This window comes from Octopus sinensis, linkage group LG7, assembly GCF_006345805.1.
Source record: "Octopus sinensis linkage group LG7, ASM634580v1, whole genome shotgun sequence".
NCBI lineage: Eukaryota > Metazoa > Mollusca > Cephalopoda > Octopoda > Octopodidae > Octopus > Octopus sinensis.
Window position 1 is genome coordinate 11,089,095 of NC_043003.1, and position 67,500 is coordinate 11,156,594.

Genomic DNA, 67,500 nt, shown 5'->3' on the forward strand with positions numbered 1-67,500 from the left:
TCTGTGTTTTGTTGTGGTGAAAAAAGACTTTTTCTCAGAATATTTTGCCCAATAATTTTTTAAGAAAGCAACACCTTTCTTACTGCTAACCATTCAACTTCCAATTACAATTGTTAATTATTGAAAGTCAAATAAACTGAGATGTACATATGGTGTTATCGTATAGAATGGAAGTTCAATACAAAGATTTGAACTCATTATCTTGTGGTTAATAATCTATTATCTTAAATTTGAAGCCTTTAAGTCTTTAAACACTATTTTACTGGGTTTAGTCTTTCGACTGTCACCATGATTGAGTATCACCTTCAGAAATTCAATTGTTCATACTGACTTCAGTTCGTAATTACAATCTGGCATTTATTGTATAGATCTCTGCTTGATGAGCTTTGAGACATAGTGGGACACATACACACAAACACACACACATTAGGTGCAAGAATGGACTATGTGGTTGAGAAGTTTGCTTCCTGACCACATGGTTCCCTGTTCAGTCACTCTGCACGGTACCGTGGGCAAGTGTTTCCTACTATAGCCCTAGGCCAACCACAGACTGAATTTGAGACTGAATTTGGCAGACAGAATCTTCATCATTACTTATCAGAAAATTACCAAAAAACATGTTCATAAAGTAGAGTTGTTTGCTTCATACTCCCCGTGTGCCATTTCTGCTCATAAGAAAGGAGCAAATAATAGACTGTGGCTGTGGGTCATAACACGTGGGCAATGCTGGGGTGCATTGCTAGTATATATATATATCATCATCGTCATCATTTAACGTCTGATTTCCATGTTGGATGGTTTGACAGAAGCTAGCAAGCCAGAGAGCAGTACCAGGCACCATTTGCCTGTTTTAATAGGGTATCTATTGCTGGTTGCCCTTCCTAACATCAACCACCTGAGAGTGTACTGGGTTCTTTTTTACATGACACCAGTACAGGTGCTTCTTATATAGTACCAGCACAGGTGCTCTTTATGTGACACCTGCACAGGTGATCTTTATGTGGCACCTGCACAGGTGCTCTTTATGTGACACCTACACAGGTGCTTTTTACATGGTACCAGCACAGGTGCATTTTATGACACCTGCACAGGTGCTTTTTACGTGGCACCTGCACAGGTGCTTTTTACGTGACACCTTCACAGGTGCATTTTACGTGGCCCTGCATAGGTGCATTTTCCATGGCACGTGCACAGGTGCTTTTACATGGCACCTGCACAGGTGCTCTTTATGTGGAACCTGCACAGGTGTATTTTACATGGCACTTGTACAGGTGATTTTTACATGGCACCTGCGCAGGTGCTTTTACATGGCACTTGCGCAGGTGCTTTTTATGTGGCACCTGCACAGGTGTTTTTACATGGCACCTGCACAGGTGCTTTTTACATGACACCTGCACAGGTGCTTTTTACATGACACCTGCACAGGTGCATTTTCGATGGCACCTGCACATGTGCTTTTTACATGGCACCTTCACAGGTGCTTTTTACGTGGCACCTGCACAGGTGCTCTTTACATTACACCTGTACAGGTGCTCTTTATGTGGCACCTGCACAGGTGCTCTTTACGTGACACCTGCACAGGTGCTTTTTACGGGGAACCTGTACAGGTGTTTTTACATGGCACCTGCACAGGTGCTTTTACATGGCACTTGCGCAGGTGCTTTTTATGTGGCACCTGCACAGGTGTTTTTACATGGCACCTGCACAGGTGCTTTTTACATGACACCTGCACAGGTGTGTTTTACATGGCCCTGCACAGGTGCATTTTCGATGGCACCTGCACAGGTGCTTTTTACTTGGCACCTTCACAGGTGCTTTTTACGTGACACCTGCACAGGTGCTCTTTATATTGCACCTGTACAGGTGCTCTTTATGTGGAACCTGCACAGGTGCTCTTTACGTGACACCTGCACAGGTGCTTTTTACGTGGAACCTGTACAGGTGTTTTTACATGGCACCTGCACAGGTGCTTTTTACGTGACACCTGCACAGGTGTGTTTTATGTCACCAAGCTGCTCACAAAACAAAAACCTCTCAGCTGAGAGAGGGAGTGGAATAAAGAGAAGTGGCCATGGGCCAGGTGAGTTTAGAGGGACAGAACTAGTTGTCTTACTATAGAGGAGATACTTGGTTACCCTAGAACCAGGAAGCAGAGAAGAGGGACAGAGAGAGTTAAAGAAAGATAAAGAGGAAGTCTGAGTGAGAGAGAGAGAGAGACAAATATATGGTATTGGAGATGTATTGAGGCCTATATACAGGGAACAATGGTGAAATGTGCTGGTGGCACATAAATGCACACTGGTGTCATGCAAATGGCACCCATGCCTGTGGCATGTAAAAGCACCCATTACACTCATGAAGCGGTTGGCGTTAGGAAGGGCTTCCAGCTGTATGAAAGTGCTTATTTTGTTAAAATACCATAATAAAAAACATGCAAACCAGACTATGTTTTAATTAATTCAACTGATATAATATATATATTCATATATATATATATATATATTATATATATATATATTATATATATATATATATATATATATTCAGCGGTGGTGCCCCAGCATGGCCGCGGCCTTCGGGCTAAAACATTTTAAAGGATTTAAGGATTTATATATATATATATATATATATATATATATTATATATATATATATATTAGAAAAATCTTACTTAGAAATATATATATATCATCATCATCATCATCGTTTATAAATATATATATATATATATATATAATATATATAGAACAATCTTACTTAGAAATGGATGTGTGCATTCCGTCATATAATATATTAATAAATAAAACATATGCATATATATATATACATATATGTACGTACCTACCTCTACATGTATATATACACGCATATATGGGTACAGGACACCAAAAAAACGTCGAACACAATGAGAAACGAAAACATATATGTATGTATGTATGTATGCATTACAATTTTGATGTCCAATTGACAGTTGATAAGCTAATGTCTCACAGTGCAAGTTGAAATGTAGAAAAAAAACTCATAATGTCAGCATAGGATGTATAAACACATGCACACTCATTCATACACAATCATATGTATTTCTACACACATGCACACACACACACAACCATATATATATATATATATGTATGTGTGTGTGTGTGTGTGTGTGTGTATATATGTGAGTGTGTGTGTGTCTGTGTATATATGTATATGTATATGTATATATATATATATATATTACACACATACATGTATACATATATATGTATGTATATATATACATATATATATATACGTATATACGTATATATATGTATGTATATATATATATATATATATTGTATATATATATGTATATATACATATATAAATACATACACGCACACACACACACATATATATATATATATGTAGATATAGTGTATATCTTTCTAACTATCTATATATGTATATGCATATGCCAGCATGGAAAATGGACGTTAAGTAAATAATGATATATAAATATATATATACACACACACATGCATACATACATACACACACACATGCATACATACATACACACGCACATGCATACATACATACACACACACATGCATACATACATACACACACACATGCATACATACATACACACACACATGCATACATACATACACACACACATGCACTTCAGTACATCAGTACATATGCTCTCACTTACACTGAACACCCACACTCTCCCCCCCAAAAAATCAAACAAAATCAAACAAAATCAAAAGAAATGCAAACGCAAAACCAAACGATTATGCATTGATCAAATAGTTGAAATGTTGGCTCCACAATATTGTAATATTGTCCGTGGAAAGCCTTCAGAAGTTTCCTTCAGCTTTTTGATCAATGCGTTACAATACACAGCATTTTTCACGGTGACAAAATAGCAATGTTTTACATATTTTTCAGTTACATATACATATGTATATATTATATATATATATATATATATATATTATATCTATATATATGTACGTGCATGTGTTAATAAGTATTTGCATGTGTGTGTGTGTGTTTAATATCAACTTGCTCTCCGTTATGTTAGATAAAATTAAAGGAAAACGTATAACATTTAATACCTAATTTTTGTTCTCCCACTTCTCTCCCAATCTTTATCCTCACCATCATCATCATCATCAGCATCATCATCATCATCATCATTGTTGTTGCTGTTGTTGCTGTCATTATTACTATTAAGGCGACTAGCTGGCAGAGTCGTTAGCATGCTGAACGAAATGTAATTTTGTCTGTTGCTACGTTCTGAGTTCAAATCCCACCAAGGTTGACTTTGCCTTTCATCCTTTTGGGGGAGGTTGATAAAATTAGTATCAGTTGATCAGTGGGGCGGGAGGGGGCTCACTGTAATCGACTCAGCCTCTTCCCTAAAATTGCTGGCCTTGTGCCAAAATTTGATATCATCATCATCATCATCATCATTATTATTATTATCATTGTTATCATTAAGGCGGTGACCTGGCAGAGTTGTTAGCATGCTGGACCAAATGCTTAGCGATATTTCACCCATTGCTACGTTCTGAGTTCAAATTCTGCCGAGGTTGACATTGCCTTTCATCCTTTCGGGGTCGATAAAATAAGTACCAGTTGCATATTGAGGACAACGTAACTGACTCATCCCCTCCCCCAAAATAACTGCCCTTGAGGCAAAATTTGAAACCATTATTATCATTATTATTATTATTATTATTATTATTATTATTATTATTATTAGTAGTAGTAGTAGTAGTAGTAGTAGTAGTAGTAGTAGTAGTAGTAGTAGCAGCAGCAGTAGCAGTAGCAGCAGTAGTAGTATTGTTGTATTGGTGTTATTATTTTTATCCTCCTCCTCCTCGTCATCACCACCACCACCACCACTGCTGCTGCTGCTGCCATTACTACTACTACTACTAGTTTTGTTTTCTTGTTTTTGTTTCCCTTTTTTAAGCATTCCATTTTGTATTCAATACAAAGATTAATCTCTGTTTTGAACACAAAATTCGTACCTATGAACCATTTAACTAACATCACCTCAAAAAAAAAAAATTATGACCCCCCCCCCAAAAAAAAACACTCACATAAAAGGATAAGACCCCGCCCCCGATAATGATAATAATAATTATAATAACAATAATAACAACAATAACAACAACAACAACAATAATAATAATAATAATAATAATGATGATGATGATGATGGTGATAATAACAACAACAATAATAATGATAATAATAATAACAATAATAATAATAATAATAATAATGATAATGATGACGATAATAATGATAATGATGACAATAATAATAATAATGATGATGATGATGATGAAGATAACAACAATAACAATAATAATAATGATAATAATAATAACACAGCAACAACAACAATAACAATAATAATAATAATAATAATAATGATGATGATGATGATGATGATAATAATAATAATAATATAATAATAATAATAATACCAGCAACAACAACAATAATAATAATAATAATAATAATAATAATATAATAATGATGATGAATAATAAATAATATATAATAATAATAATAATAATATAATAATAATATGATGATGATGATAATGATAATAATAACAACAACAACAACAACAACAACAACAATAATAATAATACATATGGCAACTACAAGAAAAAAAAGCCCAACAGCAATAAGAGAACCTTGTAGCGCAGGCTTCCTTGCCCATTTCGTTTGTGACAATGGACTAGAATTGTCCTCTGACACATAATGGCTTGGTCATGTGAGTGATAACGCACCCAGCACTAGTTGTTATGAAGTTGCTGTTGTTGTTGATGAATAGAAATGACAGGATCAAATATGACATTGAGATACTCGTTATGAGATCAGAATATTGGCCTATGGTCAATGTTGTTGTTGTTGTCGTCATCATCGATGCTTCCTCTTTGTTCTTTTCTCTTGTTGATATTGTTGCAGTTGTTGTTCTTGTTACTGGTTGCAGTGGTGGTGGTGGTGGTGGTAGTGGTGGTAGTGGCGGAGTTGGTGATAGCGGTGGGTTTTGTTATTCTAAAGCATTAAAAAAAAATGTCATATCTTGTGATATTCTATGCGAATTCTCTCTTGTGATAAGACCTTTTACCATAATGACATGTATATGAACTAGCTGTCACACACACACACACATATATGTATATGTATATATATATATACATACATACATACATACATATATATATATGTATATTAACATATACATATATATTTATAAACACACACGTATATATATATGTAAGATATATATATATGTGTGTATATGTAATATATATATATATATACACATATATATGCTATATATATATACACACATATATATGCATATTATATATATATATATATTATATATAATATATTATATATATGCATATATATGTAATATATATATAATATATATATATATCTACATATATATGCATATATATATATATGTATGTATATCTACATATATATGCATATACATAAATATATATATACACACATGCACCATGCACACAAACACACACACATGCATAATGCATATTTACACACTTTTATATCTGTACTATACCTCCGCATGTGTGCACGCATGCATGTGTGTATGCGTCCTTGTATATTTCTACAAACATGTCAATTTATTGATTTCCTTCCATCAGTTAAATATTGAACCTTTCTCAGTATTTTCTCTCTCTCTCACTCTCCCACCTATCTCTCTCCTTCTCTTTCTCTCTCTACTACTCTCTCTCTCTCTCTCTCTCCATTTATCTATCTATCTATCTATCTGTCTTAATTTTTCTCTTACACATTTTCTCTGTTTTTCCTTTCTCTTCTTCCACCTTATTCTTCTTGTTACTGTTGTTGCTGCCATGAGCCATCATGAGCCATCATGAGCTGCTGCACAAGTAAAATTCTTGAGCTCTACTTCCCTCCAGATGTTCTGATGAACAGGATCTTGAGCAAGACACAAGCAGGGTGGCCAGTCTCACCCTGAAAAGGGCCAATCAGAAGCAATCCCTGAAAAGACAAACAGACATGGCAAATATGTCTGCCACATTGTCACCTGATCATTGTACCTTGCCCCTGGGTACATCTGACCAGATTCTTCTATTCTCTTTTGTTTGTTTCATCATTTGACTGTAGCCATGCTGGAGCACCTCCTTCAAGTCAAACAAATCAACCCCAGGACTTATTCTTTGTGAGCTTATTACTTATTTGATCAATCTTTTTTGCCAAGCCACTAAGTTACGGGGATGTAAACACACCAACATCGGTTGTCAAGCGATAGTGATGCAACAAACACAGACACACAAGCATATACATATACAGGTATACCTCATCCTACATCATTAATTGGTTCCAGGAGACACGAATTAAGTCAAAAAGTGACTTAAGTCAAATTAACTTGTCTCTAGGCTAAACCGATAGTAACCATTCCCAGTTCTGTACTTTATTTATGAATGTATTTTCAATAATACATGGTTAATAAAATCCTATTTTAAGCTTACAAACAAATAATTATTATTCTTTCTTTTTACTTGTTTCAGTCATTTGACTGCGGCCATGCTGGAGCACTGCCTTTAGTTGAGCAAATCGACCCCCGGGACTTATTCTTTGTAAGCCCAGTACTTATTCTAACGGTCTCTTTTGCTGAACCGCTAAGTGACGGGGACGTAATCACACCAGTATCAGTTGTCAAGCAATGCTAGGGGGACAAACACAGACACACAAACACACACATACATACATATATATATACATATATACGACAGGCTTCTTTCAGTATTCCGTCTACCAAATCCACTCACAAGGCATTGGTCGGCCCGGGGCTATAGCAGAAGACACCTGCCCAAGATGCCACGCGGTGGGACTGAACCTGGAACCATGTGGTTGGTTAGCAAGCTACTTACCACACAGTCACTCCTGCGCCTATTCTTTAATACAGTACAGTAAAAAAAAAAAGTTATCTATATTTATGAATACAATTTGGCGGTGTTTACCGTACATCCCCTCTCTCTCTTTCGGAGAGGCACAAGCACCTACACGCACATATGCACACACGGCAGTAACTTCCACCTACCGAATTCAATCACAAAGCTCCGGTCAGCTCGGGGCTATAGTGGAAGACACCTACCCAAAGTGCCACGCAGTGGGACTGAACCCGAAACCATGTAGCTAGGAAGCAAGCTCCCTAACCACACAGCCATGCCCGCACCTACATCGAGGATGCTTTATCTATGAATGTGGTTTGCAATAAGACATGGTAAAATAAAAACTTTTTTAAAGCTTAAAATACAAATTTAGCAATTATTATTATTTTGCAAGAATAAAAAAAAAAACCTAAATTATTTTAAATTTACCAATAGGTACATACAATTTGGTGGTTTACATCCCGGATGTAGATGGCTGTGGATCGTCAACATCCACAGCTGGCTCTGGCTGTTCTTGTTGTTTGATGTGCTTAAGAAACCAGTCAAGAGTTCCTTGAACTGTCTTCTTTTCCACAAGGATTACATTATAAGGAGCAAAAGCTTCATGACAAGCCCCCATAATCTTGGAAAAGCGTTGAGCATTTGGATCCATATCCTCGAATTTAGAAAGACCTTTTTCAATATATGCAAATGCTTGCTGCAATTTCTTAATGGTAAAGTGACGTGGTTCAGGTTTGACTTTCTCTTCTTTATTTTGCTGCTCGTGAAGCTCTATCAAATCCTTGTTCGTCAGGGGCTGCTTGTCTTTTTCAAATAAATCTGTGAAATCCTCCTCCTCCAAATCCATTTCCAGTTCTTTGCTTGTAGTCATCAACATTTTGTTGATGGCAACATTATCAAACACCTTAAAATCATTCATGAATTGCAGGCATAGCTTCTTCTATGCACCATTCATAGCTGTTCTCTGTACATCATTCCATGACGCTGCTATGTTCTGTACAACCTTGTAGACATCGTATCCTTTCCAAAAGTCACAAAGTGTGATGGACTCATTGAGATCAGTTGCAGCTTTATACAGTAACGCTTGAAGATAGCAATTATTCCCTGATCCATTGGCTGCAGAAGAGACGTGGTGTTCGGAGAGGGGTATACAACGGCAACATTGGGGTCAAAATCTATGATGTTTTGAGGGTGGCCAGGAGCATTATCTAAGATAAGTAAAACCTTAACAGGAATCCCCTTCTCCTTACAGTACTTCTCTGCTGCTGGGATAAAATCATTGAAGAACCAATCTTCAAAAACAACAACAGTAACCCAGGCTTTTGAATTAGCTATCCATATAACAGCGAGAGATGCCTTGGGTATGATCTTCAGGGCCAAGGTTGTGTGCATGATACACAAGTAATGGCTTTAACGTCAAATATCCTGCGCAATTACCTCCCAACATAATGGTTACATGTTCTTATGAGACCTTGTAGCCTGGAATAGTTTTCTCCTCTTTGGAAATGAATGAACGGTCTGGCAATTTTTTCCAATACAATCCAGTTTCATCTATATTAAAAATCTGCTTGGAAAGAAACCCGTTTTCTTCAATGATTTTCTTTAATGCTTTATGAAATTCTGCTGCTGCTTGTTCGTCAGCTGATGCACTTTCACCTTGCTTCTTAATGGAGTGATAACTTCTTCACTCCGTAAATAGCATGAACCATCCTTGACTTGCCTTGAACTCTACATCTTTCTCATCTGGATATTTTCTCTTCAGGTCCTCAAACAAAGACAAAGCTTTCTCTTGAATGATTTCTTGATTAATAGTAGCAAGCTGACAATTCAACAATCCAAAGAGAAAGAAGACTTTGTATTTCTTCAAAGATTTTGCCTCTTTTCTGTTCTTCATCCCTGGGGCTTCAAATTTGACATGTGCTAAAATCTTGTCCTTATTATGTACAATCATTGATACAGTTGTCTGACTCATCGCAAAAGATTGTGCAACTGCTACCATTTTTTCACCCTTTTCCTGGCGATTTATCATAGCCAGTTTATCTTCCAGCATTATAGCATGACACTTGGTACATTCACTATGAATTTTCTTAGGAGCCATGTGGGCAAAAAATAGAGTCACAAATGAATGAGAATGAGAAAGTAGACGATAAACAGGTGTAAACAAATCTCATTCAAAACAATTATGGGAATCACAAGTGACGATGCCTAATGGTAGATATTGGAACTACAGTGCAATATGAGCTCTGAAAGACTGATAAATAAGACAACACAGCTAATTTCATGATTTCGTTCACTCAGCTACTTTATGGTGTGTATCTTAACATTTACTGTACGTATTTTAACATGATTGTATGTGCTTTTATTCTTATTTATTGTACAGAAACATAATTTTATGTGCTTTTAATGGTTTTCTGGTGATTTTACCATTCCAATATTTGTGGCGGACAGATGTAAGGTTGAGTAAAATTACTTAACTTGATTTTTATTTTTCCATATATTATTTTTGAAAACTGATGTATAATTGAGAATGATAAGCTGAGGTATGCCTCTATATACATAGAGGGTATATCAGCCAAAACGTTGTGTTAACAACAAACAAGATGAGGACAAATATCCATCAAATGTAAATAATGTAAATAATGTGCATAATTCCTCGTCTCTTAAATATAGAACTGTATTGTGTTGTATTTGATGATTACAGATTTTTGCAATGAAGGAATGTTCTTATTCTTCTATCAAAGTATGTATATACATAAGTAAGTACATGTTAAGAAGTTCAATGGTAAAATAAATGTTACACATCATATACTTCCTCTCTTTATAATTTATATACAGGCAGGTGTGGCTGTGTGGTATGTAGCTTGCTTACCAACCACATGGTTCTGGGTTCAGCCCCACTGCGTGACACCTTGGGCATGTGTCTTCTGCTATAGCCTTGGGCCTACCAAAGCCTTGTGAGTGGATTTGGTAGACAGAAACTGAAAGAAGCTTGCCGTGTATATATATATATATATATATATATATATATATATATATGTTGGTGTGTGTATATATATATACAACGAAGGCTTTGAATGACCCGTCTGTCTCTTATGTTCGTCCCTTCGTGTATTTCACGTTATTTATATATGTAAAGGTTTATTATATAATATATACGCACATATATATGTATTTGTGTGTCTGTGTTTGTCCCCCAACCATTACCTGGCAACCGATGTTGGTATGTTTACATCTCCGTAACTTAGCAGATCGTCAAAAAGACACCAAGAGAATAAGTACTAGGCTTACAAAGAATTAGTCCTGGAGTCGATTTGTTCAAGTAAAAGGTGGTGCTCCAGCATGGCCACAGTCAAATGACTGAAACAAGTAAAAGAATAAAAGAATACTGCTACAATTCACCACATATTCCAACCATTCTTTTAAATATGATTACTCTCTCTTTTTACTCTTTTACTTGTTTCAGTCATTTGACTGCGGCCATGCTGGAGCACCTCGAGCAAATCGACCCCAGGACTTATTCTTTGTAAGCCCAGTACTTATTCTATCGGTCTCTTTTGCCAAACCGCTAAGTGACGGGGACGTAAACACACCAGCATCAGTTGTCAAGCAATGCTAGGGGGACAAACACAGACACACAAACACACACACATACACATACATAGATATATATATACATATATACGACGGGCTTCTTTCAGTTTCCGTCTACCAAATCCACTCACAAGGCATTGGTCGGCCCGAGACTATAGCAGAAGACACTTGCCCAAGATGCCACGCAGTGGAACTGAACCCGGAACCATGTGGTTGGTAGGCAAGCTACTTACCACACAGCCACTCCTGCGCCTATGATTCCTGATAATATTTGATTGTGAAAAATATGATAGGGTTTTTTAAACATCAAATGATTAGGTGGGGGGGGGGCATCTGAGTAAAATAAGAATCAAAGGGGCTCCATAGGTAAAAGAAAGAAAAGGGGCTCCATAGGTAAAAAAAAGAAAAGGGGCTGAGAAACACTGGTCTGAAGCAATCATCATCATCATCATCATCATCATACTTTATGACAACTGACATCATCACTCTCACCATTACTACCACCTTCCCCACCACCACCATCACTACCATCATCACTACCACCACCATCACTAGCATCTTACCCACCACCACCATCACTACCACCTTCACCACCACCACTACCACCACCATCACTACCACCTACACCACCATCACTACCATCTTCACCACCACCACCACCACTACCACCACCACCATCACTAGCATCTTCACCACCATCACTACCACGTACACCACTACCACGTACACCACTACCACCACCACCACTACCACCTACACCACCACTACCACCACCATTATCACTACCAATTCACCACTATCACCACCATCACTACTGCCATCACCACCACTACCACGACCTTTGTCATCATCATCATCAGCATCATCGTTATCTTTGTTATTTACTATTTTGATGGAGCGTTGTGGGTGTGGGGAGGGGTACATTGGCTTTGATTTATTAATTTGTTTATTCGTTTATACATTTATTGACTGGTTCCTTCATTCATCAAATCTGTGTTGCCTCCACCCCACCACCACTAACCACCACCACCACTCCCCCACCACTGGCTACACTGCCACCACCACCACTCTTCAGCCACTGCCACTACCACTGCGATCCCATCAGCCACCACCACTGCCGCCAACACCGCCACCACTCTTCAGCCACTGCCACCACCACCACCACCGTCACCACCACCACCACTGCTGCCACCACCATCACCACTGCTGCTGCTACCACTGCAACCACCACATCCACCAGCAGCACCACCACCAACAACAACAACAACAACACTGCTGCCACCACCTCCACCTCCACAGTCCTAAGCACATCTTAACCTTTCGCCAATGCCAGCTCCACTCCCCCCCCACTATATTACCGACACTACTGCCACCACCACCATCACCACCTTCATCCTCACCCCTTTTCTCACAACCATTCTTACCATCCATCACCTGCTTAACCATTTCGATCCCAGCCTGCCTGAAATCCCCTACCCCCATCCCCCACCGGGCAGTATCAAAACTTTCAGCTGGGAAGCAATCTAAATTAAAAGCTTCCATCAAAATTTCCTTTTAATTTAAATTCCAAACACAAGATTAATAACGACAATGTTATTTTATGAATTTCTTCATTATTTTGAAGAATTATTTTGAAACAAAGGCAATATATTTCAACAGAAATATGGTAACGAGGGGGTTAAGCCCTTCTTTCATCATCTTGCTTCAAGGGCAACACAGCTCTCATGAGCATCGTCACCATCATCATCATTTAACGTCCGTTTTTCCTTGCTGGCATGGGTCGGATGGTTTGACAGGAGCTGGCAAGCCAGAGAGCTGCACCAGGCTCAGATTGTCTGTTTTGGCATGGTTTCATACGGCTTGATGCCCTTCCTAATGCCGACCACTTTACAGAGTGCACCGGGTGCTTTTCACTTGGCACCAACACCAGTGGTTATTATGTGACACCAGTACGGGTGCTTTTCACATGACCTTTCACCAATGTCACCTCCACCCCACCCACTATTACCGACATTTCTAGGATGTAATTCCTCCCCTCCTCGGAACTTTCCAGAAAGTAATTCCTCCCCATCCACGGAACTTTCCAGGAAGTAATTCCTGGCCCTCCTCAGAAATTTCCAGGATGTAATTCCTGCTCCTTGAAACTTTTCAGGAAGAAATTCCTACCCTTCCACCCCTCCTCGGAAATCTCCATGAAGTAATTCCTCCACCTCCTTGGAAATGTCCAGGAAGTATTCCCTCCCTCTCCTCAGAACTTTCTAGAAAGTAATTCCTCTCCATGCTCGGAAAATTCCAGGATGTAATTCCTCCCTTGCTCGGAACATTTCAGGAAGTAATCCATCCCCTCCTTGGAACTTTCCAGGAAGCAATTCCTCCCTTCTTCCCCCTCTCAAAACTTTCCAGGAAGTAATTCCTCTCCTCGGTAATTTCCAGGAAGTAATTCCTTCCCCTCCTCGGAACTTTCCAAGAAGTAATTCTGCCCCTTCCTCCCCCTCTGCCACACCTACTCTCTGTCGCACCACATTCTGCTGGCCAGGGCCATCAACTCTTGCCCTTCTGTTGTTTCGCGGCAACTTCAAAGTACCCGGATCAGAGTCATCCGAATCACAATTTGGCAAAAACTCAGAGTCAGAATCACCATCAGATGAGTCAAAATCATCAGAAAAGTCTGAACCTGAATCAACAGTACCTCTCGATTCAGCAGCAGCAGCAGCTGAGGATGTGGGTGTGGTCTGACGTGAAGCAGCTCATATACTCGGACGCGACCGCAAATTTGCTGAAGGAGTATCATTGACCTCCGCAGCAGCTGCACCGTTGACTTATATTGAGCCAAGTTGCTAGAAATAGATGAATCCCCAGCCTGCCCCTTGTCGTTTTAGAAGAGGACACATTGGATAATTTAGTGCTGCGTTCCTCCTCCACATAGGAAAGCCAGGACAGTCATGGCTGCAATGCTTCTGATTTGATCAAGCATCTCCTCTCTTAGGGCTGACCAAGGGCTAAAGAACACACACACACACACACACACACACACACATACCACATATGCACTGTAACAAATTTCACAACTGCAACCCTATATCTGCCACTACCTAGTAGTAGTAGAAGTTGTTGTGGTAGTGGTGGTGGTAATAGTAGCAGTAGTAGTAGTAGCCGTAGGGCTTGTGGTGGTGGTGTTGTTGTTTGTGGGTGTGGTAGTGGTAGTGAAAGCGGTGGCAGTGGTAGTAGTAGCTGAAGGACTTGTGGTGGTGGTGATGGTGTTGGTGGTGGTAGAAGTAGTAGTAGCCATAGGGCTTGTGGTGGTGTTGTTGTTGGTGGTGGTGTTGGTGTTGGTGGTGGTAGTGGTAGTAGTAGCTGAAGGACTTGTGGTGATGGTGGTGTTGGTGGTAGTAGTATTAGGGCTCGTGGTGGTGGTGACAGTAGTAGTAGTAGTACCATCACTAGCAATACCACTGCTACAATTAATACTGTCATCATTACCACCACCACCACCACCACCACCACCACCACCACCAACATCATCACTTCCACAACCACTCATACAACCACCACCAATACAATCACTGCAAATGACACCACAACCAGCGCCACCATCACTACTACTGCAAACACCACCACCAACGACAACATCAACGGTAACAGCAATAAGCCCATAACTACCACCATCACCACCACCACTGTCACCGCCGCCATCACAACCACGACCATCAACAAAAACCCCATCACCACCATAGCCACCATCCCCACAACCACCACCACCACCAAAAACAACAACAACAACAGCAACAGTAGTAACAACCTCATCACTACCATCTCCACCACAGCCACCCCCCACAACCACCACCACCACCAACAACAGTAAAAATAGCAACAACCCCATCACTACCATCTCCATCACAGCTACCCCCCACAACCACCACCACCACCACCAACAACAACAACAGTAAAAATAGTAACAACCCCATCACTACCATCTCCACCACCACCACAAGCAACAACAACGGTAAAAATAGTAACAACTCCATCACTATATCCCCCACCCCCAACCACCACCACCACCACCACCACCACCACCATCATCATCACCAAGTGTTCTCATGAAACATTGCTATCATCCCCCATCGGAACCGAGGGAGATTCATCACCAATGAGTAATATTTATGAATATTCGATAGATCAGCCTGCAAACAATATCAACAACGCTGCATAACTGGAGCTGGTAATAATGATACTTGTGGATGAGATGGCATTTGACAAATTATTTATTCCTGTTCTCATGCAGTTCTGAAGACATTAAACAACTCCACTAAACGGGCAACAAGAAAAATAAGTAGAAAATACATGAAGATTACAAAGAAATTATGAGAAAAATCTTGTTATGTTTTGAGCATTAATTTACATGTTTAAGATGTATGTGAGCATGTCTCTCTCTCTCTCTCTCTCTCCCTCCCTCTATCTCTAGCTCTCTCTCTCTCTCTCTCTCGATATATATATATATATATATAATATATATATATATATATATATATATATGTGTGTGTGTGCGAAAGTGCCACACCCTGGCAGTTGAGGGGACCTGTGGAAGAGGTAGACCCAGGAAAACCTGGGTCGAGGTGGTGAAGCACGACCTTCGAACTTTAGGTCTTACCAAGGAATGACCAGAGACCGAGACCCTTGGAAGTATGCTGTGCGTGAGAAAACCCGGCAAGACCAGTGAGAACAGTCAAAATCAAAATCAAACCAAATCAATTCATATATCAGAAAGCAGAACCAAATTGAGGTCGATCAACATCAGTGGGAATTGCAGCTGTGGTTAAGCGAACCATCCGATCGTGGTCGTTGCCAGCGCCGCCCCGTCTAGCCTCCGTGTCGGTGGCATGTAAAAGCACCATCCGTTCGTGTCCGTTGCCAGCCTCGCCTGGCCCCCGTGCAGGTGACACGTAAAAGCACCATCCGTTCGTGGCCATTTGCCAGCTCTGTCTGGCCCCAGTGTCGGTGGCACGTAAAAGCACCATCCGTTCGTGTCCATTTGCCAGCTCTGTCTGGCCCCCGTGTTGGTGGCACATAAAAGCACCATCCGTTCGTGTCCGTTGCCAGCCTCGCCTGGCCCCCGTGCCGGTGACACATAAAAGCACCATCCGTTTCGTGGTCGTTGCCAGCTCTGTCTGGCCCCCGTGCCGGTGACACGTAAAAGCACCATCCGTTCATGGCCGTTTGCCAGCTCTGTCTGGCACCTGTACGGGTGGCATGTAAAAAGCACCCACTACACTCACGGAGTGGTTGGCATTAGGAAGGGCATGCAGCCGTAGAAACACTGCCAGATCTGACTGGGCCTGATGAAGCCTTCCAGCTTCACAGACCCCAGTTGAACTGTCCAACCCATGCTAGCATGGAAAACGGACGCTAAATGATGATGATGATGATGATGATATATCTCACCGTGACCGACCAGGCTATTAGATGTTGCTACACATCGCTGGTCACAATGCACTTTGCATTGTTTTAGCCTTCAAATGACGCCACCCCACTGGCTAAGCCAACAGAAGAAAGAGTGAGAGAAAGTTGTGGTGAAAGAGTACAGCAGGGATCACCACCACCCACTGCTGGAGCCTCGTGGAGCTTTAGGCATTTTCGCTCAATAAACACTCACAACGCCCAGTCTGGGAATCAAAACTGCGACCCTATGACCACGAGGCCGCTGCCCTAACCACTGGGCCATTGCGCCTCCACTATATATATATGTCTCTATTTGTGTATTAAGGCGACTGTTGGTTTCATGTTAAGAAAAATATCTTGATGTCTTAATTGTTCAAGCCAATCAAAATGGAGATAAACTCCATTCCTCTATGTGATTGGCTTGGGAAAATGTTTAAGATATTATGATTTTTTCTTGGGAAAAGGATGAACTGTTTTAATTCATAAATTTGTTTTGCAAAATTCTTGATGTGAAATCACATGCTGAAACATACACAGATATGCAGGAAGTAAATAGACACCTTTAATTTTCAAAATCTTTTGATATTAATTGGTTGAAGGAGAGGTTTTCTTCTAGCTGTTCGTCCATAATACCCAAGCTTATGCAGATATGTAACACACGTTCTTGGACTAACTTGTAGCTGTTTTGCAATGTCAGAAGACTTTGAATGGGGTTCGTTTTCCACAATTCTCTTCAAACAGTGAAGCTTCCTTTCAAAGGGTCCTGGTCAGCCAGGATGAGAATCTGTTGATTCTTTTCCTTGGCTTTTGAATTGCACTATAATTCTATTAACAGTAGCAAGAGGAATTTGAAGATTTCTGGCAATTTTTTGCTGGCTAAAACCAGCCTTAGATTGCCCAACAATACGACCTCTTTGAAAATCTGACAGTTCTGCTGAACTTTCTGTGCATGGTATGGTTACTCTTCGTAAATGTTTAATATAATGGCATCTGGAATGAAAAAGAATAATTAGATTGTAAATTCTACACCGCTGAAAACATATTAAGACACTTAGATCAGACATTTTGAAAATTAAAGGTGTCTATTTACTTCCTGCATGTCTGTGTATATTGATATATTTTGGGTGGGTCATTTTCTTTTTGCCAAATAAACACATGCACTGTAAATTCGTTCTTCACTTCAGCTTTATTATTGTTCTTATTTTTGTGTCCCTTGTCTTAAGTCTTTTGTCACACCTCCTGTGACCTCTTCAGTGACTCTCCATTCTATGTGTTTCCTCCTGCCCTGTTTTGGTCCATTCTGTCTTTCTAGTAAGCGAGTATGGAAAAGTGGACGTTAAATGATGACAACAACAATGATGATGATGCTGATGCTGATGATGATGATGACGATGAAATCAATAATGATGATAATGACGATGGCAACAATGATAATGGTGATAATGATGATGATAACGATGAGGATGATGGTGATGATGATGGGATTATGACAATGATGATGATGATGATGGCAATGATGATGATGACAACAATGATGATGATGATGATGATGGTGGTGGTGATGACGATGATGATGATAAAGATGACAATGATGATGACAACGATGATTATGAAGATGATACTGCTGCTGATGACAACGATGACAATGATGATGATGATGATGACAATGACAGTGATGACAGGATAGGTGATGATGACAACGATGAGGATGCTGACAACATTAAACACGTCCTTTCTTTATTAAGACAAGCGAATGTTCTTTTGAGAGAATTTCGCTACTATTTCCAAACACTCGAAAGACAACCTAGAAGAAGCTCTCTCTCTCTCTCATTGGCTCATTAAAATTATTTGTGGTTGAAACTGGTTTATAAGATTTCCTCGGTCCATTATATCAATGATAAAGTCACATGATCTTATCATAATGTTGTCTGGCTATAGAATGATAGATATTGCATTGTGCTATTTTTATATATTGTCTCTCTCTCTCTCTGATCTTCGTTGCCATAGTCTGCAGTAAGGAATGCGGTAATCATTTGGAGATTGACATTAATGGAAAAGTCAATACATTCTCTGCAAAGTTTTGGTGTGTTCAGAGATGAGGTGTGTTCACATATTACTAAACTGGCTTCATGGCAAAGCATTGTATTTCTGTGTTGTTCTTATTGCTCTTGTTGTTGTTGCTGTTGTTCTTTAGCCTTAGTGTAGTAGGCTGGTAAAATTGTTAAAGCATTGGATAAAATACCATGAGTTTTTTTTAAACTTCTTCTTCTGGCACTTTGCATTCTGGTTTCAAATCCTGTCAAAGTCAGTTTTGCCTTTCATCCTTTCAGGGTTGATAAGCACATAAACGTGAGACAAGGTGGGAAAAAATAGTACTCAAATACCGGAGGTAGAGTAATATGCTTTATTATTGTCTGACGAACAGGAACATGAAACTCTGAGCAACAGTTCTTTTGTGATATTTTGTAATGTTTTTATGGCTTCAACAAGTTTATATATATATATATAAGTAAATAAATGGTACAACGAAGTACCGATATTTACTGGAAAATAGCGATCGTAATAAATACGACGCTATTGTATAGCTTCACTGCGTATATACTAGCAAAGACGTGTGTGTGCAACAAACATGAAAAAAATTTGTCTTACCTCTAGGAAGAACATCTGATAAATGGAAAACCTAGAAACGGATAATGCAGGACCGGTTTCAGACTCTTCAAATACGTTTGACAACGTAGATTTGATTTGTCCTCATCAGCTGCATATACCGAGACAAAATTTCAAATGTTGCCACATCTATGCCAGTACACTCGTCTGAACGCCAAAATGTTAACAGAACGAGAATAGTGAAGAAGTTTCAATGAAAATAGTAATGCAATACGAAAGTATTGCTTTCCTGTAAAAGATAGCCCGTAAGGGTAAAATTATACATATATATGTATGAATGTATGTATGTATGAATGGATCACAGGTCCTTTCCAAGCCATAAGCTCATAAGGTTGACATCCTTATATTCCCCCATCTTCCTAGGATGCAAGTCCATTGCAAGATTACTCATTTTCCACCTAACTAATTAGACTGGAACAACTTGAAATGAACACAACGCATTCTTAGTCCAGGAATCGAAACCGCGATCTTATGATCATAAGTCCAACACCCTTAACCACTAAACTACATGCCTTTGCACTTTGTCGGAGGGGCCCAACAAGAACTGAGCCAGTCTTCACCTGCAGAAGGGTTCGAATTGTGGTCTGTGTTTCCTTTGCCTCTTTACATTCTGGTTTCAAATCTCATTGAGGACAACCTTGTCTTTCATCCATTCAGCATCAATGAAATCAGGTACCAGTCATGTACTGAGGTCTATGGCATCAACTAAACCCTCCCACTTAAAATTATTTACTTTGTGTTTTAATCAGAAATCATTGTTATTTAACCCTAGATTATCAGACTTGTTAGCAAATATGTTCCAACTGTGACCATTCCATCTTTTCATAGATATTGTATACCACAGACGAAAGTATCTGTGACCAGGGTCTAGGTTTACAATCAAAGAATTTGGTGCTTTGTAATGTATTAACAAAAATATTTTGTAATAGGTGCAGGTGTGGCTGTGTGGTAAGAAGCTTGCTTCCCAACCACATGGTTCTAGGTTCAATCCCACTGCATGGTACCTTGGACAAGTGTCTTTTACTAGTTTCAAACTGACCAAAACCTTAAGAGTGAATTTAGTTAATGGAAACTGAAAGAAGTCTGCCATATATATATATATATATATATAAATATACATATATATCTATGTATGTGTGTCTTTGTGTCTGTGTTTGTCCCCCGCATCAATGCTTGACAACCAGTGTTAGTGCATTTACGTCCCCGTAACTTAGTGGTTTGGCAAAAAAGACCAATAGAATGAGTACTAGGTTAAAAAACCTGGGGTTAATTTGTTCAACTAAAAACCCTTCAAAGCAGTGCTCCAGTATGGACACAGTCAAATGACTGAAGCAAACAAGAGAACAAAAGAAAAAATAAATTTTAAAAAATAAAGAATATATATATGAAGAATACAGGCGTGGCTGTGTGGTAAGAAGCTTGCTTCCCAACCACATGGTTCCGGGTTCAATCCCACTGCATGACGCATTGAGCAAGTATCTTCTACTGTAGCCTCGGGCTGACCAAAGCCTTGTCAATGGATTTGGTAGATGGAAACTGAAAGAATCATGTCATATGTATGTAAGTATGCATTTGTGTGTATGTCTGTGTTTGTCCCACTACCATTGCTTGACAACTGATGCTGGTGTGTTTATGTCCCCGTACCTTAGCGTTTTGGCAAAAGAGACCGATAAAATAAGTACTAGGCTTACAAAGAATAAGTCCCGGAGTCAGTTTGTTCGACTGAAGGCGGTGCTCCAGCATGGCCGTAGTCAAATGACTGAAACAAGTAAATGAAATGAATAAATGAATATATATATATATATACAGACAGACAATAGGTGAGAGCTACATATGCACAGTATAGAAAACACATTGTAGTGCTCAAAGGAATTTGAACTTGAACTCTGAATTCTTCATCCAGGACTAGGGCCACAGTGTCAAGAGCATCTACCAATCTTCTTTTAATGAATGAAGCAACACTTATGGTAATATCTTTGTGTGACTACTTACTGGTTGCATAGCTGAAACATTTTGCACATTAAATCTCATATTGTGTTCATTATGATTATTACTGCGTAAATCTGAGCTTCCTGAAACAGCTGTCAAGTAAAGAAATTGCGTATTCTCTTCTTGGTAATCTGTATTTTTATGTTCTATGTAAATATACTTGTGTGTGTGTGTGTGTGTGTGTGGAGTGTATGCCTTTATCTTTCTGAATATATGTGTGTGTGTGTGTGTGTGTGTGTATGTGTATATATATATATATATAAATATTATTTTTTTCCCTGTAAATTTGGATATATTCCCTAATATTTATTATTATATATATATATATATATATATATATGCCAAGCCTAATTGTTTTTATCTGCAGCACTACCCGTGTCTCTCTCTCTCTATATATGTATGTATATATATATATATACACACACACACACACACACACACACACACATATGTATATGTATGTATGTATGTAGGTAGGTATTGATCTTGGCAAGCTTGGATCTTTGATTTATCTCAGTTGTTCTGCTATTTATTTCAATCGCATATAATCCTAACTGGAATAGTCCAACATCACAACCTAATGGAAAAACATTAAAAGAGCTGAGACAACAAAAGAATCCTTCCACTACGTAGCTGATACATTTGCTAGAAATAACAACTAACTTCCCTTCAAATCATATCCTGCCATCCTTTAAAAACTGAATCTACTTATTGAATTATGTTGTCAAAAACACTGTTTTATTATTTTTTTTTATTTTTTACTTGTTTCTGCCATTGGCTGTGGCCATGATGGGGCATCGCCTTGAGTTCGGTTGAAGAAACTGCCCTAAGTAATTATATTCATTTTTAAACTCTAGTAGTTAGATATTTGGTAAAAGGGACCAATAGACGAAGTACCAGGTGTGGATGTGTGGTAAGTAGCTTGCTCCCCAACCACATGGTTTTGGGTTCAGTCCCACTGCATGGCACCGCACCTTGGGCAAGTGTCTTCTACTATAGCCTCGGGCCAACCAAAGCCTTGTGAGTAGATTTGGTAGACATAAACTGAAAGAAGACCATCATATATATATATATATATATATATATATAGGGGAAAGGTAAAAAGAAAAAGTGAAAATGTATTGGATACTAAAAAATAAAGGCTTTTTTTTATGACAGTAACGATATATATATATATACAATTAGATAAACTGAGGTAGAATTAAGAGGAATTAAATTCATTATTTTGAATTGCTAAAGAGATTGAAAGTCATACTGGTATCGTCAAAAGCTGTTCACTGACTTTGACGATACCAGTATGATTTTGAATCTTCTTTAACAATTCTTTTATACCTCTTAATTCTACCTCAGTTCATCTAATTGTTTATACATACATATATATATATATATATAGTTACTTTTCATAAAAAAAGCCTTTATTTCATTTATATCCAATGTGCATTTTCCTGTTTTTGTTTTTACTTTTCCCCCATTTATACCACATGTAGTCTCTTTTCTCTTCGAAACCTATTTCTATTATATAAATATATCATCCTCATCATCATCATCGTTTAAAGTCCGCTTTCCATGCCAACCACTCCGAGAGTGTAGTGGGTGCTTTTACGTGTCACCGGCACGAGGGCCAGTCAGGCGGTACTGGCAACGGTCACACTCAAGTGGGGTTTTCTACATGCCACCTGCACAGGAGCCAGTCCAGTGGCATTGGCAACAACCTTGCTTGAATGTTTTTCACGTGCCAGTAAGGTGATGCTGGTAACAATCATATTTGAAACGGTGCTTTTTACATACCACTGGCACGGAAGTGAGTCAGCTGCTCTGGCAATGATCACGCTCGGATGGTGATTTTTCCCTTGTTAACAATTAACATGGAAAAAATAGATAAATATTTACCAGAGTAGCAAAAAAAATCACACAGGTAAAAAGGGCATGACACCTTGTTTTTAAAGGTAGAAACTCCAGGTTTACGTGAAATATTTTGTATAGTATATATAAATAAATATAAATAAATAAATGGAGTTAAATGCAGGTGTTATTCAAATTCTTTTACTTCCAACACATGTTTCGAAGATATCATTGGTATTATTCCAAAGGAATAAAATGGTGTAAAGCAATGTAATCTTCTCTTCAAGGAAATGAAGAAATAAAACTCGTCAATAAGACATTTTAACAGAATATGATGGATATGTAAAGTGATGACCAAAACGCTATTCCAGTTATCTAAATGAATTTCTAATCATTACTCTACATTTAGGGATAGGAATAAGCATAACAGTATAGGGCTTAGTAAATTAATTTGGTATCTAAAAGACCATAATAAACAATTTAATTTAGATTGGTTGATTCTCTCAATTTCTTTCCCATATGATAAAGGCAAGGAATTCTGTCTTCTCTGTAATTCTGAACTATTTTTTATTCTTTTTTCTAAAAATCCCCTTGTAAACACGATTATAGAGTGTGCTTACTGATGTAAACTTTGGCAGAAACACACCTTTAGTTCATATAAGTGATATCTATCATTATATATATTTTAAAAATTAATTTTCTTCTTACGTTTCACTTTCACTAGGCTACCTTTGATGTTATATCCTCTAACGATTTAAAAAAAAAACTTAATAGTGTTTAGTTCATCACTTTACATATCCATCATATTCTGTTAAAATTTCTTATTGACGAGTTTTATTTCTTCATTTCTCTGAAGAGAAGATTACATTGTTTTACACCATATTATTCCTTTGGAATAATACCAATGATATCTTTGAAACGTGTGTCGAATAACACCTACGTTTAACTCCATTTTGATATATATATATATATACTCACACACACACACATACATAGATACATACATACATGTATGTATGTATGTGTGCAGATTTGTATATTTTGCTTTATGTATGTATTCTCATGCATATAGTTGCATATCTAGACATGCTCATATATATTTAAACGATAAACTTCTAGAAAGTTTTACAGATTTTTACAATTCCAGTGATGGCATGAATCTGTAGTCTTCAAATTAGCATTCTTCTTTCTGCTTTTGGGAAGCCTAATTTCTCAAGATTGGTATTTAGGCCGTGTGTTACATATCCCAGGGCCCCAATAATTACAGGTATAAACCTGGACTTGTAATCTGGATAGAGTAATTGCAGATTTCTCAATAGTTCAATATCAGTATTTTCTTTTTCACTGATCTTCAACTTTATGATAACATCCGCTGCATGTATGTATGTATAGCTATTGACCGTAGCAGGTGGAGAAGGATTGTGCACGAGGGGACAGCTACTTTTGAGAAATCTCAAGTTGCGCATAAGAAAGTAAGGAGGGATGCCAGGAAGGGCATCGCTGTTACACTTCCAGAAGGGAAGGGTCTTCCTTTGATTCTGACATGCAATGTCTGTGCAAAACTCTGCCTCAGTAAAGCTGGACTCAAGAGACATCTTCGTAGTCATAAAGCGAGACAGATGAATGACAACCTGGCCACTGGTGGTAGTGTAACACACCATACTAATCATATCTGTCGGGCATGTGGAAGAGAGTGTAATTCGGCAGGAGGACTTAAACGACATGAAAAGGTACATGAAGCCCAGTTACAACTACAGCCGGCTATTGCCGATAAAGGTTTTAGCTGCCAATTCTGTACAAGACATTGTAGATCTTTAGCTGGGCTAAAAAGTCACATTCGATCACTGCACCAATAACTGTTAAGCTTCGTGCAATGGCCATACTCGATAACGAGGGGTCAGCAATCATGTATGTATGTATGTACATAAGCGTGTGTTTGTTTGTGTGTGTATTTGTCCCCTACAATCACTTCACAATCAGTATTGGTTTGTTTATATCAAGCAGTTCGCGAAAGGGGACCGCTAGAATAATTACCAGGCTTAAAAAATAAATATCGGAGCCAATTTACTTAACTACACCATTCAAGGTGGTGCCCCAGCATGGACACAGTCAAATGGCTAAAACAAATAAAAAACAGATATATCATTTTCCCATCCTTTAACAATTCTTCTCGCTCACCAATATTATCAGATGTCGATAATATTGTTCTTGATGTAATAAAAACCATCTTCCAGTACTTATCTTATCTGCCAGTTCTTATTCGGTTGACCTTAGAAGCATCAAATTGCTTTTTGATATGATTAATTCTTGGTCCATACAGCCCCAGGGAGTACATGGAGAAACGGTAGGAGAGAAGCTCCCTTTCTATAAATACTGTGATATGAGAGAGAACAAAGAGTAGCACAGACAGGCCATCACCCTGCAGGACGCCTTTTATAATTGTGTATTACATCAGATGTTATTAGTTTGTTTCAGCCGCTCAGAAATAAAGTGGTTACACCATGTTTTCATTCGGTGATCAATGAATAAGAGATGTGTATGTGTGTGTGTGCATGTGTGTGTGCATGTGTGCATGTGTGTGTGCATGTGTGCTTCTATGTGTGTATGTGTGTGCATGTGTGTGTGTGCGTGTGTGTGCACGTGTGTGTGCATGTGTGTGTGTGCATGTGTGTGTGCATGTGTGTGTGCATGTGTGCTTCTATGTGTGTATGTGTGTGCATGTGTGTGCATGTGTGTGTGTGCGTGTGTGTGCACGTGTGTGTGCATGTGTGTGTGTGCATGTGTGTGTGCATGTGTGTGTGCATGTGTGCTTCTATGTGTGTATGTGTGTGCATGTGTGTGTGTGCATGTGTGTGCACGTGTGTGTGCATGTGTGTGTGTGCATGTGTGTGTGCATGTGTGTGTGCATGTGTGCTTCTATGTGTGTATGTGTGTGCATGTGTGTGCATGTGTGTGTGTGCGTGTGTGTGCACGTGTGTGTGCATGTGTGTGTGTGCATGTGTGTGTGCATGTGTGTGTGCATGTGTGCTTCTATGTGTGTATGTGTGTGCATGTGTGTGCATGTGTGTGTGTGCGTGTGTGTGCACGTGTGTGTGCATGTGTGTGCGTGTGCATGCATGTGTGTGTGTGCACATGCATGTGTACCCATGTGTGCAAGTGCGCATGTGTGTATTTGTATATGTGTGTGTGTTTGTGTATGTGTGCACGTGTGTGTGTATGTATGTGTGCGTGTGTATGTGTGATGTGTATGTGTGTTTTGTGTGTGTGAATGCATGTGTGCTTGTGTGTGTGCATGTGTGTGTGTGTGTGTGCGTGTTTTGTGCATGTGCGTGTTTTTTGTGTGTGTGCATGTATATATGTGCACATGTGTGTTTGTGTGTGTATGTGCATGTGTTTGTGTGCGTGTGTGTATTAACCAACTGCACAACCGTCAGATTCATTCAGCTTCTTACTCTGTCTTCCAGGATCCTTTTTTTCTTATCTTTTATCTTTTTTTTAGTATCTTTTACTTGTTTCAGTCATTAAACTGTGGCCATGCTGGGGCACCCTGGGGCACCATCTTGAAGGGTTTGGTCGACCAATTTGACGACTCCAGTATTTATTTATTTTTTGTTAGTCTGGTGCTCCTCATTTTATCCACCTATTCTGCTGGACCACAAAGTTACAGGGATGTCAACAAACCAACACTGGTTGTCTAGTATGTTGTTGTTGGTGGTGGTGGTGGTGGTGGAAAGACAAACAAACATAAAGACATACATACACACACACACACACACATACACACAGACAACCACACACACACACACACACACACACACACACACACGAGAGCACATGGCCTAATGGTTAGAATGCTACACACAAAATCACAAGACCAAGTGTGTGTGTTTCAATTCCTAAACCAGGTGGTGTGTTGTGTTCTTGAGCAAGTCACTTCATCTCATGTTACTCTGCCACCGCTTGACACCTGATGTGTGGTACACCTGTGCACCTGTTCAGACAATATTGATTTGAGGGACAGAGTGAGCTAACGTGTGGCATGAATGTTTGACCACTATACACAAATCATTCGTACAGGTCATTCGGCAAAAGCTGACCACTCGTATATCATCTTCGATGGGGGAGTCCATCATACATTTTATCCGCCTATTTTGATGGACCACAAAGTTACAGGGACGTCAACAGACCAACACTGGTTGTCTAGTGTGGTGGCAGTGGCGGTGGTGGGAAGGACAAACACAAACATAAAGACACCCCACCTCTACCCCAACCCTCAGCCTAACCCACACTGCACCCATGCTTTCCCCACTCTTGCCTTCCCCACCTCCCAACACCATCACACCACACAACACTACACCATACCACACAGCACACCACCACTGACCAATTCTCATCCCCACATTTTCACACCTACACATACACACACGTCAAGATCACCAGCCCTCTTTCACTCACATATATGTACTCTCTTACACACACGCGCACCTTTATTTTGGGATCACTACTACTTTGTTATCTCCCTTACTTCTTAGCTCTCCTGTGTGACCCTTCTGTCCGGCATTCACCATGATAGATCGCTAGCCACTACACACAATTTTTTCTCTCCTTGTTTCTTTCTGTGTTCCTTTCTGTGGAAGAGCGTAGGCTCAAAATGTTAAAGACTTTTTCATTACTTGAGCGTTATACTAATACATCTGTTTGTTGTCTACACCACCTGTCTTCATCTTTTGTTTTTTTGTGAATTCTCCCCCTACATGCACACACATACACACAGACAACCAGACACACACACACACACACACATGAGAGCACATGCCCTAATGGTTAGGATGCTGCACACAAAACCACAGTGTTGGTCTGTTGACATCCCTGTAACTTTGTGGTCCAGCAAAATAGGCAGATAAAATGAGGAGAACCAGAAAGAAAAAATAAATAAATACGTTGCAACTCATTTCTACAGCTGAGTCAACTGGAGCAACGTGAAATAAAGTGTCTTGCTCAAGAACACATCACGCAGCCCGGTCCGGGATTTGAACTCACAACCTCAGAATCGTAAGCTTGATGCTCTAACCACTGAGCCATGCACCTTCACTATATAGACATCATAATACAGGAATTATATACATCATTGGCATATATAATTGGCTTCCACACAGTTTCTTATTTCTTTATTGCCACAAGGGGCAACATAGAGGGGACAAACAAGGACTGACAACGGGATTAAGTTGATTACATCAACCCCAGTGCATAACTGGTACTTAATTTATCGACCCCGAAAGGATGAAAGGCAAAGTTAACCTCGGTGGAATTTGAACTCAGAACGTAACGGCAGACGAAATACGGCTACGCATTTCAGAGTGGGACTGAACCTGGAAACATGTGATTGGGAAGTGAACTTCTTAAGCACTGAGCCATGCCTGTAGCTATTGTACGATGGATGCAGAAATTTTCAGTTGAAACCACGGCCTTGTACATAAGTTATTTATGCCTTTGGGAAATGCATGAACGTCACAGAATCAACTGGGTTGATGGCCCTTTGCTGGATGTTGCTGGTTATTAAAAATAATCACAAAATGTTGACATTGAAGATTTCACTTGATTTATCACATTTTGTACCAAATAAATAAATTTCAACAGCATGAATTTGATTAAACCTTACCATGTATTTATATGCACATATATATATATATATATATATATATTACATCCAAATTTATCCCTCTATCCACACACACACACACACACACACACAAATATATATACTTACATGCATGTCTTTATATCTGACTATATTTCTAAACATACAGACATGTATTGATATACATGTGTATGTGTATTGGATAAGATGTGCATGTGTGTGTATGTGTGTGTGTGTGTGTATTAGAATGTGTTGAATGTGTCTCAGTACACATGCATGCATTCGCACTCATATGATCACATTCATACACATGTGTCTGTATAGGTTTGTGCATACATATATGTAGCTTTATACATACATACGCACATATATATATATATATATGTTTGTATGTCCGAATATCAATTGATGTAAAACTTAGCATACAGACACACACACACACACATGAACACGCATGTGTGTGTGTGTGTGTGTCCACAATTTTACATTAACTGATATACATAAGTAAACAAACACAATTTTAAGGGATATTTATTTATATAAATTCCACAACTGTTAATATATAATTTAATTTACATACACATATATATACATACATACACACATATATACATACATGCATATATACACACATGCATATATATATATATATATATGTATGTATATATATATATATATATATGTGTGTATATAATATATATATATATATATATATATATATATATACATATGTATACATATGTGTGTGTTTATGTAGATGATCATTTGTGTTTTAGATTCATACATCATTTTTCTCGTGTAGATATTTACAAGTTATCAACGTATGAAAGTCAATAGATTGACTGTGTTTATTCTGTTCGTCCGTTGAAATAAATATATTTGATAAACAGACAACCACCATCTTATTTGTCTGAGTTGAGGAAATGAATATGAATCACAGCAAAACAAAATATATATATTCTTCTTCCAAATATTAAAGTTAATATTTTTAAATGTATGAAGGGATTCATTTATATTCAGTTTCTCATCAAGTTTATTGATGGAACTGGAGTCTTGCATTCATTTATCTCAGTGGTTCTCAACCATTTTTTTTACCTAGGGACCCCTTTGTTTACTAATTTATTCTGGTGGACCCCATAGCGATTACAAACTAATTTTATAGATTCTGCTTTAAAAATTCCTGTTTTGTTATTCATACATTAACTTGTATAGGTTGGACTGCGTAAAATGTTAGAGAAAGAAATCTAGCTGTTTCTTGCAATACACACGTTTAACCTTTTCGTTACCAACCTGGCTGAAACTGCTTCTGGCTCTGTAGTACAAATGTCTTGTGTCTCTAAGTTCTGAATTAAAATCTTCCACCAAACCTTAGTCACAATTTATGTTCCTAACACCAGCTTAATGATAACGAAGTTATTTTACTAAATTCTTTATTATATTTAAAGTAATTGAAAGAAACACAGAACATCTCAACAGTAGCAAAAGGGTTAAAATATATAATAGAGAAACAATTCTTAACCCTTTCGATACCAATCTGGCTTAAACCAGCTCTGACTCTGTAGTACAAATGTCTTGTTTTCATAAGTTCTAAATTAAAATCTTCCACCAAACCTTAGTCATGATTTATGTTCCTAACACTAGCTGAATGATAACTAAGTTATCTTATTAAATTCTTTGTTATATTTAAAATTAATTGAAAGAAACACAGAGCATCTCAACAGAAATATGGTAACAAAAGGGCTAAAATATATAATAGAGAAACAATTCTTAACCTTTTTATTACCAACCCAGCTGAAACCAGCTTTGGCTCTGAGTACAAATATCTTGTTTTCATAAGTTTTGAATTAAAATCTTCCACCAAACCTTAGTCACAATTTATGTTCCTAACACTAGCTTAATGATAACTAAGTTATTTTACTAAATTGTTATATTTAAAATTAATTGAAAGAAACACAGAATATCTCAAAATAAATACAGTAACGAAAGGGTTAAATCAAAACTTTTCATGAAATCTCAAAACACTACTGTGAATTCTCAATTTACTATTTTGCTGGTGTGAACCCTAAAAATTTTATATGGACCTCCAAGGATCATACAGACCCTGTCTGAGGACCACTCATTTAGCTGCTGGATTTAATGATGCGGACTCTAGCAAATGTCTGCATAGCTCTCATGACTAATGATTGTTCTTGGAGCGACGTACTCTAATACTTACTGCCAGTTTATTTGTTTTGGTCACTGCTAATGTGTTGATGTCTTTATGGACTGTTTTGTAGGAACTGATGAAGCAAAATATTGAGAAAGTGTTTTAATAAATTTTCAAGAAGTTTATGAAGCAACTTTTCAGGAGGGCAAAAATATTTATCATAGTTGATCTTACTGTGCTCTGGCAGAACAAACTAAACATTTCTTCTTACATGCTAAAGAAAACTAAATATCAGGACTTGGTCAAGCAGACCCTTGTCAAAATATGGCATGCGGCCTCATTCCCTACATAAGTTGGTTGCAATGTATTTCCAGCTATACTGGTGTCCTATTTCCTACAAAAGAATTGGCACCTATGACATTTTTGCAGCACCTCAAAGACTGTTTGGAGAAGAAACCATGATTCAGAGGCTGTCAAACCAGATATTTAAGGATCAGATGAAGATGCTAAACTGGACAAAATGACTATTACACCATTAGTTATGATGGTGAGGGTTGCAGTTGATCTGATCAATGGGACAGCCTGCTTGGGGAGTTAATGTGCAAGTGGCTGAGCACTCCACAGATATGTGAACCCTTAGCATAATTCCCTGAGAGGTTCAGAATGGCATAGAATGTGACAAGGCTAGGCCTCTTTGAAGGGAGTACTCACTTTTGCCAGTTGTGTGGATTGAAGTGAGAAATAAAGTGTCTTGCTCAAGGACACAATGCGGCACTGGGAATTGAACTCATGACCTTACGATCGTGAGCCAAACATCCTAACCACCAAGCTACATGCCTTCACACTGGGCAACTGGGTGACTAGGCAACAGGGCAACTAGGCAACTGGATAACTGGGTGACTAGGCAACTGGGTGACTAGGCAACTGGGCGACTAGACAACTGAGTGACTAGGCAACTGGGTGACTAGGCAACTGGACAACTAGGCAACTGGGTGACTAGGCAACTGGGCAACTAGGCAACTGAGAAAGCCTGACACCTAAAACCAGGGACAAGCTATCCAACAAGGCTTCACAGTTTCTACCCAAAATTCTCTGGGGCTTAAAAACAACAACAACAACATCAGCTTACATTCAAAGGAATGATGGAGATGATAGGTACCCAATGATGGGTACTAATATGCGGCAATAACATGAAGCTATAAAGGGGCCATTTGCCTGCAAACCAAAGCAACACTGGTTCTATTTCATTGACCTAGTAATGCTCTTGGAAAGGTATGAACGCCACAACATTCATGTCTCTTCTTTTATGAATCAGATCTGTTGTGTCACGTGAAAAAAGCACCCAGTACACTCTGTTAAGTGGTTGGCATTAGGAAGGGTATCCATGCCAAAGCTGACATTGAAGCCTGACGCAGCTTTGCAGCTTGGTAGATGCAGTCAGACCACCCGACCCATGCCGGCATGTAAAAGAGGATGTTAAAAGATGATGAAGACGATGGTGATATAGGGTGTGTTTAACCAACAGAGTTTTAATGTTAGATTGCATAGTGACCTTTATAGGTGACGGTTGTTCGTGGCCTTCTGCTTGGAAGCATAAAGTGAAATATAGCATAATATTAAATGTCTGATAAATAATTATAATTAATAAGGATTGAGGGCTGAAATAGGTAAACAGGTTTCAGGGTTAACAAAGAAATAAATAACATATATATATGCTGTATATATATATATATATATATATATATATATATATATATATGTATGTATATATATGATATATGATGCATATTTCTGCGTGTGCATGTGTGTATGATGCATATGATGTGTATGTATATGATGTGTGTATATATATATAATGAATATATGTGTGTGTGTGTGTATGATGAAGAGGATATATACATATATATATCTATGTATATATACATACATAGCTGTGCATACAAAACAATGGTTACAAATAAAAATGAGCATTCAAGGAGTGATAAATTATTATTGATTCATGTTTAAGAAAGAATAAAAGATTTAGAGGAATAAAGAATAACGTATATGTATATCTTTCTGTGTATATGTGCATGTATATATATATATATATATATTATATATATATATATATTATATATATATATATATATACATATATATATATATATATATGCATTATAACCACAAATATATAAATACAGAGGCAAGCATACATACATATATATATGTATATATATATATATATTTATGTATGTATAATACATGTACATATGTATATATATATATGTATTTATATGGAATAATTGAATAGTTGGTTGTCGTCCATTGATGTTGTTTTGTTGAAGAAGTTTGAGCAGTTCTCAAAAGATAATTTCTCGCAAATAATTCCAACACTTATTTCTTCTTTGTATGACTAATTTTCCCCAACACACACACACACACACACATACACCAGTCTATCTCAAAGCTATATTTTAGCTATTGATCTTCAAAAATATTCTCTTCACAGTTTCCTTTCAAATTCTCTACAGATTTTTACAGCAAATTTTATATAAATCCAGATATTGAAATATTCACAGTTGCCATTGTTCCTTTTGTTATTATTATTATTATTATTATTATTGTTTATATAATTATTTTTTGTGATTTTATTTTTTATTTTTTACATACATTTATGACCAAGCAATCAATGCAGCCATGTTGTCTGTTTTCTAACAATTAGTATTGAACATCTAAAAATGTCTCAAATTGCTTTATATTACGACTGAATACCGAGAATAACCTTATCCACGAAGTTTAGCAGCAATAAATTCTAGTTGAGGGCTATTTTTATATAACAGAAATCAGACCTATGTATTTTAAGTATTTTAAGCCTGTATTACAGCCTGACACATCCAATAACAGAACAAAAGATACAACGGATATTTCTGCAGCAGTTTTCGAGGTATTTATATAACAGTTGATAAATTAGATTTCACAGTAGGTTAAAAACAGATAGCAAAATCAACAGTAATTTTGATTAACCCCTACCAAAATTCAATCATAATTTCAAAGTTGGTGTTTTTCTTGTATTAGTTTGATTATCCATGTTATGCGGTTTTTTGAAAATTAAATGAGAAATAATGATGTCACAAATTTATAGCTGACTGAAAAAGTCCTTTACTTGTTTCAGTCATAGTGTGTGTATGTGTGAGTGTTTGTGTGGTGTGTGCGTGTGAATATGTGTATGCGTGTGTCTATTTATGTGTGTGTGATTAGAGCATCACAGAAAGAATGGTGAGACAGATTCTTTAAGGCATGCCAGTTGGCGGGAGACTTGGGTGTTGGCTAAGTGTGAGATGGTTGGGTAGCATCACTAGTCTCGGTTGGTCAAGCTTGGGAGTCCAGCCAGCAAGTCAAATGACCGTTGCTTCTGACAGGACTCTATGGAGGAGGTGAATGAGAACTCAGCTTCCATGACTCTTCCAGAAATAGCAGATAAAGATGATGGATGGATGGATGGGTGGGTGGATGGATTGATGGATGGATGGGTGGACGGATGGATTGATGGGTGGGTGGGTGGACGGATGGGTGGATGGATGGGTGTGTGTGTGTGCTTGTCTCCACCCACCATCACTTGACAACTGATGCTGGTGTATTTAAGTCCATGTAACCTAGTCGTTTGGCAGAAGAGACCGATAGAATTAGTACCAAGCTTACAAAGAATAAGTACTGGATTCAGTCTTTTCGACTAAAGGTGCTGCTCCAGCATGGCCACAATGAAACAAATAAAAGAATACATATATAAAGTAATGAAGGCAGCTAGATGCAATGAAAACCGAAAAGAAAAAATTCAGTTATCATTAAAAGTGACCGAGTGTGCAGACTTCCTCCTACATTACAAGAAACAGGAGTCAAAGATCCATATAGTCACAAAAAGCACATTCTATGTACTGACAGGAGAAATAACCACCCTACAGTCAGTGAGGTCACTATACTAGCAGGCTGGTTTTGCTTGGAATGAAAGCTCATCAGTAGTGACTACTCCATCACAAACACACACACACACACACATATATATATATGCACACACACACACACACACACACACAGATATATATGCATTCTGAAAATCCAGGAATGGAACACTATCACCCCCACACCACAGCCTATGATAGAATAAGATCCCCATAAACTAATAATAATATGAAACTAATACAATAGACAGATAAGTAAATGGAATTAGATAATTAAATACACAAACAAAATATGATAAATTAAATTAATATTTAAAAAAAAGAAGAAAACAAAAAGTAAGTAGATAAAAAGAAATAAATAAAATAAATAAGATTAATTAAATGAATGTGAATAAACAGGGGATACTGATAATGCAGGTACCATACACATTCCCTCACATACACACACACAGGGATATACACATCCTCAAATAAAGATACATACAATAGGAATACAAAATGGCAGATTATTAGGAAGGAGAGACAAAAAAAATTAAAAGAAAGAAGAAAGCAAAGGACCACTGATGAGGTCACAGAAGTGTGATGAAAGAATTCTGGCCGAAATACAATTGATATGACATAAAGCTGAAGCAAGTGAACACCAAATATATAGTGCCTGTGTTTTCATAGGGTTAATTGTCAACATGACCAATCCCCAAATACAACAATATGTGTGTGTGTGTGTGTGTATATATATTGTTTTATTTGGGGATGGTCATATTGCCAATTTAGCCAATAATAACACGGGTACTATAAATTTGGTGTATATATGTATATATATCTTTAATATAGTATATGACAATTATTCAGTTGCCATAAAAAAACTCTGAGTTTCGGATTTCGTGATGGAAATCTACTCCGGCATCTCATCAGTTATCAAGCCAATCAAAAAATGCAATCTCATTAGATTATTCCTACTCGATACATTGGGCAAGACTTTTCCTGACGTATATTTCACCATTTAGAAAGATGATGCCTTAGCCTTAACTGAAATACTAATAGACCAGCACAAGATCAGTTTAGGAAGGTCATTATGCAAATAAAGGCATTTTCTGGTTGCCTTGATAACTGACGAGATGCCAGAGCAGATTTTCACCCCTACATCCGAAACTCAGAGTTTTATTACAGCGACCAAATAATTGTCACATATTATATTGCAGATAAATTCCTCTATTTACATAATATTGAGGTGTCATTCATTCTTATGTTGTCATACCATTACTATTTATATATATATATATATATGGTGTTAGGAAGAGCATCCAGCCATAGAAAACCATGCCAAATCAAACTGGATCCCGGCGCAGCCCAGTCAAACCATCAAACACATGTCAGCATAGACAACAGACGTTAAATGATGATGATGATATATACATATAAACAAATAGATAAACTTTTACTCACATACATTATGATGATGATGATGATGATGAAACCTATATACTCAAACACATACACACACACACACACAATTACAACCATGAATACAAATGCTAGTAAAACGATCTTTCAGGGCCAAAACCAGTCAGCCATAACATTGTTTTAGGGAGAAGAAAAGCAGACTAAAATGCGATCAAACACACACTCACACACTCATACACACAAACATACATGCATACACACGCTCATACACACACGCAAATACTCATACACTCGCACACACATGCACATACACATATACACACATACATACACACAGACATATACACACAAATACACACATACATACACCAACACACTCATACACGCACACATACCCACACATACACACATTCATACATACATGTACACATACACACATACATTCACACAAACACATACACACACATGCCGAGAGTCTAAAGGACAAACGCATATACACAGAAATACATTTACAAAGACTGACAAACGAACATACATGAGACAAGCGGACTGAGACGCTAACAACAGTATTTCCATAGTTGCTTTATGCCACAAATAATTAGACATGGTGTTCGTTAGACGATTGAAACGAGGAAACGGAATTTGAGAGATTAAGAAATGGTTGGAAACATAAAGAGATTTATTGTGGCTGTCGTTACTTAAATAAAGCATTTGGCATATGTGTGTGTGTGTGTGGTTTGTGTGTGCGTGTGTATATGCATATATATATATATATATATATATATATATATATATATATAATATATATATATATTATATATATATATTATATATATATATATATATATATATATATATATACATATACACATTATAGGCGGTGAGCTGGCAGAAACGTTAGCACGCCAGGCGAAATGTGTAGCCGTATTTCATCTGCTGTTATGTTCTGAGTTCAAATTCTGCAGAGGTCGACTTTGCCTCTCATCCTTTCGGGGTCGATAAATTAAGTACCAGTTACGCACTGGGGTCAATATAATCAACTTAATCCGTTTGTCTGTCCTTGTTTGTCCCCTCTGTGTTTAGCCCCTTGTGGGTAGTAAAGAAATATATATATATACACATACATATACATCATTTGTCTTTTGCTTGTTTCAGTCATTAGACTGAGGCCATGCTGGGGCACCATTTTGCACAATCTTTGGTCAAACAAATCAACTCTAGTATTTTTATTTTTTAAGCCTGGTACTTATCCTACAGGTCTCTTTTGCTGAACTACTAAGTTACTGAGACATAAACAAACCAACACTGGTTGTCAAATGATGGTGGGGAACAAACAAAGCCACAAACACATGTACATACATCAGTATATGCAACACAATGAGATTCTTTCAGTTTCCATCTACCAACTTTACTTACAAAGATTTTGTCAGCCCAAAGCTATAAAAGAAGACACTTGCCCAAGATGCCATGCAGTGGGACTGAACTTGAAACCATGTAGTTGGGAAGCAAACTTCTTGCCACACGACCACACTGGCACTTCAAAAGTTTTTCATATACTTTAAAATCTTCATCAAGATGCAGCAGTGGCTGTGTGGTAAGTAGCTTACTTCCCAACCACATGGTTCAAGGTTCAGTCCTACTGCATGGCACCTTGGGCAAGTGTCTTCTACAATAACCTCAAGCCAACCAAAGCCTTGTGAGTGGATATGGTAAATGGAAACTGAAAGAAGCCCATCATATATATATGTGTGTGTGAGTGTGTGTGTGTGTATATATAAACTGAAAGAAGCCCGTCGTATATATGTATATATATATATATATATGTGTGTGCGTGTATGTTTGTGTGTCTGTGTTTGTCCCCCTAGCATTGCTTGACAACCGATGCTGGTGTGTTTATGTCCCCGTCACTTAGCGGTTCGGCAAAAAGAGACCGATAAAATAAGTACTGGGCTTACAAAGAATAAGTCCCGGGGTCGAGTTGCTCGACTAAAGGCAGTGCTTCAGCATGGCCGCAGTCAACTGACTGAAACAAGTAAAAGAGCAAAGTGTAAAGTGTAAGTGTATGTATATATGTGTGTGTGGAGGTTATGAGAGGTAACGGTATCATTGACACCCAAAGGTGTCAGGTAATGCTGAATAAGGGGTTCATCATCGGTTATATGTCAGCATGTGTGTATATATATATAGGTATGTATGTATGTATGTATGTGTATGCATGTGTCTGTGTGTGTATTTGTATGTCTGTGTTTGTCCCCCCAACATTGCTCGACAACCGATGCTGGTTTTTTTACATACCCTGCAACTTAGCAGTTCAACAAAAGGGACCGACAGAATACGCACTAGGCTTACAAAGAACAAGTTCCAGGGTTGATTTGCTCGACTACAGGCTATGCTCCAGCATAGCCACAGTCAAATGACAGAAACAAGTAAAAGAATAAAAGAACATCTAATTGTTAACATTATTTATGGCTAGGAAACCTATTGAACTTTCAAATTTCTATCATGTAATATTATTATTGTGAAATTTATTGAACATTAAAATTTTTCATCTTTTTCTCATTGCTGTGAAAGTTATTGAAAATTTGACTTCTCATCTTGTAATGTTTGCTATGAAATCTATTGAATATTTCATTTTTGATCCTGTTTTACTGCTACGAAACTTTTTCCTGTGCATTTTCTGTCTTATAAAATTTCCATCTTATTTTTCTAAATTGTAAAAAATTTTTATTTATATTTACTATTGAAAAACCAAAAAAAAAATTAAAAAACAAAAACAAACATTGTTGAAAACTGTGGTGGTATCTTAATAAATTAAAGAATTTCTAATAGCTAAAATTATTTTTAAGACCTGGGTGCATTTTTAACTCCCGAAACAATCTCCCTATGTTTCTTCTTGTGTGGAAGTAAACCCCTTTTTACCCCCATTTGTCATCATCATCATCATCATCACTTAGCGCCTGTTTTCCATGCTGGACAGTTTGACAGGATCTGGTAAGGCTGGGGGCTGCACCAGGCTCCAGTTGTCTGTTTTCGCATGGTTTTTATGGCTGGATGCCCTTCTTAAGATCAGCCCCTCTACAGAGTGTACTGGGTGCATTTTATGTGTCACCAACACCAGTGCTTCTAATATGGCACGAGTGATTTTTATGTGACACCAGGACCAGTATTAATTCTGCTGTGGTGGACAGGTCTTCTTGAGAACAGCAAGGTTGTGGTTGTTTAGCCTCAGCTTAGCCTTGATCCCTTCAGATCTATGATCAAAAACATTCTAGCCATAACCATTCCATTTTATTTTTTGTGCGGTGGGGGTATGCACCCAACTATATGGTTCAAGGTTCAGTCCCACTGCATGGTACCTTGGGCAAGTGTCTTCTGCTATATCCTCAGTTTGACCAAAGCCTTGTGGGTGGATTTGGTAGATAGAAACTGAAAGACCATCATATGTGTGTGTGTGTGTGCATGTGCACATGAGTGTTTGTCCACCCCACCACTGCATGAAAACCGGTGTTGGTTTGTTTATGTCCCCATAACTTAGTGGTTCAGTGAAAAGAGACCAATAGAATAAGTAACAACTTTTTAAAAAAGTATGGCGGTTGATTTGTTTGATTAAAATTCTTCAAGACAGAGGCCCCAGCCTAATAACTGAAACAAATAAAAGCTAGAAGATAAGCTAAAACTATCCTCATGCGTCAGCGCAGATGTGGCTGTGTGGTAAGTAGCTTGCCTCCCAACCACATACTTCCAGGTTCAGTCCCACTTGACACCTTAAGCAGGTGCCTTCTATGATAGCCTCAGGCTGACCAAAGTCTTGTGAGTGGAAACTGAAAGAAGCCCGTCGTATATATGTATGTATGTGTATATGCTTGTGTGTCTGTGTTTGTCCCCCCAACATCGCTTGACAACCGATAGTGGTGTGTTTACGTCCCCCGTAACTTAGCAGTTCGGCAAAAGAGACCAATAGAATAAGTACTAGGCTTACAAAGAATAAGTCCTGGGGTCGATTTGCTCGACTAAAGGCGGTGCTCCAGCATGGCCACTGTCAAATGACTGAAACAAGTAAAAGAGTAAAAAAGCAGAGTTTATTGGAAACCAAATAAGGTTGTATTAGAAACACCCGAATGCTTTCACATGGGCTCCATTGGTTGCTGACAACACATTTAGATGATACAATACAATGAATTGTGGAAGATGTAAAGATAATTTATAAACACCCTGCTTATCATTACCTTCGTTAGTATTGTCATCGTTATTGTTTTAACATCCATTTTTCCATGTCTGCATGGATCAGATGGAATTCACTGAGGCAAAATTTTTATGGCCAGATGTTCTTCCTGTCACCAACCCTCACCAGTAATATTTTCCCTTGGGCAGACATGTTCTCATAGAAGATTAGACATAAAAAACATCTTTTCTTTGATGGTGACACTTGTTTATGATTATTGTGTGACGTCAAGACAAAAAGACACAGACATACATACATCCACACAGACCCACTTGCACACAAACACACATTCCCACCAACACACACACAAACACAGACACACCCACACACATGCCCACCCACACCCACACACATACATACATGCACACATGACTGGCTTCTTTCAGTAAATCCAGTTTAACATCACCAGCTGATACTTAAGTGCACTTTGAGTGCCTTTAATAGAACCCACTTCGTTGTAAGCATTTGAACCAGATATCTGATTTAACAACCCATGTATACTAGTGTAGCTGCAGAGGGGTGCGCGATAGGAAGGGGGTCTGCCCTGGGCAGCTCTTTTTCAAAGGGGCAGCACTTTTGGGTCTGCCGTAGGCAATATGTATTTTTTGGGCCTGCTGTAGGCAAATGGAAGGGCCACCTCAGGCAGCAGACACTCTAACTACACTAGAGCCCATGAGTCAAGGTTTCTTCTGCAAAGAGTCTTTGAGGTGCTGCAAAAGAACCACAGGGTGATTCAAAAGTTTCCATACATAGGAAAAAATTATTTTTTTTATAAGAGACAGTTTATAAGATCCCCTGATCTGACCCCTCTTGATTTCTATCTTTGGGGGCATTTGAAAGGCATGGTGTATCGCGGAAAGATAAAAGACTTAAATCATTTGAAGGAACGCATCACTAACTCCTTTGCACAGGTATCACCAGATGTCCTTTTACGAGTTCACAATGAATGGGGTTAATGTATTGCAATCATCATCATCATCGTTTAACGTCTGCTTTCCATGCCAGCATTGGTTGGACAATTTGACTGAAGACTGGCGAACCAGATGGCTGCACCAGGCTCCAATCTGATCAGGCAGAGTTTCTACAGTTGGATGACCTTCCTAATGCCAACCACTCTGAGAGTGTAGTGGGTGCTTTTACATGCCACCGGTATGACAACCAGTCGGGCGGTACTGGCAATGGCCATGCTCAAATGGTGTTTTTTACATGCCACCTGCACAGGGGCCAGTCCAGCAGCACTGGCAACGACCTCACTTTAATATGTCTTCACATGCCAGTAAGGCAACGCTGGTAACGATCACGCTCAAATGGTACTTTTTACGTGCCTCCGGCATGGATTCCACTTCAACACAATGGTAACTATATAGAATCTCTTTTACTTGTTTCAGTCATTTGACTGCAGCCATGCTGGAGCACTGCCTTTTAGTCAAGCAAATCGACCCCAGGACTTATTCTTTGTAAACCTAGTACTTATTCTATTGGTCTCTTTTGCCGAACCGCTAAGTTACGGGTACCAAACACAGACAAATACACACACACACACACATATATATATATATATATATATATATATATATATATATATACATATATATGATGGACTTCTTTCAGTTTCCATCTACAAATCCACTCACAAGGCTTTGGTTGCCCAAGGTGCCATGCAGTGGGACTGAACTTGGAACCATGTGGTTGGTAAGCAAGCTACTTATCACACAGCCACTCCTGCACCTTGATAAATAAAAAAAAAAGTGTTCTTATAAACTGTTTCTTATTAAAAAGATAAATTGTTCCTATGTATGGCAACTTTTGAATCACTCTGTGCATTAAGGATACGCCTCTGTGGTGTACTCATCCACTTACACTTTAATTTTACAAGCAGACCGTTCTGTTGATGAATCAACTGGAACCCTCGTCAACGTAACTAAGATAGTGCCAGCTTTTCTTTTTTGTTATCTTATTTATAAATGATACAGTTTGTTTGTATTTTATGATTTGTTGAAGTTATGGAATTGTTATTCTTTTCTGAAGACAAGCAGCCAGTGTTTTTGGTTCCCTGCTAGTTTGGTAAAATCTTGCAATATTTTGTTTTGAATTTGTTCTGCAAGAATTTTGATTAAAAGCCATGTGTTGAAAGTGATATTGTTATATTTTGGGAGAATCTCGACAGACTCTGAAGCCTGCAGGATTTTATAGGTTCTCATTCACTTCATTTTTTTTGGATATCTGCCCAGAAATTTTTCATCACAACTTTTCTGTGATCTTCTCAATGAGTTCAAATTCTCCAACAACACCAGCCAGCCAACCAACAAACAAATAAGAAACAGAGATATTCTGATAGCATTGATGGAATTATAACAGACAGGACATTGTCTTACAACCTCAGTGCATACACACCAGGAACATGCCACCTGGGTAGACAAGGTAGGCAGTGCCTACTTTGAATAAAATAGATCAATAACAACATTTTCCTTTGATGACAAAATATGCACCTAATTCAATAAAATTATAAAGGTTATTATGCATAAAATACAAAATATTAAATTTTTTTTGTAGATTAGGTAGGCATAATTAGCCCCTGCCTTTCAATCTCAGTAGCTGAGCTACACATAGTACTGCTGTAGTACATGTGCTGTGTACACTCCTACAACACCATTTTCTTTATGTACTATAAAAGCAGAAGTAAATCTGCCTGCAACTCAGTCACACAGCTGTGTTTCACTTATTTTTTGTACGTTTTACTACATAAACATCACCTACTGCCTACCCTGAGTAATTACTGATGGCACATACCTGATATACACACACCTAGCATTATAAGTCACTGTGTATTCCATAGACATGTGTTCTTTGACCATTAATTTTTAGGCGGAATCAGCAAAGCCCAATAAGGAACATGGTCGGCTCAGAGAATCACAGTCCATTTGACAAACTTTCACACAGTTTTCTTCTACAAAAGAACATTGAGTGAAACCTAGTAACCAGTTGATCTAGCAAGTGGAGCCTCATTTCAATGACAGGGGCTGGTGTGCAATGATGCCATCAAGAGGAAGGCCCTGAAATGGTGCATATTTTCTCCTAATGACCTCAAAAGCTTACCAGCATCCAGTATGTGGAACTTTCAAGAGGTAGCACTGGTTGCTTGCAAAAGATCAATGACAAAACTTGGATTGACATGAATCTTTGGGAAAAGACACTTTTCAAGATGCCACACACTTGATCAAATAGAGAATATAAATCCTTTTTAATTTTGGTACAAAGCCGGAAATTTTGGGGTCCCAAGTGTTCGACTGGTACTTATTTCACTGGCCTCAGAAAGGATGAAAGGCAAAGTTAATCCTGGTGACATTTGAACTCAGGACGTAAAGATAGACAAAATGCCACAAAGCATTTTGTCTGGCATGCTAACAATTCTGCCAGCTCACCACCTTAATAATAATAATAATAATAATAATAATAATAATAATAATAATAATGCCCACCTGACAACAAGGTATGTGATAAGGAAGAAAGAAAAGTCGATAGATATGACAGGTTAGCTTGGGAGGTTAAGCAGTTGTGGTTGATGAAAAAGGTAGCAGTAATACCAGTAATTGTTGGAGCCCTTGAAACAGTCAGTAAGAATCTTGAGAAGTACGTGGAACAAATAGGGGCTGCAATAAGGGTGGAGCAGTTGCAGAAAACAGCACTGCTTGGAACCGCTCGAATACTCCAGATGGTGCTCGAAGAATAAGGGGTGTTACTGGTAGTGAACAGCTGACACCATAGTACATCTCCAGCATTAGAAGCTGTGTAAAGACAATCAAATAATAATAATAATAATAATAATAATAATAATAATAATATAATAATAATGAAATAAAAGGCATCGGAGGGGTGATGCATGCCCTGTGAGCAGACAAATTTTTTCACAAATTATAGTGTGGCTTACAATGCGTTGCTTTTTAATTGAACTGAATTAAGCTTTGTAAGAGTTTGACTAAAAGAGGATTAGAAGCCTAAGAACGGTGAAATTAAGAAATCAACTTGTAAATAAATGAAACCCTCAAATCCATTGGTGTACACACACACAGAGTTGCATATGTATGTATGTACCCACACATGTCTATGCACATAGGTACACCATAATCTATATACACACAGATGAGGGTCAATTCATATGAAAAAGAAAGTGAACAAAATAACATGACCACTTGCTTATCGAGAAATTTTCATGATTTTAAAAGAATTTTCGTTTTTTTTAAATGTTAATCAAATCAAATTTTTACCATTTCAAACCACTCACCCAATGAGTATTTCTGCCAAATTTGGTAAAAATTTGTTCTGCCATTTTCCAGTAATTTTGCAAACACACAAACAGACAGACAAAGACGAGTAATTACAATACCTTGCTTTTGTTACACACACAGGGTAATAACAATAAATACCCTGATGCAGTACCAGGTAGTGGTTCTCATCTTAACTGATTGGAAGTGCTATCATGTATATTGTGTTGTTTTGGTATAAAAGACAGGCTACAGTAAATATTCTGCTCAATACCACAGATTTGCTTGTCACAAACCTACCCTTAATTCCCGTTCCTATTACTAGTTCTCCAATGAACCATATTGGGGCAGTGCCAACATCTTCAGCAGCTACAGACTGTAGCATGCTCTCTCAATGATCATATAGCCACTAGTGAAGAAGTCCCTGGATGTCTATGGCAGCATTAATGATCTCAGTTGAACTGATGACTACATTTGTTCCTCTGACCTCACAGATCACATTATAGGTAGCATGAATGTACTATTACAATATCCGTCAATTCGTATCGATTATGGTGTAGAAAATTTGTATGGAAATGATTTACAAGAATGGTGTAGTGTTTCACAATGTTGATACTAATGAGCCAAGCCTTCTCATAAAATTTACATTTGATATTAGATCCTTTTGTTTATGTGATAATGGATACTCAAACAAAACAAACAAATAGAAAAAAGTCTTGCAGCACTAATCCAGAACAAAGTAGATCCTCAGCTGTGAGAAAAAAAAATCTCACTGAGCACTGGATGTCATAAAAACATAGGTTGTAAAAAGGAGCCCCATTGCTTCCAAAGGACCACAACCAAATAAGAAGGATGTTGGCACATGTTGTTAGTGCCAGCATAAAAATGACACTATTGGCACATGCTTAAATTTTTATTTATCACTATAATCAGGAGAAGAGTGCAACCATTGTAATTGGTATCGCTGGAGATGTAGCTTTCCTCTTCATGAGGAAACGTAGAAGACAAAGAACTAATGCCCACCACTTTACAAAAATCCTGTAAAAAATTGATAGACAAAATTACACATGTGTAGTGCCACAGACTTTATGAAGGGGTTATAAAAACAAAAAAGTTAAGTTTAAAATATAAACTGCATACAAAAGATAGATAATTAGTAAAATTAAAACTAAGATATTACAAAGTTTATCAACACTAAATCCCTCCAAAATGCTTACTAGTGCATTTGGTTGCTCTAGTACACAATTTTAGAAATGGTTAAATGAACACAGGTTTGTGGAGCACCCTGACCCAATTTAGCTAGAAAGCTTTCACATTTTATTTTGTTTAAATTATTGTTTTGTCATAATTTTTATTTATAAATATACAAACGTATGTACTGTTAATTTCTTCATATATCCTTTCATATATTGTATAGCATCTCTCACCTCTCCTTTTGGTTTTGTAAACTTGTCATTCACTCTTAACTTTTTTTTTAAACACTTAGTGTAAAGTTTTATATTTCTTTGTATCTCTTCAGGTTTTTAGTGGTTAATAAAGGTCTATTCTTATTATGCTTTGTGACATTTCATCCATCTTTACATTCTGAGTTCAAACACCATTGAGGTTGCTTGTGCCCTTCCTCCTTTCGGGATCAATAACATAAGTTGAACATTGGGGTAAAATATATGAAGCCCAGTATACCTATCATGACTACCCGTCTGATAAGGGTACACCAGGCACATGCATCACAACCATATGTGCGCGGCATGGTGATCTCATATTAAGATAAACAGTGCATGACCTTGCAGGTGGGGGCCAGTTAGAATTTTCTTCGGGTTAAGTAACCCATTCTGCTCAAAAGGTCCTTGAATAAGGGTTACCTAAGGATGTTGAACAAAATACCTATGTTTCCAAAGGTGAATTATCCAAACCTCCAAGAATTCCTTTCAACACACGACTATGATGCTCCCTCACTACATCTGCTCGTGATCAGAGAGGCACATATTGTCAGCCACTAAGGCACATGGTCAACTGGTTAAGGTCAAACAACTGACAAACAAATCTGTGGTATTGAGCAGAATATTTGCTGTAGTCAAAGTGACACTGGGGTAAAATATACAAAGCCCAGTATATTATTATCATTATTATTATTATCATTATTATGATTATTATCATCATTATTATTATTACCATTATTATTAGATGTTTGGCTTTTGCTTTGTATTTCAAGTTAACTCCAAGTCTCACTCGGAGACCTCAAGAGACAACAAGTTAGTTCAAGTTGGTGTTATGACTAGGGTGACATATTTTTGGTTTTGCACAGAGTATTGTTCCAGAGAATGTCTGTCAAAACATAAATAAATTAGAAGTTTGCTTTGAAAATGATTTGACTATAAAATGATAGTCTGATGTTAAGACGACAGTAAAAGGTATTTACTATTATGTACTTTTAAAAGTACTTTGACACTGTTTACAGGTTTTACATAGGATATCAGCGGTTCCTATGAGCACTATTTTGTGAATTTCTTCCATTTTGGGATTTCTTGGTATCTGAGCTAGGTAACAATCAGCCCCTTTTGCTATCATTCCTAGGACACCTATGACAACAGGGACTGCTTTAGTCTTGAGGTTCCACATTTTGCCAATTTCTATTTCAAGATCTTTATACTTGCTCAGTTTTTGGTAGGTCTTCACAGACATTTATGTCGATTGGGACAAGGTGTCATGCAGTGGGGCTGAACCTGACACCATGAGGTTCAAAACATGACCTTCTCAACCATACAGCCACTCCTTTACCTCTCTACTTCTTCCTTTTTTTTGTCCTCCATTTTTCCCCCTCCTTTTCAAACAAAAAGCAAATACCTTCATCATCATCATCATCATCATCATCATCATCATCATCACTACTTTTGCATTTTTTTGTTTATTTCTTTCTTTATTTTGTTATCTTGTCAATTGAGAATATAACATTTTCAAGAAAAGAATGGATCAGGTGTGTCTAACACACCAAGCTTTGTAAAGTTGATGAGTAACTGACCCTATTTGCATTTTTATTTATTTTTTTAACTTATTTATTTATGTATTTGTTATTGAAATTCTGACCTGTTTTTTTCTTTTTACTTTATTTCCTTTGGTTTCTGATTTTCAATTTTTTCATTTACCTTTTTATTTCTTTTTCTTCTTCTTCTTCTTCACATTAATAACAACAACAGCAATAATAATAATAATGATATTAATAATAATAATAATAATAATAATAATAATATTAATAATAATAATAATAATAATAATAATAATATTAATAATAATAATAATAATAGTAATAATAATAATGATAATAATAATAATAATAATAATAATAATAATAATAATAATAATAATAGTGATAATAACAATAATAATAACAATAACAATACAATATTGTTATTGTTGTTATTATCGTTGATATTTTCATTATTATTTTTATCATTATTATTTTATTTTTATCCATCATCATCATCATCATCATCATTATGCTGTTGCTTCTTTCACTTTATTCATTACTCTAGCAAATACTCTCAGGTAACAAATATCCTTAGAGATTTTCTATGCTTTGGTAAGGAATTTCCACCCTGTTACTTGCTCTTCTGTTCACTGCTATTACTTCAAGTCATAAATACATATGCGCATACATCATTATGATCATCGTTTAACGTCCACTTTCCATGCTAGCATGGGTTGGACGATTTTGACTGAGGGCTGGCAAACCAGATGGTTGCACCAGGCTCCAGTCTGATCTGGCAGTGTTTCTACAGCTGGATGCCCTTCCTAACGCCAACCACTCCGTGAGTGTAGTGGGTGCTTTTTACGTGCTACCAGCACAGAAGCCAGTCAAGGTGGCGCTGGCATCGGCCACATACGGATGGTGCTTTTAACATGCCACCGGCACAGGTATCACAACTACAATTTCCATTTGATTTTTTTTTTTTTATGTTGATGTACTTGACTCAATAGGTCTCCTGAAGCACAGCAGGCTGTCCTGTGATCCAAGGCACTTTGGATGGGCTAGGGCTTCTATGTAAAGCTGGTGGAGGAAACAGCCATATATATATACTAGCAATGCATCCCGGCGTTGCCCAGGTGTTATGACCTACAAGTACAGTGTATTATTTGCTCCTTTCTTATGGGCAGAATCGGCACAGTTGATATATAGTTAATGGAATAATGGAAGTTATTGCTTGTTTAATAGTGAAGGGCAAGGGTACAATTTGCATGAAAGCGCTTTCTCTTCTTAAGAAGGATCAGAAACTATGTGTTGTTTCATTGTATAACAGGGGGTTAATACAATTTTGTCCAGAAATCACATTTTCAACATTTTAATTTCGCTTCATCCCCACTGCAATGTCTTAATTTGTAACTTACTCTTTTAGTTGTTTCAGTCATTTGACTGTGGCCATGCTGGAGCACCGCCTTTAGTTGAGCAAACTGATCCTGGGATTTACTCTTTGTAAGCCTAGTACTTATTCTATTGGCCTCTTTTGCTGAACCACTAAGTTATGGGGACATAAACACACCAACATCAGTTGTCAAGTGATGTTGGGAGGGGGGGAGACAAACACAGACTCACAAAAATATACACACACACACATATATATATATACATATATATATATATACATATATATACGATGGGCTTCTTTCAGTTTCCGCCTACTATATCCACTCACAAGGCTTTGGTCGGCCCGAGGTTCAGTCCCACGCAGTGGGACTGAACCTGGAACCATGTGGTTGGTAAGCAAGCTACTTACCACACAGCCACTCCTATGCCTATAACTTATTCAATTTTTAAAAAACATTTTGTTATCTTCATAGAAAAATACAGAGATCATGAATATGGAAAATACATTTTTTATGGTTTAATTTCAAAAAGCCAAAATCTCCCAATTTTTCCCTTTTGTCTGTTTCCCACATGCATAGAATTCTACTGAAATAGTAGACTTAAAAAATACCACACCACCACCAGAAAACCCAACATGCTAGAAACAACAGGTAAGCAACATTATTTCTGAAGAAAATAAAGTTTATTTGACATGTGTAACTGATCTGACTGTTCTGGAAGGCGGTGAGCTGGCAGAATTGTTAGCATGCTGGGTAAAATGCTTGAGTGGTATTTTGCCTGTTCAAATGCCGCCAGGGTCAACTTTGCCTTTCATCTTTTCACGGTCGATAAATTAAGTACCAGTGAGATACTGGGGTTGATGTAATTGATTGGTCCCCTCCCCTGAAATTTCAGGCCTTGTGCCTATGGTAGAAAGGATTTGATTGTTCTGGTCTTAACATCAGTTGGTAAGAACAGAAGTCATTTGACGACACCCTTTTGTTTGTAATTGGCTATTCTGTTGCAGGTTCAATCCAAGGAATATTGAAATAATACCGATCTTGTCCATTCTACAGAATAAGATTGCACTGGAGAGCATCATAAGAGGGATGAGTCTCTGAAACATGTTTAAGGTTGTTATCTCAAATACGAATGAGAATATCATGATTTTCATGGGGATCACCAACCATAAGGATGGCTGCTTCATTAGATGTGGGCTCATTAAAACAGCATAAAATGTCCTTTGCTATAGTTTACACACACAGAGAATTGATAATATTGAAAACAGCAAAATGTACAGACACAAAGTTCAAGTGAAACGAAATGTAGTGAATATAGGTGCAAAGCATACTTTCTGTAGCATAGTTATGCTATAAAAAAATAGAAAGTCACCAATTTAGCAAAAGTTAGTATGCGTCACCAATGTAAAAAAGTACAGAAAGTCAACATTTATTTGGAACATGTACTAAATGTTATAAAATTCATGATTGAATGAATGTCACGGTGAAGAAAGTGAAAGTCCAAGAAAATTCAGAAGGCATAATTCAATTTCTCATACAAAAATGATTTATCTTACAATTTTGAAACAAATGCTGAACCAAGTGTATAAAAAGGAAGATGCTGTTTTTGAACTGTGTAACATTATAGGCTGTAGAATAAATACTGAGTAACACAGTAAAAAGGTTGTGGGATGTTGATACTCACAGTGATGAAGAGTACAAGGACTGTTAAGAAAACATTATCTTGAAACTGGTCAGAAAGAGTGGAATAACATTTCTGTAATTGTATTGAAAGAGCTGCTGAGGCTTTCGACTTTGCCATGTTTCTGAATTTGTTACAATGACCAGAATAATATTTTTTTCAGATATAGTTGTGAGTATTTGTGAGTTGTGTTAAATCTGGCAAATCTTCATGTTGGTAGTACTTGAAAATGAAAGTAGTTGTTTGTTTGAAGTCCAGGCTACAAGTAAACTTTCAATGTTGGCGCGTTTCACTGTTTGGAAGGGGGGAAGTTACATACATGAAGAGACACATACACGTACATTAATGCATACAGGAAGCCTATCTCTGTTACTGTGTGTGTCTGTCTATGTCTTTAGATGTGTGTGTGTGTGAGTTGTCACAAAAATGTATGTATACCGACAGACAGAAACACTGTCACACACATACTTGTCAGTCATTGGCCTAACATACATAACGAATGTGTGAACACATATAGAAAATGTGACATCATCATTGTTGTGGCGGTAGTAGTGGTGGTAAAAGATGTCATTCACAATAGGTGACTAAAAGGAAAATGATAATCTTAAATTTTTGTAATGCAAATAAGTGGATGAAAATATATGATCTGGCAGTGTTTCTACAGCTGGATGCCCTTCTTAATGTCAACCACTCCGAGAGTATGGAAAACAAATGTTGGATGATGATGGTAGTGATGACGACTCACATGGTGGGCTTCCATACAGTTTCTGTCTACCAAATTCACTCAGAAGGTATTGGTTGTCCACGGTGTCTATTGTTGGAGATACTTGCCTAGGGTGCTACAAAGTGGGACTGAACCTGAAACCGTGAGGTTGTAAAACAAGTTTCTTCACCACACAGCCATACATGTGCATAACCAACAACAAAAATTTAATTAGGTATAAATACTTTGTCTAAAGGTTGCCACTTGGCAACAAGGTATATATATTCATTCATCAAGTAAATTAAGCACAGTTAATCTAATGTCCTCTCCACTTTGCACTCTTTGTGAAGTACATTTGTGTCATTCGATCTGCTTTTTAAGTTTGTTTGCAGTTATTCCTCTGTATTCAATTGTTTCTGGTTTACTTCTTGATGCTACAGTAGTGCTGTGTACTATACATCATTCCAGGCAGTTTGTACTAAATAAGCATACAACTGGGAAATCACAGTAGCTGTATATTTGTTTTACATTGCTTTGTTATCGATATTTCGCGATGTTTCTATTAATCATGGCAGTTACTGAATTTGCAATTTCAGCATTGTTAAGTATCTTATTTTGAGTTGAATAATGCTAAATATTATTCTATACTGATGGTCAAGTGGAAAACGTTTCTTTTCTAGGCGGATAAAGGCTGTGCCTATTTTTGTGCTTACATTAGTGAAAAATAGGGGATTATACCATAGAGTTTTCCTGGTACACTTCCTGTTCTTAGAATTAACTTGGCTATTATATTCAATTGATTCTTTAAAACCACTAGCTTGCTTTTAGTGCACTGTTGAATGCATTCATTACCCAGTTGTTTCAATACATACATACATACATACGTACGTATGTACATACATACATACATACATACATACATACATACATACATATACATATATATATATATATATATATATATATATATATATATATATATATATATATGCACATACATATTGTGTGTGTGTGTTTTTGTACATATATATCTTTCTGTGTGTGTATATATATATATATATATATACACATATGAAAAGTATGTGTAGGTGATAAGAGATTTGTGTCTATGTATGGGAAAAGAATATGTATATGTGTACATAAATGTATATATATGAAAATATTTGATCATGTACAAGTGTATATATATGGATATGTCCATTTGCACAGTATGCAAGTACATATATGTGCATGTGCATTATTTGAGAGTTTACATAAAGCATGCAGCTACTGATTCTTACGAAGTCCATATTCTTTTTATTAAGCTCTCGAATAGTAATTAAATAATCTAATTCATTAGTATACTGTTAATAAAAATGGTCTTAATAAGCTGCCAACAGCAAAGAATTTGAATTGATAGATGTGGCTGATAAATGTTATGCATTGTTTTATTAAATAAACTAAGAGAGTAGTTTTAATAATATTGTAAAGTGCACAGCTTTTACTCTGTGTGTGTGTGTGTGGTGTGTGTGTGTGTGTGTGTGTGTGTGTGTGCTGTATTTGGGGTAGAGAGAAGAGGAAAGATAATAAGGCTAGGAAGAGAGAGAGAGAGAGAGGTTGAAAGAGAGAGTGAGAGAGTAATTGTATCTGCTTGAATGTAAGAGAGTGAGCGATTTTTATCTATTTCATGCTATTTCTGTATATGATGACATACACACACACACACTAACACATATATATACGTGAAGATGTATGTACATACGCATGAACATATGTCTGTCTTATGTGTATATATATATCATATGTACACACACTCAATGTAACTAAATATTTCATATCTCATGTTTCGTTTTGTTATATTTATGTGTGTGTGTGTGTGTGTGTCTGCATATGTGTGTGTGTACATGTATATGTATGTGTGTGTGTATATATATGTTTGTATACTTGCATATATATATATACATACAACTAAACAGAACGAGAGATTGTTTATAAAATATTAAGTGACATCATCTTACACATATTTCATTAACAACAAATTATTATTAGGTATATAGAGAATATTTCATAATCAAAATATATTGTCAAGCCTTCAGAGATATGTAACTTTAACACTGACCATTACAGTTGTTGCTATCAGAGGAATGGCAGTCAACAGTTGATTGCACCTCCAATGAGGGCAACTTTGTCATGTAAGTAAATATCTTACAAAAATAGTATAAGGTAGAGAAGAAATTTCAGTTTTGTCAGAAACCCAGCAACTTCTTTGTGCTGTTGTTATGACAAAATCTACCCAGCACATCTTGTAAATCACTGGTTGCTGTGCAGCAGTTGTGTGTCTTAATGACCCTGAGAGTTACACCAAGATAGCACGGCTTATGGTAGAGCCTCCTATGCTTGACAGATCAAAGAATAGAGACCTGAGCAATATAGACCACCTTTTTCCAGAGTTAAAAATGGGTTTGCATAAGGCCAGCATCCTTAAAATGTACAAAGCAAAATTTACAGAAGTCAAAACCAAAATCAAATTTGATGACTGGCGTTCATGCTAGCGGGGTGCAAAGAGCACCATACAAGTGTGATCATTGACAGAGCGGCTAACCGGCTTCAGTGCCAGTGGCACTTAAAAGGCACCATTTGAGTGTGATCATTACCAGCGTTGCCTTACTGGCACTCAAGCCCTGTGCTAGTAGAGTATTAAGAGTACCATCCGAGCGTGATTGTTGCCAGAGCGGCTATCTGGCCTCCATGCCGGCAGCACGTAAAAGACACCATTTGAGCCTGATCGTTACCAGCATTGCCTTACTGGCACCTGTGCCGGTGGCATGTGTAAAAGATTCGAGTGAGGTCGTTGCCAGTACCGCTTGACTGGCCTCATGCCGGTGGCACGTAAAAGCACCCACTATACTCTCGGAGTGGTTGGCATTAGAAAGGGCATCCAGTTGTAGAAACTCTGCCAGATCAAGATTGAAGCCTGGTGCAACCATCTGGTTTGCCAGCCCTCAGTCATTCGTCCAACCCATGCTAGCATGGAAAGCGGACGTTAAATGATGATGATGATGATGATTGAAGACGGTTCAAGACTAACAAGATCTGGGAGAGGAAGGTTTTTTCCCCCTAGGAAACATGAGGCAGTGCAGCAAAATGCAGAAGGAACATCCTACATTATACATCAGGGCCTTGATTTGGAAACCCTAATGCTAGCAAAAGAGGGGATCCCTTATTAATAAATGAAGGTGGGGTATTGAAGCAGAGCTAGAAAAGCAGGAATTGAACTTAGGAGAGAAAAAAACAGTTCAGAATTGAGAACAGTGGAGAAACATTGTGAAGGGCCCATGCTTCATCAGGAGTGAAGGGTTTACGTGAGTGACACCTTGCAGAGTTGTTGGTAATATGGAAGGGCAGTTGTTGGTAATATGGAAGGGCATTCAACTAGAAAAATATGAAGTGATTACAGCATGAAAATTTTGTGAAGGAATATAGTTGATCAGTGATATATATTTGGTTATCAGGAATGAGAAGAAGAAAAGCATGAAAAATCTATGGTAAATCAACATTGTTAATTTATTCTTTCAATAAAAATAAGTCGATTACAATGAATGACAGACTGTAAACATGAGTAAAGTCATACAATGTTTCATTGTATAACAAAAGTGTATGAAAAAAATGAAAGCAGAAAAAGAAGGCAATTCAATACAGATAATGATAAAAAAAAAAAAGAAAAAAGAAAGGAAATTGAAGCAATAAGAATGAAATGAGAAAATTTGTGTGAAGTGAAATGGAATTCATCTTCAGGATCTGGAAAAAGTTAATATGAAGGTAAACATTGGAATATTGGGAGAGTTCAAGTGTTTAAGTGTTCATCAAAAATTGTCTGTGAAGAAATATTTCAAACAATAATTTGACATGACACTGTGCGTGAGTGAGTGTGTGTGTGTGTGCAGGAATGTGATTGTGCATATCTATGTGTGTGTGTGTGTGCATGAGTGCATGCTTGTGTGTGTGTGTGTGTTGTCATAGGTGTGTGTGTATTTCAAAATGTTCTTTTCAGTTTCAAAATCGTTGTGAAGAAAAATCATTACAGTGATAATATGTATTTAACCCTTTCGTTACTAACCCGGCCATACCCGGCTGAAAAATGTTTTGGTTTATAATACCAACCCGGCCATACCCGGCCACGAGAACCTATTGTTATTTAAATGCAAATTTGAACCCAAATCTCGTTGGTACATTCGTTAAAACATGCGATTTCACTTTATGGCTCTGTGGTTAAGAAGCTTACATTGCAACCACATGTTTTTCTGGTTCAGTCCCACTGCATGGCATCTTGGGGCAAGTGACTTCTGCAATAGTCTCAGGAAAGCCAATGCCTTGCAACTGAATCTAGTAACACAGAAACTGTGTGGATGCCAATTGTTCACATATATATATATATATAAATAGGAAAAAAGCAACAATAATGGATTAAAATCTCGGTACGATCGTTTCGTATGAGGACATCTTTAATAAGCTGCAAAAAATGCAGTGAATACAGATGGCTCGTACTCGTCAGCCGAAAAAATATCAGAGAATTCCCAAACATCAAAAGGGGTAGATATAAAAGAGGTTGTAGGATTAACTGCCTTGAAGAAAGTTCGATTCATGGAGATCCGATGAAAGGTTTTAAACCTATAGAATTTATGCATGTCTACATATAGCTCATATTGGATATTTGATCAAGTTGTGTGAAGAAATTTTCGGATACAGTCATGCAAAATTTCTGAAAATCCGAGTAAGAGGCAAAGTGACTGCCACACCATGTAGAGGAAAGTCTGAGTAAAAAGTCACTATGTTTTTACTCAGACTTTCCTCTACATGGTGTGGCAGTCACTTTGCCTCTTACTCGGATTTTCAGAAATTTTGCATGACTGTATCCGAAAATTTCTTCACACAACTTGATCAAATATCCAATATGAGCTATATGTAGACATGCATAAATTCTATAGGTTTAAAACCTTTCATCGGATCTCCATGAATCGAACTTTCTTCAATGCAGTTAATCCTACAACCTCTTTTATATCTACCCCTTTTGATGTTTGGGAATTCTCTGATATTTTTTCGGCTGACGAGTACGAGCCATCTGTATTCACTGCATTTTTTGCAGCTTATTAAAGATGTCCTCGTACAAAACGATCGTACCGAGATTTTAATCCATTATTGTTGCTTTTTTCCTATTTATAATCACCCCACTTGTCGTATGGCTAACACCATATAGATATCCGGTGCATCCTAGTTAAGGACCATATTCATGTGAATTCTTTAGAATTCACTAGAATCTCAATTACTTAACTGAGTATATATATATATATATATATATATATATATATATCATCATCATCATTGTTTAACGTCTGTTTTCCATGCTGGCATGAGTTGGACGGTTTGACTGAAGACTGGCAAGGTGGGTGGGGGGATGCACCAGGCTCCAGTCTGTCCTGGCAAGGTTTCTACAACTGGATGCCCTTCCTAATGCCAACAACTCTGAGAGTGTACTCTTGGTGCTTTTTTACATGCCATCACCATGGGGCCAGTCAGGTGGCACTGAATGATGCTTTTTACATGTCAACATCACAGGAGCCAGTCAGGCAGCACTGGCAGCAACCACATTCAAATGGTGCCTTTTACATTCTACCAGCATGGTGGCATGACATCAGGTGGTACTGACATCAACCATGCTTGAATGGTGCCTTTCATATGCCACCAGCATGGGTGCCAGTCAGGTGGCACTGGTATTGGCCATGACTATGATTTCACTTGACTCGACAGGTCTTCTCAAGCACAACATATTGCCTGACGACTGACAGTTACCTTTTAAATGGTCCGGTTTATGCAACACTGGCATCAGCCACAGCTACAATCTCACTTGGCTTGCCAGGTCTTCTCAAGCATAGTCTTGGTTGCTTGTCATTGCCTCTGTAAGGCCCAACATTCAAAGGTCATGCTTCACCACCTCATCCCATGTCTTCCTGGGTCTACCTCTTCCACAAGTTCCCTTCACTCTTAGGGTGTAACCCTTCTTCACAGAGCTGTCCTCATCCATATGCATCACATGACCATGCCAGTGCAGTTGTCTCTGTTGCACACCACATCTGATGCTTCTTAAGCCCAACTTTTCTCTCAGGGCACTTACACACTGTTGTGTATACACATTATTGGACCTTGGGTGTAAAAGTAGACACCTGATGAGGTGCATCCCGCACTAGTGGATGCAACACGACTAACTATACATTATACCACCTTCAAGGGACAGATGCGGGATGAGTCAAAACGATTGTTGTGTTGAATAAAGGGTCTTGCTAACTCTATTTTTTATTTCCCCCATTTATTATATATATATATCATCATCATCATTGTTTAAGGATGTGTGTATGTATGTGTGTGTATTCTTTTATTCTTTTATTTGTTTCAGTCATTTGACTGTGGCCATGCTGGAGCACTCCTTTAGTTGAACAAATTGACTCCAGGACTTATTCTTTGTAAGCCTAGTACTTATTCTATTGGTCTCTTTTGATGAACCACTAAGTTATGGGGACGTAAACACACCAACATCAGATGTCAAGTGATGGTGGGGGGTACAAATGCAGACACATATGTGCCGCAGAGGAAGGTTATGAAACCAAGTGTGTGGGTCCCTTCCTGGCAAGTATGTGTGTGTATGTGCATCTTTGTGTTTGTGTTTGTTGCCCTACCACTTGACAACCGATGTTGGTTCATTTACATCCCCATAACTTAGCAGTGTGGCAAAAGAGACTGACTGAATAATTACCAGATTTTTAATAAAACTACAGTATCCACTGGAGCTGATTTGCTAAATTAAAGCCTCAGGGTGGTGCTCCAGCATGGCCACAGTCTGAAACAAGTAAATGGTGAAAAATAAAATTCAAAAGATATATTTGAGTAATAGTGTGTTTGTGAGCATGTGTATGTGCGTGTGTATGTGTGTGTGTATGTGTATGAGTGTGTATGTGTGTGTGTATGTGTATGAGTGTGTATGTGTGTGTGTATGTGTATGAGTGTGTATGTGTGTGTGTATGTGTGCATGCATTTGCGTGTGTGCATATGTGTGTTTGCAAATGTATGAGTATTGTATGTGTGTGTACATGTGTGTGAGTGCATGCATGTGTGTGTGTGCATGTGTGTGTATATACATGTGTGTATGCTTGTGTGTGTGCACATGTTTGTGTTTATGTGTGTGTGTGTGTGTCTGTCTGTCTGTCTGTGTGTAGAAACATGATGTCAAATGGCGCTGAGATTAATCCATTCAAAGCAAATTCTCGTCCTTCGCCTCAAAAGAAATTGTCCTCTTAAAACAGTCAAAAACTAAAAACTTTATTAGTCTTTAACCATTGGTTGGCTTAAATTAGGGTGAATACCAATCTTTAATTTGAGTGAAAAACAAACTGTATACAGGATACTCCCCAACCAACATATGATGAAGCGAAACACCACCGCACTGGGATGATGGTGGGAAGCCAATTTGCATGAAAGAGCAAAACCATCGAAATAATTCAGGTGAGATATCCACAACAATCCATAAAATTCAAACAAGTCACATCCAGCTCAGACATTCTTCCTGTTTTATGTTAAAACTAGCCAGGTCTGGCCTCTCACACTTACCCTACAATGTCATTCTAAAAATAAACATAGGCGCAGGCATGGCTGTGTGGTAAGAAGCTTGCTTCCTAGCCACATGATTCTGGGTTCAGTTCTACTGTGTGGCACCTTGGGCAAGTGTCTTCTACTATAGCCTCAGGCCAACCAAGTGGAGTTTGGTAGACGGAAAGTGAAAGAAGCCTGTTGTGTGTGTGTGTATATATATATATATATATATGTATATATATTATATAATATATATATATATATATATTATTTATTTATATACATATATATTATTTATATATATATATACACACACATATATATATGTTTGTGTGTCTGTGTTTGTCCCTCCCCCACCATCGCTTGACAACCAATGTTGATGCATTCATGTCCCTGAAACTTAGTGGTTCAGCAAAAGAGACCGATAGAATAAGTACTAGGTTTACAGAGAATAAGACCTGGGGTCGATTTGTTCAACTAAAGGCGGTGCTCCAGCATGGCCACAGTCAAATGACTGAAACAAGCAAAACAAATTCCCATCAACAACATCTCAAAACCACAAGATAACGCATGGCTAATTCAAAATGATGTAAATAAGAATGCATAAGGCACATGGCTCAATGGTTAGAGCATCAGGTTCACAATCATCAGGTAATGAGTTCAATTCCCAGACTGGGCTGTGTGTTGTGTTCTTGAGCAAGACACTTTATTTCATGTTGCTCCAGTTCACTCATCTCTAGGAATGAGTTGTGACGTCACTGGTGCCAAACTGTATTGGCCCCTTTGCCCTTCCCTTGGATAACATCAGTGGTGTGGAGAGGGGAGGCTGGCATGCATAGCTGATTGCTGGTCTCCAGTTGACCAGCTCCTGTGAAACCATCCAACCCATGCCACCATGGAAAACACATGTATGATGATGATGATGTATGTATATATGTATATGTACGTGTGCATCTCTCTCTATAGATAGATAGATAGATAGATACACAGACAGAAAGACAGATAGACAGACAGACAGATAGACAGACAGACAGACAGACAGACTGATAGATAGATAGATAAATGACGTATGTATAAATGTACGTGTGTGTATCTTCTTTGTGCTACTGATATGACAAAATCTACCCAGCACACCTTGTAAATCACTGGTTGCAGTGCAGGAGTTGTGTGTCCTAATGACCCTGAAAGTTATACAAACACAGCACCATCTTCTGGTAGGGCTTCCCATGCCTGACAGATCAAAGAATAGAGACCTGAGCGATACAGACCATGCAAATACACACACACACACACACACAAACACTATTCATAGTGTTTGAGGAAGTCATGACACACCAGCATTTGTTGTTGTTGTTGCTGATGTCGCTTTAAACATGAATCTATCATGTAGATATAGATGTGCATACAGCATATGTATACATTACATACACAGACAAACACAACACACGTCTGTGTGTGTGTGTGTGTGTGTATATACACATACACACATCATCATCACTATCATCATTTGATGTCCATTTTCCCATTCTGGCATGGGTTGGGTAGTGTACATACATATACATACATATATATATATGTATAAAAAATATATATAAAAATACAAAATGGGACAAGAACGCAAAACATATATATATGTATATATATATGTATATGTTTATATATGTACACACATACATATATATATATATATATATATATGGATATATAAATATATATATATATACATATATACATATATATGGGTATATATATATATGTATTTATATAATCATATATTATATATATATATATGTATGTGTATACATTTATATATACATATAATATATATAAATATATTATATGATATATATTATATATCACATATATATATATATATATACATACACACACACAAACACACACTCAAATATACCCCCACAGCTAAATGCCTACATATGCAAACACACATGCAATTTCTTTTCCTTTTCCCATTTTCCCCTTTTCTTTTATTTGACAAATATTATTTAAAATCTGTATAGCTTTAACCATGCATTTCTATGCACATATATATATATACACACCACTGCATCCCATATGGGCAAATATAGTACAATTTAATACACATAATTCTTAGTTTGGTATGAATACAGTTAATGATGCACCTAAAAAGGGGTAGGGGGTGGAGATTCTAAACAAAAGTACCAAACATTGGTATGTTCAAAGATCAAATAATACAAGTATAGTTTATTGAAATCTCTCGAAAGAGATTTCTCCCCGTTCAATGCATGTTTACTTGTTAATCTACAATGTGTAAGAATCTTCCCCCAGCAACAATGAAACGAGGCCAGAGAGAAGAGGACTAAATACTTTATTATATATATATATATATATACACACACATACACAGACGCACACACACATACACACACACACCACACACATATATATATATATATATATATACATATACATATTAGTGTTTGTGTGTGTATGTATTTATGAATGCATGTATGTAGAATATATGAATGTACAGAGGTATGTGTGTGTGTGTATGTGTGTGTTTTATGCATATATGTATGTATGCATGTTTGTTGTATGTATATATATATATATTAATACATATATATGTGTGTGTGTGTATATATATATACACACGCACACACATGCACATGTAATATATCTGTAAAAAATATATATGTACAAAGGCACATACACATGTATATATAAATAATGCACACACACACACACATACACACACAAACGTACATACAGAATGTGTCTATTTATCTACATATATACACACATATATATTGATACATACATATATACATGTATTTGTGTAAATATACACATACACAGATTCATATATGTATGTATGTATGTATGTATGTATATATGTTTGTCATTATGCTTACCCATTTATGCATAAATATATATACATATACTGCTGAAGTCAAGTTTGCCTTTCATCCTTTCGGGGTCGATAAATTAAGTACCAGTTGCATACTGGGGTCAATCTAATCGACTGGCCCCCCCCCACCAAAATAATTCGGGCCTTGTGCCTAGAGTAGAAAAGAATATATATACATATATAGGTATGAATATATAAAGGAGAAAAGAGGGGTAGAGAAAGAGAGGAGAAAGAAAAATAAAAGAAAAGAAAAAAGAAAGAAGAGGAAGAAAGAAAGAAAGAAAGAAAGAAAGAAGAGGAAGAAAGAAAGAAAGAAAGAAAGAAAGAAAGAAGAGGAAGAAAGGAGAGAATGATTGGTTCTATGTAAATTATATGTTCTTCAAGGCTTGCAGAACAGTTTGTCAAGACTAAAATGGCTATGCACCAGTCTTGAATGATTGTAAGAGAGAACCTGGTTGATTAGTGGTGGGTTTGGCAGGCAAGGGTTTTGTAAGGTTTGGTAAGGGGTCTGCTGTTTTATATTACTGGGTTTCTTCATTGTGAAGTATTAAATGAGCAGTTGTCTATGTGTGTATATATGTCTTAGTGCTTATGAGTGTGTGTGTATATATATATATATACACACACACACACTCATATATATATATATATATATATATACATCATACATATATATATATACACATATATATATATACACACACATATATATATACACATATATATATACATACACACACACAAACACACACTCAAATATACCCCCACAGCTAAATGCCTACATATGCAAACACACATGCAATTTCTTTTCCTTTTCCCCTTTTCCCCTTTTCTTTTATTTGACAAATATTATTTAAAATCTGTATAGCTTTAACCATGCATTTCTATGCACATATATATATATACACACCACTGCATCCCATATGGGCAAATATAGTACAATTTAATACACATAATTCTTAGTTTGGTATGAATACAGTTAATGATGCACCTAAAAAGGGGTAGGGGTGGAGATTCTAAACAAAAGTACCAAACATTGGTATGTTCAAAGATCAAATAATACAAGTATAGTTTATTGAAATCTCTCGAAAGAGATTTCTCCCCGTTCAATGCATGTTTACTTGTTAATCTACAATGTGTAAGAATCTTCCCCCAGCAACAATGAAACGAGGCCAGAGAGAAGAGGACTAAATACTTTATTATATATATATATATATATATATACACACACATACACAGACGCACACACACATACACACACACACACATATATATATATATACATATACATATTAGTGTTTGTGTGTGTATGTATTTATGAATGCATGTATGTAGAATATATGAATGTACAGAGGTATGTGTGTGTGTGTATGTGTGTGTTTTATGCATATATGTATGTATGCATGTTTGTTGTATGTATATATATTATATATATTAATACATATATATGTGTGTGTGTGTATATATATATACACACGCACACACATGCACATGTAATATATCTGTAAAAAATATATATGTACAAAGGCACATACACATGTATATATAAATAATGCACACACACACACACATACACACACAAACGTACATACAGAATGTGTCTATTTATCTACATATATACACACATATATATTGATACATACATATATACATGTATTGTGTAAATATACACATACACAGATTCATATATGTATGTATGTATGTATGTATGTATATATGTTTGTCATTATGCTTACCCATTTATGCATAAATATATATACATATACTGCTGAAGTCAAGTTTGCCTTTCATCCTTTCGGGGTCGATAAATTAAGTACCAGTTGCATACTGGGGTCAATCTAATCGACTGGCCCCCTCCCCACCAAAATAATTCGGGCCTTGTGCCTAGAGTAGAAAAGAATATATATACATATATAGGTATGAATATATAAAGGAGAAAAGAGGGGTAGAGAAAGAGAGGGAGAAAGAAAAATAAAAGAAAAGAAAAAAGAAAGAAGAGGAAGAAAGAAAGAAAGAAAGAAAGAAAGAAGAGGAAGAAAGAAAGAAAGAAAGAAAGAAAGAAAGAAGAGGAAGAAAGGAGAGAATGATTGGTTCTATGTAATTATATGTTCTTCAAGGCTTGCAGAACAGTTTGTCAAGACTAAAATGGCTATGCACCAGTCTGAATGATTGTAAGAGAGAACCTGGTTGATTAGTGGTGGGTTTGGCAGGCAAGGGTTTTGTAAGGTTTGGTAAGGGGTCTGCTGTTTTATATTACTGGGTTTCTTCATTGTGAAGTATTAAATGAGCAGTTGTCTATGTGTGTATATATGTCTTAGTGCTTATGAGTGTGTGTGTATATATATATATACACACACACACACTCATATATATATATATATATATAATATATATATATATATACATACATACATATATATATATACACATATATATATACACACACATATATATATACACATATATATATACATACACACACACACACACACACACACACATACACACACACACATATATGTATATATATGAATAGGAGGGGGTGTTGAAAAGTTCCTGTCTTTGGGTAAATAGAAAATACAGGAGCATCAGTTAATTATGATTTTATTCAACATTATCCCCTCTCAGATTCACATGCTTATTGTAGCAGTCTTTCAGTTTTTCTAAGCCCTGTAGAAAGGAAGAAAGGAGAGGCCCTTCACGATACCCTTAAATCTAGGAACTTTTCAGCACCCCTTTCTATATGTCTCAGTAGCTTTCTGTACATATATGTCTTCGTTCCTATGCACTCCCACATAAGAAGTACCATTATTTTGCATGAAGAGTTTGTGGAATAACAAATTTAGTATGGTAAAATTTATTTGCCAACAGAATGTGACAGTCCTACAAAGGACAATATTACTGCTGTTTAGCCCCAGGAAAACATCTTTCCCAGCTGGCTACCAACACACAATCTGTGACCTTATAGTATGAGCAAGGGAGTTTATCACTCCCATCTCTAGCCTTCATGATACTCACAGATCTAGGTTTCTGGATTGTTGCCCATCTCTGGTGCAAAATAATCACAGGCCAATGATGAGGGCTTACTCAACTTGTTCATGCTATATACTTTTTGAGCGACACATAGTCACTGATCTCATAAAGAGAAAAACAGCTAGTTTTAAATCTCTGAGCAAGAGATATGCAATTACAGTACCAAACAGTAAAGTTTATTTGCCAACTGAATGTGACAGTCCTACAAAGGATGATGTTACTGAGTAGGACTGCCACATTCTATTGTTGTTTTTCTCCTTAAATTTAGTGTTTCATCAAACACTTATTGAAAGATATTTTAAGGTGGTTTTGTTGGAAAAATGTGTGATCCTGTGCCTGTAAATAAAAATGCTATGACAGTATAACTGGGATAAAGCATAAAACCATAAATTTATCATAAAAAAACTACATTGTATAAGTAAGGTATTCTGATTCTATTTTCTTTCAGATCAACTTTTAATCTTTTATTCGCTTACTTGTTTCAGTCATTTGACACTGGCCATGCTGGAACACTGTTTTAAAGGGTTTTTACGTTGAAGAAATTGACCCCAGGGCTTATTCTTTGTGAGCCTAGTATTTATTCTTTCGTTCTCTTTTGCCAAACCACTAAGCTACGGGGATGTAAATGCACCAACATCAGTTGCCAAGCGGTGGTGGGGGGACAAACATAGACACAAACACACATAAATATATACATACATGTACATACACACATACATACATATATATGATAGGCTTCTTTCAGTTCCTATCTACCAAATCCGCAAGGCTTTGGTCGGCCCGGGGCTATAGTAGAAGACACTCACCCATAGTGCCACACAGTGGGACCGAACCCAGAACCATGTGGTTGGGAAGCAGGCTTCTTACCACACAGCCATGCCTGGTTTAGTTGTCTATATTTTGGCCAAAAGATTTGCTATACAAAATGTAAAACTCTTATTTCTGGCTACTGTGTTTTGTTATTGTAATCAACCACCAAGGTGGTTCACCATTGCTATGATTTTGTTGTCATCTACTCATTACAAATAGACTAACAAGCAGATAGAAGTTTCTGAACATTCCTTTTGTCTTTCAAGAAGAATTTTTTATTGAGGTGATTAGATATGTTTCTTAAATGTAACACAGTAATGCAAGTCACACGTAAGGTGTTACATTTACACTGGCTCTCAGACGAGATTCTTCTTGGGGCTTTTGGAAAGGAACCATACAGTTCCTTCATACATGAGCAGTCATCATCAACAGTGTGTAGGTTAGTGGTATAAATCTATTCCAATCATAAGGCTATAAGAAGTACAGTATCAAGGGCCAAACAAGACTAAATAAATTATAAAACTGTACAAAAGCAAGAAAAAATGGTTTTATTAGATTTATGGAAATATGGTAAATTTACCAAATATTCATAAGTAGACAACTTTTAAAAATTACTGTAAAAATTATTTATAACTTGAAGGGTTGGGTGTTATAGGTAAATATATAAAGAATCTAATGCTATTAAATGAAGTTAGAGTAATGTATAGAAAAATTTAAGTAAATAGAGACAAGCTATTTTCTAAAGGAGGAAAGAAGCAAACAAGCAAGATTTGGAGTAATATGCAAACAAGCATATACACACATATGTACATTTAAAAGCACACACACACACACTTGAAACTTGCATCTGTGTGTGTGTATATATATATACACACACACACACACATACATATATGTACACGCACAATATATATATATATATATTGAAATGACTAAACATGAACTGCTATTGGAACTTATATACCATGTACAGGAAACTTTTTTCCAATTCTATACACCATCTTCCTTGAATAATGGAACTACAACTACAATATCTGATTTCTATTTTCATTCTCTTATTTCCCTCTACATTCCCTATCTCCTCCTTTCCATAATAATTCAAACTCAAATATTTTCTGATGAAGGGATATCCATAATATCCCAGAAACAGCTGTAAGGCTATTTCATTATAAATGTCCTGAAAACTCCTCACAGCCTTGGCTTTGTTATCTCATTCTGTATAATATATACATTTGTATTGCAATATTTTATTTTCCATTGAAAATTTTTTTCACTGTTCTCGGTCTGTTAATGGCTAAGCATTCAGACGAGTATACTG

General features: G+C 37.2%; 1 long non-coding RNA gene across 1 annotated transcript; it reads left to right on the top strand.

Moving 5' to 3' along the window:
- The first annotated feature begins 33,203 nt into the window (after window positions 1-33,203).
- On the top strand, window positions 33,204-53,867 carry LOC118764062. Its single transcript, XR_004999850.1, has 3 exons — window positions 33,204-33,216; window positions 50,829-50,833; window positions 53,788-53,867. It is a non-coding gene; the product is annotated as an uncharacterized LOC118764062 (long non-coding RNA).
- Window positions 53,868-67,500: the final 13,633 nt, after the last annotated feature.